At 33.7% G+C, this 72,089-nt stretch overlaps 4 protein-coding genes across 5 annotated transcripts in view; 2 read left to right on the top strand and 2 right to left on the bottom strand.

The window, feature by feature from the left end:
- Positions 1-4, bottom strand: part of LOC132759594 (MAM and LDL-receptor class A domain-containing protein 1-like) — a gene marked incomplete at its 3' end in the record, with an annotated part of 60,997 nt that extends 60,993 nt beyond the window's left edge. Inside the window, exon 1 of the mRNA XM_060751408.1 lies at positions 1-4. This exon is cut by the window's left edge and continues 211 nt beyond it.
- Positions 5-12,589: 12,585 nt separating this feature from the next.
- On the top strand, positions 12,590-25,120 carry LOC132759588 (mucin-5AC-like). 2 transcript variants are annotated; one of them, XM_060751404.1, is made up of 8 exons: positions 12,590-12,920; positions 16,482-16,661; positions 16,954-17,121; positions 17,664-17,819; positions 18,053-18,193; positions 18,653-18,801; positions 21,410-22,001; positions 22,473-25,120. In XM_060751404.1, exons 1-8 carry the CDS (start codon positions 12,854-12,856, stop codon positions 23,333-23,335), a joined length of 2,316 nt encoding a protein of 771 aa, XP_060607387.1. In that variant the 5' UTR covers positions 12,590-12,853; the 3' UTR covers positions 23,336-25,120. The 2 variants fall into 2 exon arrangements, with proteins under 2 accessions (XP_060607387.1, XP_060607386.1); XM_060751403.1 differs by having other exon boundaries at positions 12,591-12,920; positions 21,410-22,016.
- An 8,021-nt stretch (positions 25,121-33,141) lies between these two features.
- Positions 33,142-61,332, top strand: LOC132759587 (MAM and LDL-receptor class A domain-containing protein 2-like). The gene is made up of 8 exons (XM_060751402.1): positions 33,142-33,554; positions 44,593-44,766; positions 50,880-51,044; positions 52,514-52,672; positions 53,455-53,589; positions 54,140-54,285; positions 55,581-55,659; positions 58,125-61,332. Exons 1-8 carry the CDS (start codon positions 33,488-33,490, stop codon positions 58,781-58,783), a joined length of 1,584 nt encoding a protein of 527 aa, XP_060607385.1. The 5' UTR covers positions 33,142-33,487; the 3' UTR covers positions 58,784-61,332.
- A 3,337-nt stretch (positions 61,333-64,669) lies between these two features.
- LOC132759592 (mucin-2-like) overlaps positions 64,670-72,089 on the bottom strand; it is an 11,583-nt gene continuing 4,163 nt past the window's right edge. Inside the window, exons 2-8 of the mRNA XM_060751407.1 lie at positions 71,318-71,500; positions 70,836-71,003; positions 70,233-70,244; positions 69,642-69,693; positions 69,183-69,330; positions 67,403-68,009; positions 64,670-66,209 (exon numbers count right to left, since the gene is read on the bottom strand). Of these exons, the coding sequence (XP_060607390.1) occupies positions 65,305-66,209; positions 67,403-68,009; positions 69,183-69,330; positions 69,642-69,693; positions 70,233-70,244; positions 70,836-71,003; positions 71,318-71,500 (2,075 nt within the window). The 3' untranslated portion in view covers positions 64,670-65,304. The remainder of the gene's footprint in view (positions 66,210-67,402; positions 68,010-69,182; positions 69,331-69,641; positions 69,694-70,232; positions 70,245-70,835; positions 71,004-71,317; positions 71,501-72,089) is intronic.

The following is a 72,089-nucleotide window of genomic DNA, read 5'->3' as shown; positions in this document are numbered from 1 at the left end:
ATATAAAAAGAGGTACTAGGCTGTACAATCCAAACTTACATACATAATGAAATTGGCCTACATCTGTTTTTTGACGCTGCACTAGAAATTTATCACTATGAACGTAAAATAGATCCTGAACGGTTACGTAAGCTATACCTGTGTTGTGTCAAAACTGAATAATAGAGATTGCACTGGTTCTTATAACATAATATAAGTAAGTAAGTAAATTCTTTATTATAGTGACATTTGTTATACGTATATACATACGCATAAATACACAAAGATGAACACCCGACCCGACCTGTAAGTCACCTTAACAAAAGATCATAATCTGAGCATGTGATATAACCTCATGGTCCTGCCGCGAATATAGAAAAATGTTCTTGAAGGTTGCCATCGAAAGTTTGTTCACATTTCTCGGTAAGATGCGCGTGTCCTGACTTCTTAGATGTGTTGCTTTTGTTTTTTCAAGGTTTACGGATTGACCAAAGAGGAACTTTTGTGTGCTATAATGGTATATATCTATTATAATTATTGTTTTGTTTGTTTTATTTATTGATCGTTTAACAGTCATTTTATGCAATGTCAGCACGTGTCATGCTTTTTGATACTACAATTCTAGTATTTTAGTATAAGTGACATATTTCACGATGAAATTCCTTATGTTAGAAATACGTAAAGATACTATAATATACCACGTTTTATTTAATTTCTATGCTAGAAAAACTATTTTTTTATATTTTTTTCGCACATAAAATGAGTAGGTTTATCACAGAGTACGTGTGTGATGCTCAACGAAAACTGTTTTCGTGGTGACGTTAATCAACGAAAACATATTTGATATTATCATATTAAAGGATCCTGACCATGCAGTCTGCCGTCATTGCTTCTCATTCGAAAGCGTGATTTCAAGGAGAAATACGTCACGGAGCTTATGAACACCCAGATGACTACCTTTCCTACATGATTGAGTCAGAAAGTGCCGTAAAATCAAAGAATGTAAAAACATTTAAAGTATTTGCCCGAGATGTTGCTACGAAGACGACGCATTGACGTTTGTAAACATTTACTTACTGTGTTCGCCCTCTGACATATTTCGTTTTCGTTTAGGAACATGCACAAAAATACACAATTCGAAGCTTTGCTTTATTCGGAAAACGCAGCAGCTCATCTATAAAACATAAACTATACAAGTACGATTTTATTGAAACGGTCTTTTCAATAACAAAGCCCTGTTGTAACCTCAGGGAATACAGTCAAGATGACCACACTCACGGTGATAAGCCTTTTAGAATTTCTTAAAGAAAGCAAGCCTCTGTTTAGCCCCTAAAAATAAAGTTAAGCTGACCAAACCCTTGGTGATAGGCATTTTTAGATGTTCTTAACCTGAAATCAACTCCGGTTGTAACCTTAAGGAATACCGTCAAACTGAAAAAATCTACGGCGATAGGCCTTTTTAGTAGTCTCTTGTCTCAGAGAATACACTCAATCTGACCAATCCGACGGTGATATGCCTTTTTTGATAGTTCTTAACCGAAAACTAAACCCGGTTCTAGCTTCTGGAATACAATCAAACTGAAAAAATCTACGGCGATAGGACTTTTCTTAGTTTTTCTTAGCGGAAAAACCAAAAAACCTATGAAGCCCCAGGGAATACAGTCAATCTGATCAAAACCACGGTGATAGTCATATTATGTGATTCTTAAATGAAAACCAAGAACCTTTCGAGCCTCATGGAATACAGTCAAGCTGACCAAACCCACGTTTATAGGTTTTGTTAGTACATCTAAACGGAAAACCAAGCCCAGTTCTAGCCTCAGGGAATATAGTCAAGCTGACCAAACTCACGGTGAAAGGCCTTTTTAGTAGTTCTTAACGGAAAATCAAGAACCTTTCTAGGCTAATGAAATACAGTCAAGCTGACCAACCAATGGTGATATGCCTTTTTAGTAGTTCTTAGCGGAAAACAAAGCCCACTTCTCGTCTCAGGAAATACAGTCAAGATGACATTACCTACGGTGATATGCGTTAATAGTAGTTCTAAACGGAAAACCAAGCACCTTTCTTTCCTTAAGGAATACAATCAAGCTGACCTAACCCAAGGTGACAGGCTATTTAAGTAGCTCTGAACGGAAAACCAAGAACCTTTCTAGCCTTTTGGAATACAGGCAAGTTGACAAAACCTACTGTGCTAGGCCTTTTTAGTAGGTCTTAACCGAAAACCCAGCCCGGTTGGAGCCTCAAGGAATACAGTCCAGCTGACCAGACGCACGGGAATAGGCCTTTTCAGTAGTTCTAAACGGAAAAATCAGAACCTTTCAAGCGTCAGGAAATACAATTAAGCTTACCGAAGCCACGGCGTTTTTTAATCGAAAACCAAGTCCAATTTTCATGGAAACAATCAAGCTGACCAAACCCACGGTCATAGATCTTTTCAGTAGCTCCTTACGGAAAACAAAGTCCTGTTCTAGCTTCAGGGAAAACAGTCAAGCTGACCAAACCCACGTGATATGCCTAAATAGTAGTTCTTAACGGAAAACGAAACACCTTTTTGCCTTAGGGAAAAAATTAAACTTGACCTAACCCAAGGTGAGGGGCTATTTTAGTAGTTTTTCGCGGAAAACCAAGAACCTTTCTTGGCTCATGCAATACAGTCAAGCTGACCAACCCATGATGATAAGCCTTTTTATTACTTCTTGACGGAAAACAAAGCCCGGTTCTAACATCCGGGAATAAAGTCAAGATGACCACACCCACGACGATAAGCCTTTTTAGAAATTCCTGTAAGAACGAGCTCTCTCAAACGCGTTTTATGCCACACACACCCGCACTGATTGAAATTAATATGAAGTTGGAAGACCACTGTTCGAAGAAATGTTTTTTGTTTTTTATTACGAATATTTATACAGTAAAAACTCTGAAAACGTCACATTTTTAGTGGCTATGTCACATGTATAATGATTACGTCACATGTCTAAATATAGAACGTCAAACAGTGATGTTATAGCATATTAACACACACTTTCTGTTCTTCTATGTTCAATAGGGAAAAATGCGGGTCGTGTTAGAATGTAGATTAAAACGTAATTCCAACAGGTGACATGTTACCAGTTAATGATCTCCTTTTTTATCTATGCAGGTAAGAAAACCTTTGTCTGCAGTGTGTGTTAATTTCTTATTGGAAATTAAATTATAGCTCTTTTATTATAACTGTGCCTTCCCCTGTATAGGTATATTTTTTCTAAATGTTTTTAATTTGTTGTGTTGTTATTTTTTTTTTAATATAAAATGTCTAAAAGAATTTATAAAGTTTTGTAAAATGATTCCTGTTTTGCTTAAAATTTTGATCTTTGTTTGGATTATTTGCAAACATAGTGATACTAAATTCCATTAATTACATAATACATATTTCAAAAGCCAATTAAAAAGATGTATTACAGACAGTGTATAGTTTTAATTTCTGACTTATATTCATTGATTTGAATATAAAAATACATTTATTGCTAAAAGAAATTAAAATATGACTCGGACAAAAGTGTTAAAAGGTAAATAAAATATGATTGAACAAAGTCAAAGTTCAAACAAATCATAATTTTCAATAAATGTATAAAACCTCTAAAAACCGGAATCCTCTGAAAACCGGACTTTTGGTCAAGTCAGAACAGGGTCCGGTTTTCAGAGTTTTTACTGTAATATGTCCAGGATATTTCCGCGTGGCTTGGTCATTTTTTGCACCGGCGATTTGTTCTTTCTCTATGTAAATTTCGGGAAAAAACATCATATTCACGAGCCTACCATTCAAAAACCATTTGATCAATTCCGTTGCAAATTTGATTTTGTACAACTTGAGAGGGTTCTCTTTGCACATGAAAAGGCCCAAAGCCCTAACCCAAGGAACATGTCCAGGAGATTTCCGCATGGCTAGGTCATTTTCCAGCGATATGCTTTTTCTGTATATAAATTTCGGAAAAAAACATCAATTTTACGAGCCTACCATTCAAAAGTAATTTGACCAATTCCAATGCAAATTCAATTTTGTACAACTTGAGAGGGTCTTCTTTGCACATGAAAAGGCCTAAAGCCCTAACCCAAGTAATATGTCCAGGATATTTCCGCGTGGCTTGGTCATTTTTGCACCGGCGATTTGTTCTTTCTCTATGTAAATTTCGGGAAAACATCATATTCACGAGCCTACCATTCAAAAACCATTTGATCAATTCCGTTGCAAATTTGATTTTGTACAACTTGAGAGGGCTTTCTTTGCACATGAAAAGGCCCAAAGCCCTAACCCAAGGAACATGTCCAGGAGATTTCCGCATGGCTGGGTCATTTTCCAGCGATATGCTTTTTCTGTATATAAATCTCGGGAAAAAAACATCAATTTTACGAGCCTACCATTCAAAAGTTATTTGATCAAATCCAATGCAAATTCGATTTTGTACAACTTGAAGGAGTCTTATTTGCACATGAAAATGCCTAAAGCCCTTACCAAAGTAATATGTCCAGGATATTTCCGCATGGCTTGGTCAAGTTCTGCGTCGGCGATTTGTTCTTTCTCTATGTAAATTTCGGGGAAAAACATCATATTCACGAGCCTACCATTTAAAAACCATTTGATCAATTCCGTTGCAAATTTGATTTTGTACAACTTGAGAGGATGGTCTTCTTTGGAAATCTCATGGACATATTACTTAGGTTAGGGCTAAAGGCCTATTCATGTGCAAAGAAAACCCTCTCAAGTTGTACAAAATTGAATTTGCATTGGAATTGGTCAAATGGTTTTTGAACGGTACGCTCGTAAAATTGATTTTTTTTCCGAAATTTATATACAGAAAAAGCAAATCGCTGGCAAATGACCTAGCCATGCGGAGATCTCATGGACTTGTGCCTTGGGTTAGAGCTTTAAGCATTATCATGTGCAAAGAAGACCCTCTCAAGATGTACAAAATCAAATATGCAACGGAATTGATCAAATGGTTTTTGAATGGTAGGCTCGTTAATATGATATTTCTACCTGAAATTTACATAGAGAAAGTAGAAATCGCCGGTGCAAAAAAATGACCAAGCCACGCTGAAATATCCTGAACATATTACTATGGTAAGGGCTTTAGGCCTTTTCATGTGCAAAGAAGACCCTCTCTAGTCTTACAAAATTGAACTTGCATTGGAATTGGTCAAATGGCTTTTGAACGGTAGGCTCGTAAAATTGATGTTTTTTCCGAAATTTTTCCTGAGATTTATATACAGAAAAAGCAAATCGCTAGCAAATGACCTAGCCATGCGGAGATCTCATGGACGTGTTCCTTTGGTTATGGCTTTAAGCCTTTTCATGTGCAAAGAAGACCATCCTCTCAAGTTGTACAAAATCAAATTTGCAACGGAATTGATCAAATGGTTTTTGAATGGTAGGCTCGTGAATATGATATTCCTCACCGAGTTTTACATAGAGAAAGAACAAATCGCCGTTGCAAAAAAAATGACCAAGCCACGCGGAAATCTCCTGGACATATTACTTGGGTTAGGGCTTTAGGCGATTTCATGTGCAAAGAAGACCCTCTGTAGTGGTACAAAATCAAATTTGCATTGGAATTGGTCACATGGCTTTTGAACGGTAGGCTCGTAAAATTGATGTTTTTCTCCGAAATTTATATACAGAAAAAGCATATCGCTGGAAAGTGACCTAGCCATGCGACGATCTGCTAGACATACTTTTTTGTTTAGGTCTTTAGGCCTCTTCATGTGCAAAGAAGATTCTCGAAAGTTGTACAAAATCGAATTTACAACCAATTGGCCAAATGAATTTTGAACAGTAGGCTCGTAAAATTGATGTTTTTCTCGAATTTATATTGAAAAAGAACAAATCGCCAGTCCAAAAATGACCATGGCACGCGGAAATCTCCTGGACATATTATTTGGGTTTGGGCTTTAGGCCTTATAATGTGCAAAGAAGACCCTACAAGTTTGTACAAAATCGAACTTTCAACGGCATTGGTCAAAAGTTTTTTGAATATGGAGGCTATTCGTTGCCAAAAATCCAGCCTTGTTGATCTGAGTTGAACAGTTTGGTAATGGACAAAATACAATTGTATTTCTTTGTATGTAAACTCCAATGTTGCATTCTTGGATTGACTTTGCCGATTTAACAGCGTAAACATGCATTTCAACAAATACATTTTGTTAAACGACAAAACATTTACTGATAGCAGCAATACCAAGTGTTCGAATACTCATTGTTCGTGTATGCGCCGACAAAACAAAAGTTACATTCTTAGCTTTACATTGTCGAACCACCATGATTCGGATCAGCATAATCCAGCTTTACACATTTTTCAATAGGAGATAAAATAAGCTCCGCCCATTTTCCCGCCCACTACATAATCGTAAATAAACGTATTTTTATCCGCTCATTTTCGGTATTTACCGCCGGCGACAAGAAGCGGCGTGGTTTCCGTTTACCGTTTAGTTAGTCACCAAACATAATTCTCTTGCATGATTGCCATTCTGTGCCTTTATACCATCAACATTAGCAGACTTTAAATGATTATAGGCATATAAGTTTTAAAACATTGTAGATACCACATTTCCTAGAAAAGGAAACTTAAAAAAACAACAACAAAAACACCAGGCTACTTACTGTTTGAGGTTATATATTTTTAAAGGAAGTAAAAACTATTGATAAGACTATATTCAACGACAAATAAATTTTACTGAGGGTATATATTCCAATTTGCATAGGAATGAGTAACATTTACAGTTAAGCTGCTACGTTACCACTTTCAAATTTTCAAGTCATCTGATCAAGATTTTGATACGACTAAATACAGACCAAGTTCTGGCTGTTCTCTTTCCTAATAGTAGCATTTACTATTTTATTAGTAACCTTAATTCTAGCGTATGTCTTGACAAGAAAAAACTTTTAAAAGCCAAAGTTTATATGTACCCTTTCGTACATAACTTTTTTATTCTTACCATACTGTATAGATATATTTTCCCATTTTTCCCATTTTGTTTTACAATAATAATATTAAATGAGTACAAATGTATCTATGTTGATTATCAATTTATGTATACCTTGTTTATCTTATCTCTTAGAAAGCTATCACTCATAAAACTTAATAAATATTCTGTGTAGTATTTCATGTACATAAAAATAGTTCTCTGCTTTTGATCATATAGACAGCAAGTCTAGGTAATAGCTATTGACAGCATGTATACACAGATTTTAGAGTTGCTATTGATTCAGTACAATGCATAAAAAGACCTTAATCTACGTCAGCTTACATATATTTAATAATAAAATGCTGAATCACATCCTATGACTCAAAATACTTCAAAATGGAGGTAAACAGAGATGCTAGGATACACTGAATATTTATTTCAACATTAAAATGGGACAAATTCACAAGTGTTTGGCTATACAACGGAAGTATCGATAGTAAACTTTGTTTCGTGGTTATACACTTGGTCAAAAAGATGGGCTTTTCTACAACCCAACATAGTCCTGTAAAGAAAGAAAGCACAGGCTTACTGTTCAGTTCTCTTTATTCGTGTTGCCAAAATTAACTTCTATGTATCGTATTCTAGCACCATTTGCTGAATGTAAAAAGATATGATAACGTTTATTGCCATGCCCACAAACCCTATCGTTCATATCAACAAGTAGTGGTGTGTGTCATTGTATATGGGAAATATTCCATTATGTTAATTCACCAACTTTAGTTTTTGCATATTATTATGCTCATTATCAGTAGATCTATATACGTTGTTACAGTGTTACAATATATCTTAACCAATTTTGCATTACTTGAATATCCTGTACTAGAAAACGTTTTAACAAAATCAGCGGATGTTCAAAGTCAGCTGTAATGCAATTGATGTGTGTGAAATTTATAACAGTTTCTATATAATTTGAAATATTTTTGTACAAGCAAGAGTTACCTCTCTTTATATTCTGCTTTCGTGAAAATTGGCCCCGCCTATTTATTTTCGTCTATTTCCGTAATAATTCCATATATGGAAGTTGCAAAATCGTTTACAAATGTCAATCGCGTTAGAATGTAAAAGGAAATTGTGGTGTCGTAAACCTGAGTGTGTCAAGTTGTCAGATGCAGTTACATTCTCAACGTCATGGTGCACAGCATTAAACGTATTGTGTACGTTCTATCGTTTACATTTCTACATGTCGCAAATTTGAAGTTATACATTTATAAATACAGTTTGCAATTTATCTAAGTTGCATGTTAACAGCTTTCATTTTATCAAATCGAGATAATCAAAATGCTTAATACCAGTGCAGTTTGTAACTCTCGGATCGACAATTAGATTTTTACTAATCTGTTTAGTAGAACCGAAGTATGCATTGTCAAGTTTTAAAGGCTGGATTTTTGGCAACGAATAGCCCCCATACAATAGAACGGTTATTATTTCTTGAATTCTAAAATGTCTATCTTGGCAAAATACAGAAAATGTATGACGAATACATGTGTCATGTATGTGTTTCCACATACATAATTATATAGTCATATAGTTTATAAAATCATTATCACGTAGTTTTGTCTCTTCGTTTAAAGCTGCACGCCTCCAGATGAGCCAAAATATTTCAAGAAAATGAAAATTGAGAAAAATGTACTAATATTTCAAGAAAGGTAAAACCAAGATAAATGTTAAAGTTTACATGTTATTTGCGATTTAAGATTGATTTTGCAGTGTTTTATCACCATATTTTTACTGCGTTACTAACGCAGGAAGGGCTTTTTTGCACATTTTGACTTCTTTTTGGTTATTTGCATGGATTGTAAGTGCAAATTGCAATATGTTAATAACTTTATTTTGTTTACCTCACAATATTTTACTGTCAAATACATTATCAAAATTTTCATGAAATTTAACATGAATCTGGAGGCGTGCTGCTTTAAATAATTTGGCATAAAAGCACGGAAACTGTCGAAATATACCGATCTGTCACGATCTTATACGAGTATCATGGTGGAGGTAATACCTTAATATGAATGACTCATTTTAATTCTATTGCGTTTTATTTTGTAGTATCGTCAAGATCAAAGGTACATTTTTCAAATGTATAACAGCAAACAAACAAACAACAACAACAAAAATTACAAATTCACTTAAGTACTTAATCCAAATACATTTGTTTTTGCTCAAATGTGATGAACTTTCGATTTTATTTTATGCACTCTCTAGTGTGTAGTTCTAGTGTCATTTGTTTAAATATTGACGTTATCATATTCGGAATTGAACCCCTTTGGTTTAGAGGCAGACACCTTAACAACCAGGTCACGTGACTCACCTCTGTGTTTTCATGGACAAAATTGTAAACTTGTATTTTTGAAACTATAAAAAATGTTGGTGTTACAGGAAAACGAAAGAAAAAAGTCAGAATCAAGGAAGTTATATGCGCCTCTCTCCGATTGGAGAAACATTTGAAAATAAGAATTTCTATCCACTTACAATATAAAATAACAACACGTAATTGTTAAAGAAGAATACAATGTCAACATCACAATTTGGTCAAGTATCACTTAAAGGAAAGAATTTACAGTTAAAGTTTAAAACGCAATAGTGTCGGAAAATAAGTGTTAAATGAGACGATGAAAGTATCCCCATTTGCGAGTTATTCCAACACGATTCACTTTGTCCCCCCTATTAAAAAGAGAGGGCAGTTGATAGCATTATAGCACTATATTTGCACGGCATTAAAAAGGAATGCATATACGTCATATGACGTCAGATATGACGTCTCTTAACCAATTGACGTAATATAACGAAGTGATAATTATTTTAACAAATCACAATCTATTTACATGTATTTTGTCGTGGTATAATAATGGACGGTTTATCATTCAAATGTCGTGAGTTTTCGTGATTATATTCCTGTGCATTTGAACTCAAACAAAAACACACTTATAAAGATATCTGTTTCCTAATTATCCCATCATTTTCAGATGACTGGTTATAATAATCACTCCCTGTGCTCGCAAAAAAAGATACAAGTTTATTTTTATGTTATAAGTCCCTCATAGTGAAATAGTTCACAGGCAAAGAAGCTTAAAACTAGCATAGGGATTTTTCAAACTTTGCATGATTATAGTAAATAATCGATGAAACAATGAAAACAATTAAACAACAACAACAACAACGACAATAACATCATCAACAACAACAACATGATTTTTGTTTATTCCCTGTCATGATGCGAAAATTACTTTTTATAGCTGTTTATGGGAAATGATAGAATTGTTTTACCGAGTTATTATACCCCTTTTCACAGAAATGTGCCAGTTGTTGCAAGGGAGGTAAAAATTGTTAAACTCAGGAACTATCTGTAGACTCGCTTTAAAAATCTGGTCTATTGGTGGAATTGATAGCAGCTTGCTATGCTGACAGTGTGAATATCCTGAAAACGTTTGTATTATAACAGTTCGGATATTTCCCTCCAACACAAAACAGATGCCTTGTGGGATATCGCTGCATAACATAAAGGTTTATGGGTTTGTAAAAGCGCTTAACTTTGTTATTTGGGGATGCATTATTGTAACTTTAAATAAGTGCAGTCTATTTTCTTTTGTATGACAGCCCATTCTATTTTCGCCTCAGTATATTAAACATATTTCACGCTAAATTCTGGATTTCACAATTAATATTGTTCAGTATTTATATTCTGTCAATAGGGATTTGTTCGCATTGTCGCGATGTTACTTTGTTTTGTCGAGCGCCCTCTTCTTTCCACGACCGACGACATTGAAAATGGCGCGATAAAGACACCGTAGTTAGCTGTGCTCCTTATATTTAATTTACTTTTCATGGAATAAGTGCTAGATGTGTACATTATTGCATTTATAGTAACAATTATGTTAAATAACAAACGTTATATATTAGAAATAGCTTATGATTGTTCTTTAAGTGGTTCATAGTATCTCATCTTTGAAAGTGAAGAGTCTAATTTAAAAGTGAAGCATTGAGTTCTATTTAGTAGTTAATTATGCAACGACGTTTAAAAGTGCGTGTTGTAGAGCATGATGTATAAAATGTTTTATTTCACATTTTAATAAAATTTAACCAATAAACGTGCAGCGTTTGCATCACAATGACCTTCCGGTATTCGAATATACATGTGTTCATTATTGCATCTAAATTCATTAAAAATAGCCTCGTTTTCATTTTCCGAGTAGAAAAGTCCCATATCAAATCTATTATGTACTTTATCAAGTCTGGTTTTTTCAAATTTTTTAATAAAAAAAAATAAAATAAAACAACCTATATTAAACCCATATTGTAGTTAGAAGTAACTATGTATTGATGCTATCGGCTATGTTCGTATTTACGTGTCGTAATGTTATACTAAACACACAGTCGATTTTGATTGTTTTCTAAAATAAAACGTATTTTCTCCTTTAGAAAAAACATATTTTTTATTGTTGAGAACAATACTAAATTTAATGGATTCACACACAGCTTGAATATCAGTACTGATATTGACGCTATATAATTTATGTTATTGCTTGTTATTGTATATGTAACGTACAATAAAATTCAGTATTGTATTCAAGAATGTACAATATCCTCAAAGCATTATACATCTAAATAACCTATACATATTTTTGTCATATTATCTGCATTTCATTAAAACAAGATATATACAAGATGCTCTTAAACAAGTTAGTCTATTTATTTCACATGATATAGAATGTAAACAATGATTTCTCCAGCGTTTGCACAATGTAATCTCCCAATATAAATCAATATTGGATCGAATCTTATCATTTGTGCCTCGTTGTCCTTTTCCGACTTCAAAAATCCATATCAAATCTCTATTGTACTCTACCAAGTTTCGTTTCATTCCCGGGTATTGTTTCTCTTTGTGTTTTATGGATACCTTAATAGAACCACCGAACTTCCGTAAACTATCAAGAGTGATGTGAAATTTCAAAATCTGATCTTAATATCTAATTTACACAAAAACAGATGGATTTATACAGAATTTATTTTAGTTCGATTGTGCAGAAGAAAGCCTCAGAAAAGAATGCGATTTCCCCCTGAAGAAAAGTTGAGCGAATCCGTGCTTTACAACCGTTTTAAAGAGAATTTGATATAATTTGTCAACCAAAAATGAAATTTGTCTTGAGTGCAACACACATGTACTTAATCACTTTCTTAAAATGCAAAAGATGGTTTGGCTAATGGAAATTTGTTTTGAGTGCAACACACATGTACTTAGTCACTTTCTTAAAATGCAAAAGATGGTTTCGCGATTGCGAAACAAGAAAAGAGCATTGTGGGGACTATATAAGTAAGCTAAAATAATGTTTAGCTCGGTGTCTTAAAAAATGAACATGTATGTTTACATACATATATAATCATCTCAATGTATTGACAGACATCTGAGAGCATCAACCATTAACCTTTGATAAGTATTACTTTATAATGATAAGTAACGATAAAATATGATAATATTCACGTATGATATAAAAAAAAGAATATAAGAAATGGCCGCTCACTTGACCTTGACACAAATATAATATCCAGCATTCCATCTGAAGTACTGACAATAAGGAAGACATCGTAAATTTTAAATGACAATGGAACAGCGACATAAAACACTACCATGTTTTATTACAACAAATACAATTACAACAAAACAACAACATGAGTTCTTACCATTAAAAATAAATACAACAACCGGTTGATACTTGGTGTAGATTTGGTGACAAAAATGCAGTCACGAAACGTACTATTCACATTTTAGTACAGTGCTTACGTGCAAGAAGAAGTTGATTTTTTAATTTATATTATCAACTTTTCGTTTTGTGTTTTTTCTTTCTTTTAAGGCTTTATTATTTACATTTCGCCGGGGATGGAGATTTTTACGATATTGTATGTGCTGACATTAAATTATATTGCAACCGAAGCCTACGAAAGAGGTAAGTGACAATTATTAAGTATTGCAAAATTTGAGAAAAAATAATGTTAGTTTATTCTTAAAGTCAACATACTTTAAAGACAATGCCTTTTTATGTAAAATTGTTTTATTTTCATAATTTTTCCGCTCGAATTGTGCTTCCAACAAGATGCAGTAGTTATGCAATAAATATAATCTTTGTTGAATTTCGAGTTCGCACAAGTTGCATCAATTGTTGTTGTTTTTATAAATGTAGAAGCTTTTATCTGAGAAAAGTAAGTCAAGTAATTTGATCAATGTAATTTTGTATGGGTAAGTACGTGTAGAACGTGAAATTTAATTTAAATGGGATCTTATTAAATCATGAGTTAATCAGTTTTAAACAACATTTAATTTTGAAATCTTAAAATATATTTTTGCGCTACATATAGTTTTTAAATTATTTCTTTTGGCTTACTGTTGTGAACAACACTTAAAAGGTTATTTACAAAGATATTGTCCATAAAAAGAAAGCACGCTTTTAGGGAGCGTGTCTATTTTAAAGGAATTATAAAACATGTCACAAATGTAGTGCTTCTCTTTTATAACTTGAATACATGTAAAGGAACCAAATGCTGTGACGCCAAACCACGTGATAATTTTGTCGTCATTCGAGTGACGTGCACAATTGAAAATTCCATATCCATTTCATATGATCAACAGACACTATATTATATAATGCGACCATGTTTTGAACCTATACCAGTCTATGGTTCTAGAAAATCTAAAACTTAACATTTCTGAGTTGCGTTTCATAGAAAGTCTTAGAACCTAATCTGAGACAATTTTGCGTTTAAAAAAAATGTCCAGACTTATGAGACCCTATGTTATGATTCTTTCAATTTCTGAGTAGCAATGCAGATGGGCATTAACAAATCGTGAATTAAATTGAATGTCATTGTATTTCTTAACTTTTCTCAAGAGAACGAATTTATTCTTAGCCTAAAGAATTTGACCAAATATTAAAATATTTTGTTGAAATGGTCTTAACTGGTCTGATAGTTAGCTTTACGTCCTAAGCTTTAGGAAACACTTAGGACTTCCTCTTTGAAACGCAGTTCCGCCATGTAATGTGCAGTGAATAAAGAATAGTGAGTGCTTTCCGCTGCTCCATGAGTCTTTAAAAATAAACTCTATATTTTTCCGGGACACTTTACCTACATGCATATTCCCACAGAAGGAATGTGTAGGCGGCGTTAATTGTTTGAGGAAAAATATAGACTTCCTATCAAAGGATGCATGAATTTGAAAATTAGTAAAGAAGTTATAGGAAAATTAGTATAAATATGAATTACTTTTTGCATGCTATTATTTTGAAACGTTGTTTATACATTTTTGAATTATAAGTGCCTTTACCACAATTTATATGAACAGACCTTCCATTATTGACCAATTCACTTTAAGGTGAAAATCTGAAAATGGCAAACTGTTTCAATATACCTTACCTGAAAACCTAGGCGACAACAGCTCTTAATACTTAATATACTTAGTTGCAAAACAAAGTGTTCGCTTGGTTACATGGAAATTTTGCATACTGATTTAAGCAAAATATTTGCATTATATACCATGATATGTTTGGACATTATCAGCATGTCATAAAAAATATTGAACTTTTATCTTTTGGTATAAATGCAATAACATAGAGAATGAATGTATTGGATCAGTTAAAAATAAAACCATAAAAATATAAACTGCCGTTTTTAAAAATGTTTGAAACTCCAAGTTTCATTTCGTAAAATGCCATAATATTACACGTTTTTCGCTCGCGCCAACGATGCGTTACTATTTATAGAAACTGAGATGAAGTTCATCAGAAATGAAGCAAAACTAGTTAAGTTCATTAATTTCTTGCAACAAAATGATAGGTATGAAAGAAGATTTTTCGGTAGCAAACATGATTTATGGATTTGTTTTGTTTGTTTTTTCTGACTTTCAGTCGATTTTGACACATGTTTGTTTTTATCTCGGCGTCAATCAGCCTAATCAGCTTTCCTGGATAGCTTTGCATCTTTTTTTCAGCAAGTTCAAATGAGACTCCGTTTGAAAATATTTGTGTAACATTCTGATTAAATCAATTGTATATTGTTATCAAAACATGTCACCTCCGGTAAAAAGTAAACAAGTACTGTTGGAAGAGAGGTAGCAAAAAGTTACTATTTGACACTGTATAATATTATTTTTTAAAAGACATGAAGTGGGCTCTACTCTCAAGTAATATTTCAGATGCAAATTTTCGTAGTAGCAAATCATATCAGTGCGTGCATCCTCTGCCGAGTAACGCCCATTAGAAGTTCACGCTTAAGAAGAACATGTTTTAGGAGAACACCTTTTAAGAGGACACGCTTAAGGAGAACACCTTTTAAGAGAACACCATTTAGGAGAACACCTTTTAAGAGAATACGCTTTATGAGAGAACACCGTCTTTAGGAGAACACGCTTTAGAAGAACATCCTTAAGAAGAACATCCTTTAGGAGTCAAAGACTTTTTTGTTGCTGAAAAGTGTTGCTATAGAGATATAAAATTAACTGTACATTATTACTTTCGGAGGACACGACACTGGTGTTGCAGAGAAGATGTTAATCTACTGAGGGCCGCCTTGCAGAGGTTACGACCGTATTTCAATTTGAGTGAGACTAAACAAGGATTGGAGCATCACACTAAATACCGTTTTCCGGTATATACCGGACAAGGCGCTTGAATGATAAAATGCTAATTTCTTGCCTTTTACCCAACGGAACGAACTTTAAAAGGTTCAATTCATCTGTTCACATCGATTTAAGTATGATAATGAATGCAAAATGTAAAATCGACGAAAAAAACAAACGATATTTGTATATTTTCTTATCATAATTTCTGCAAGCATCAAGAATTACTGCTCCAATCCTGTATTGAGTTAAATCCTTATAATTTACTATTTGGATAAAAGGATTCAGCGAGGAATCCCAATTATTCTTCAGAATTTGGAGTGTAATGCACATGAACAACTATCCACGAGTTTTTCTATGACGTCTGTTGACGCTGGGAGGACTGAAAAAGTGCTGAAGCGCCACACTTAATGCCGGACAAGGCGCTTGTATGATAAAGTGCTAAAATCTCCCCTTTTCCAGCCCGCCGCAATGCACTTAAGATGTCTAATTCATCTGTTAACACCTATTTATATATCAAAATACATGTAATGAATGATAAATGTAAGAATCGGCAAAAAAGATATTTTTTCTATTTTGTGAACACTGTACCCAGATAGTATGAACTTGTTTATACTCTGTACTTAGTAACGGCCATTTGTTATCTTGCATGTCAAACACTTTTTTTTAAATGTTCAACACTTATGTTAATGCATGAATTTTTTCCTCTGTTTTATCTTAAAAGGTCATGTTTAACCATGCCAATTAGTTCGGCAAACATCGTGTTTTTCCGTATCAGATATATGTTGCTGGCTCTTTGTCTTTTCAATTGTATTTACTTTGCTCTAAATAACGTGGGGAAATTGCCGAACTTTGCCGATTTTTATCGAACTTCATCATATAACGTAATTCATTTAAGTGGAACGTGCGGCCAACTGTCCAAAGTTTACGGAAGGTGATATCACGGGCTTAAAGATAAAATATCGACGACAAGGCACCAAGGCATCGTTTAGATGTCGAAAGAAATCAAGATATGGTCCAAAGTTTGCCACATGTCAGTTGGACGGGACGTGGAGCAATGAACCGCCACTGTGCACCAGTAAGTTCTTCTTTTCTTTCTTTTCAAAGCAACTCTGAATTGTATCTCATATAGCATGTCTTTCTAAACCTAAAAAAAAAAATAATAAAAACACCTCCTAATTCAAATTTTTTTTTTCGAATTTTGTTCCATATTGACATTGAATTTCGAAAATAAAGATTATTTCAAGTGTCTATAACAAGCATTTTAGTATATGAGAGATGCACTTACAAATATCTCGTAACACACACCACACTTATTGTTATGATTTGCTTATGATCATCGATGAAAACGTATAAATTTATAATTTTAGAGCCAGGCTGCGTTCCCCTTGATCCTAGTCAGGTTACAAATCTTGATATGGAAGTTGTAAACGGTGCTGTCGTAAAATTTTCCTGCCTGAATCATTACTTACTGATCGGCGACACACTGGCGTACTGTAATGGAAAAAATTGGAGCGCTCCACTACCTAGATGTGCCGGTAAGCTATTCGTGCACACATTGCATGCAAGCATAAAAAATAATTTGCTAAAGGTATCTGAATCATGTAAGATAAGAAAAAAATCTTCAATATTCATTTCGGGATTTTACCAAACATTTTTCAGTATTACCTTTCCTACTTTTATTTTGGCGTTGATTATATTTCTGCATAGGTCTTATGTTTACGCTTTAATGAAGTGAGATGTTTGAATTAGAATATTCCTTCACCAATTTCTCGTCTGCTTTTATTTTTATATTGTGTTATGTAATGACCTGGGGCATGATATGCAGTATGCCTCCGATAATGTAAACGTCTAGAGGTAATGATTTAATTAACAGTCAAATTTCATCATAATTCATTTTAACGTTACCTTATACGATGATTGCTTATTGGGTAATATCATTTCAGGGGCGCGAATCACTTTAAGCAGTTGCATCGGAAAAAGGAACGTTTCGCTAACTTGCAACATTTCGCATTTTAAAATGTTTATATTGATATGTTAGGCTTCATTTATAAAAAAATTAATTTAAACTTATTAACAGCACCCAATGAGCTAACCGAATGTGATTTTGAGGATGATCTTTGTGGTTGGAAACAAGATGACGACGAAGAACAGGACTGGATTCTGAATGTTGGAGCAACCCAAACCGGAAATACTGGTCCTAAACATGACCATACTTTAGGAGACACCGGAAATGGTATTTTTGCTTTTACCTAACATATTAACGTAACTGTGGCGGTTAAAAATGTCATATAATGCAAATACTGTAAACCATTGACTTGATAGCTTTAGGCAAAAAGTACAAGTTACTTTTGCGGTTGTATAAACAGAATTCATAGCAAGCTTAGATTATGACTTGGCATGTGTATGTAATCTAGATCAGTGTCTTTCAAACCCCGTCCAGATCATATATATTGTTAAATATTTTAGGGCATTACCTGTACTTTGAGACGTCGCATCCTACGACGACAGGTCATCAAGCTAATTTACTTTCACCCATGTATACAGAAGATCTCAGCCCAATGTGTTTCGATTTCTGGTACCATATTCTGGGCCCGGATGTGAAAGGACGTAAGTGTAAAGGTTTTACTTGTGTTATTTGTTTGTATATTTGTTAGCTTGATAAATAATATGTTCTTCCAGTCACAATATACCCTGTGCACTTCGTGGCCGAGTTGTTATGGTCACTAGCTCCGTAGGTTCAAATCTTGCCAGGGGTCCACTGGACACTTTCCTGTGAGTGAGCTTTCCAATATGCTTATGGCTTGTCGGTGGTTTTACTCGTGTGCAGAATGTTTAAAGTCATCATTTCATATAATTTATATGCTAAGATAATGTTAAAATAGCTCGATGTGAATTAATTTGTAAGAATTTTAATTCATTTCTTATGTTAAACAGTGTTGCTTTTAAGTGCTATATTTCGTATTTGGAATGAAGTTATCTTACTGAAACAAGGTCAGAAATAAAGCACAATCGTTTGCCTCACATATTAACCAGCTCTCTATTAAAAATTACACTTTTATTTTCAAGATGTTGGCTCCCTAGAAGTGTTTGTTTTAGACCAGTCCCAATATATAGACGACGATGATGTAAAGCCGTTATTCTATATAGATGGAAATCAGGGCGACCAATGGCATCGAGGCAATATCTTTATCGAGAAGCAGGACGAACCATTCCAGGTTAACTATTTTATCATATCTAAATATAATAAAATGTTATCTATGTGATGCTAAAAAAATTAAACGATTGGCAGGTTTAAAGGACCGGAGCGACAGAATATAATTTTTTTAATTGTTTAAGTTGTTTTCTATAAGCGTCTAACTGACTTATTAGCGGTGATCTACTTTTCGTATGCGCTCGTGGATTAGCCGAAGTTTATTTAAAAAAAATAAAACATGGAAATCTACTTATATTTAAAAAGTATGCATATAAAAAAACTTTCAAATGATAAAGATTCTAAAACATCGATCAACTAATAAAAAAGTTATAAGAATTAAAAAAAAATCTGCTGCTAAATAACACATATCAATATTGACTCTTTTTGCCAACCGGTATACTATATATATATATACAAATTGTGTATTTATCTATTTTACAAATGATGTATTTTGCTATTTTACAAATGATGTATTTTGCTATTTTACAAATGCCATATTTATCTATTTAACAAATGCCATATTTTTCTATTTTACAAATGCCATATTTATCTATTTTACAAATGCCATATTTATCTATTTTACAAATGGTGTATTTATCTATTTAACAAATGGTGTATTTATCTATTTAACAAATGGCATATTATCTATTTTACAAATGGTGTATTTATCTATTTAACAAATGGTATATTTATCTATTTTACAAATGCCATTTTTATCTATTTTACAAATGGTGTATTTATCTATTCAACAAATGGTGTATTTATCTATTTAACAAATGGCATATTATCTATTTTACAAATGGTGTATTTATCTATTTAACAAATGGTGTATTTATCTATTTAACAAATGGCATATTATCTATTTTACAAATGGTGTATTTATCTATTTAACAAATGGTGTATTTATCTATTTTACAAATGGCGTATTTATCTATTTTACAAATGCCATATTTATCTATTTTACAAATGGTGTATTTATCTATTTAACAAATGGTGTATTTATCTATTTAACAAATGGCATATTTATCTATTTTACAAATGCCATATTTATCTATTTAACAAATGCCATATTTATCTATTTAACAAATGCCATATTTATCTATTTTACAAATGCCATATTTATCTATTTTACAAATGGTGTATTTATCTATTTAACAAATGGTGTATTTATCTATTTAATAAATGGCATATTATCTATTTTACAAATGGTGTATTTATCTATTTAACAAATGATGTATTTATCTATTTTACAAATGGTGTATTAATCTATTTTACAAATGGCGTATTTATCTATTTTACAAATGGCGTATTTATCTATTTTACAAATGGCTTTTTATCTACTTAACAAATGGTGTATTTATCTATTTAACAAATGGTGTATTTATCTATTTAACAAATGGTGTATTTATCTATTTCACAAATGTCGTATTTATCTATTTTACAAATGGCGTATTTATCTATTTTACAAATGGCTTTTTATCTTCTTAACAAATGGTGTATTTATCTATTTAACAAATGGTGTATTTATCTATTTAACAAATGATGTATTTATCTATTTTACAAATGTCGTATTTATCTATTTTACAAATGGCGTATTAATCTATTTAACAAATGGTGTATTTATCTATTTTACAAATGGCGTATCTATCTATTTTACAAATGGCGTTTTTATCTATTAAACAAATGGTGTATTTATCTATTTAACAAATGGCGTATTTATCTATTTTACAAATGGCTTTTTTATCTACTTAACAAATGGCGTATTTATCTATTTTACAAATGGCGTATTTATCTATTTAACAAATCGTGTATTTATCTATTTAATAAATGGCGTATTTATCTATTTAATAAATGGCGTATTTATCTATTTTGCAAATGGCGTATTTTTCTATTTTACAAATGGTGTATTTATCTATTTTACAAATGGCGTATTTATCTATTTTGCAAATGGCGATTTTATCTATTTTACAAATGGCTTATTATCTATTTTACAAATGGTGTATTTTACTATATCTATATATAAATGATGAATTAAACAGTTTTACTATTCGTGTATTTTATTTCATAATCAAATGATGTATCATTAACTACATGAACATATACAAACGGTGTAGTACCAGTTACAAATGTTACCCATATACAAATGATGTATTTTACTACACATATATTTCCAAATGGTGCATTAGCTAGTTACAAATGATGTATTTTATTACATGTATATACATGTGGTGTATTTATCTATTTCACAAATGGTTTATTTTCTATTTAAAAGTGGTGTATTTTATAAAAGAAAATGTCTAAATGGTGTATTTATCTATTTAACCAATTGTGTTTTAACTACATGTAGTTATAAATTCTGTATTTTACTAAATGTATATATACATATAATTTACAAATGGTGTAACAACTTTTTACAAATGGTGTATTTACTGCATGTATGAATTAACAATTTACTAATCGTTTATTTGATTTCACATTTTACAAATGGTTTATTATTAACTATATGTACATATACAAATGGTGTATTTAAGGGGAAAATATGCCCGAGAGAAGTGATTTTATCGCTAAATAAAATCGCTGTTTGGAGTTCGGATGCCAGTAATTATATCACAAGTTTTATTTTGTTTCAGATTTCAATTGTTGCAACTCGAGCTCTCAGCAACATTAGCGATATTGCCATAGACGATGTTCGTCTCCACAACTGCACCAAGAATACAACTTCTCCTCCAGTTACGAGCAGCTCATCCTCTTCAACCACTACTACATCATCTACTACTTCAACATCAGGTACAACAACAACAACAACAACAGTAACAACAAAGATAACAGAAACGTCTTCGCCAACGACTGTTGTAATTGAAACGACAACAACAACAAAAACTCCAACTGAAACGACAATAAAGAAAGAAACAACAACAACACAATCTCCGGAAACAACGGTCGCAAATACAAGCAAATCAGAAACCAATAAGCCGGTTACAACTACCACTGAATCAACAACTGTTGTGAAGACGTCATCGCTACCACACACGTCACAAGCCGCTATATCATCAACCAAAGCGGATTCATCGCCAAAAGTCACTATGGAACGCCAAACAAGTCAAAGCACACCAAAACCATCTTTCACAGAAACTACGATGGGAAATACAAGAACAATGCAACCGGAAATAAAAACGACGAGACAAGCGACTACTCAATCAACGAAGAAAGTTCAAACGCCTGGTCCGGACACCACAGGTTTTATTTATTTAGCGAATATATAACTTTCAATCATTACAACAACAAAAGGGAGAAATTTTGAAAAATTGTCTAAATGTAGTATAACTGCAATGCTTTCGCCATCCGCCAATATCGTAATAAATCGGTCATTTTCGGAACTTTTTTTTCTTCTTCACAATCTTCGGTATTCAATAATTTTTAACAGTTTATTACCAGAATTTTAATTCGCATGGACAATAAATAAACCCCGTATGCAAGGATCCATCTGAATTTACGTTCAATTTATAAAAAAAAGTGTGACAGTCTTTAATTTTGGCAGATTTATATTGTATCCTCAACATTTTTCAATATTAACTTTTTGTCGGTCAACAAAATAACAGTCACTCTTTTGAAAAATGTAGTCAAATCAGCTAAACTTGACAATGAAAAACAGCGAATTATCAGTTTCAGTTAATATCTTCATATATTTCTTAGATACTGCAGGGACACTGACGACTGTATCCTCATCTACGACAAGTTCTTCAACCGCTAGCACAAGCTCTTCTACAAAGTCTCCGATTACCTCAACAACCGTCACGTCTTCGACCACATCAGAAAAATCTTCCACGCCACAACCTACACAAGAGCAAGGAGTGACAATAACAAAAGCCGAAGTCACCAATACAGATACCGGCGGCAAGACGAGTAAATCTGCTAAATCAACAAAACGAACAAATGAGATAACAACCAAATCACCAGACAAACCTAAAGGGGATAATGACAACTCTATAACAGCGTCTGAAAGTAGATCACAACACCCAGAAGACGATACACTGAAACCTTTAATGATTGGACTTGGTGTTGGAATTGTTTCTGGCTTGATTATAATTGGGGTAATAGCCTATGTTTGTGTTCGTCGGCGAAAGTTTTATACAAGCCGGCACGAAGATGAACTGAAGCCTAAAACAAATTCTGCGTCTCTTCAAAGCCTGAATAATACAAGCCGGCTCGAAGATGAACTGAAGCCTAAAACAAATTCTGCGTCTCTTCAAAGCCTGAACAATACAAGCCGGCACGAAGATGAACTGAAGCCTAAAACAAATTCTGCGTCTCTTCAAAGCCTGAACAATACAAGCCGGCACGAAGATGAACTGAAGCCTAAAACAGATTCTGCGTCTCTTCAAAGCCTGAACAATACAAGCCGGCACGAAGATGAACTGAAGCCTAAAACAAATTCTGCGTCTCTTCAAAGCCTGAACAATACAAGCCGGCACGAAGATGAACTGAAGCCTAAAACAAATTCTGCGTCTCTTCAAAGCCTGAACAACGAAGACGAAGAACACGAATCTGAGTCGTGAATCGTGATGCCATAATCTATTTGCTGTGGTAACTGCGAGTAGAGTTACATAAATGTGGTAACTGCGAGTGGAGATTGTTTTAGAATGGTAACAGTCAGTCCTGAAATGGTAAATGTTTGACGTATATTAGTTTTTGTAAATGAGGTGTGTGGTAAAACTTATACATATTTGTGAGTCGCTACAAAAGTGTCGTGGTAACTGTTAGCCGTGTTTGGATGTGTGTGTAGTAACTGTGATACATGATAAAATGTTATTTAAAATTCATTCCCCAAAACAACGCGACAGTAAAACTGTTATTGAAATCTATAATTTTACGTATATATACTATTATGCAATTGTAGGCATGCAGTATTTTATAAAACTTTTGATGGAGGACTGAAGTATTCTAATATTGTCAAGGAATACCAGTAGTGATATTTGTCTGTTCTGATGTAAAATATTCTCATGATCGTGATCTATTTATCTTTTTTATACAGAATTAGCTGGCAAAAGTTCTGTGTCTGATTAGTAATGAATGTAAAATTTAAGGTTATAATGTTATATTTTTGCAAATTCAACAAAGAAAATTCCCATAGCTAGGCAAAGAGTAAATATTTGTCTACAAGCGCTGTTCATATCATACGGCGTCAATTCTTTAATGTTTGTAATAGGACCGCTCTCTTTGCTTTGATGCCCCTCAATTTAGTATGTAAAGTACGAGCGGGGGGGGGGGGGCGTGGCTTTGGTTAAACAATCATATCGTTAGGTATCAAAGAGAACTTTTATCCTAGCCTCTTTTGCTAGATTTTAGGGCGATGCAGAAGGTAAATAAATGGGAAAATGTACTGTACTATACTGTAATGTACTGCTTTTTACTTTACCATTTTTCTTTAAACTGCTTTGTTCAGCGGATAAGATCATTAATGTCTATTAAAATAAAAGCCTTAAATTTATATACATTTTTGTAGATATTTCATTTGTAAATATTTTGTCATTATTGATAGTTCTAGTTAAAATATATAACGGAGGAGTGTGGGTTTATACTGTACTTATTCTGTGCCAAATATAATGTGGCAATTTTAATAATTTTGTAAATTTATTAAAAAAATAAAAAAAAAAATGTCACAAAACAACAATGTTTTCACCAAAATTAGGTGTAAATGCACGTGTTTACATGGATCACCCAGTTTTTGGGTAATTCCAAAGTTTCTAATCATTTTTTTGCCAATCTTTTAACTCATATAAACGTGTGTTTGACGGCTTTTTTGTCCCCCCCCTTTTGAGGCCTCAAACAGTGAAAAATGCCCTATTTAGACCCCAAACACTGTTTTTCGTTTGAGAAATGTTGTAAAAAAACTGGACCACTTTCTTGGCGCCACCTCTTATCAAAATGGTACATTAGGGGGTTGCCAGAAGGGGGATATGCCCCCTTCTGTTTGTGGGGGGGGGGTGAAAGGGGGCGGTAGTCCCCCTCATCGCCAAACGAGTTTTGGATATGTGACAGGCTAAAATGACCTCAGGTCGCTGAAAAGCCTTTTACTCCATCTCAATTTATTGAGAATTTGCAGCACTTTAAAATCAGTTTTTATTGAAAAAAATAACGCAAAATAGTGATTTTTCGCAATTTTTAGACGTCCCCCCGTTGCCATGGTAACAGGAAATTTACGATTGAGCATGCTGTTACAGAGGCTATGGTCCAGTCAACATTTGTGCCAAGTTTCATCAGTATTAAAGTATTTTTTATAGTTTTATAGCAGTTTGAACTTTTAACAGGAGGCTTTTCAATGATTATAATATGCTCATGGGGTAAAAGGGTAAGAAAACTTTCATCAACTCAAGTAACTCACATGAAAACGAGTGATCTCCCTTGTTTATATCAAATTGCATATAAACAGCAAATATGATAATGTATCATTTTAAGAGGATTATATATGTTTTTAAGAAAGCATTAAAAGGATATAGCAAGAATTTGTTATATATTAGCTAAAATATGGATATTAAATTTAGAGCGCTTACTTTTTTCTTTTTTATGCTTTTTTCATATTTCTTATTTGATCTAAAGCATTTATTTATTGACAATTACATGTACTTATAATATTTCACATTTAATCTTAGCCACATTTTGTAACTTATATTGTACATGTACACCAATAAATGTCAGACTGTGATGGTTTAGAAACTGAGAATATTTTGTTTCATTTATGCAACCTGTCGGCGTCTTCACATAGACCGAGTGAAAACAAAATGGGTGCCATTTCCCAGTTTCTTGCAGATGTCAACGGAAACCAAGAACCCTACTAGCCTCATGCAATACAGTCAAGCTGACCAACCCAATGTGATAAGCATTTTTATTACTTCTTGGCGGAAAACAAAGCCCGGTTCTAATTTCCGGGAATACAGTCAAGATAACCACACCCACCGTGATAAGCCATTAATAGAAATTCCTGCAAGATCGAGCTCTCTCAAACGCGTTTATGTCAGACATACCAGCACTGATTATCATTGGTTGGCTCGAAGAAATGTTTTTTTTTGTTGTTTTTTTTTTGTTGTTTTTTTTTTTGTTTTTTTTCGAAAATTTATACACTTTATATACAGAAAGAACAAATCGACGGAAAATGACCTAGACATGCAGCAATCTCCTGGACATATAGCTTTGGTTAGGGCTTAAAGCCTTAACATATGTAAAGAAGACACTCCCTCCATAGTTGTACAAAATCGAATTTTGAAGAGAATTGGTCAAATGACTTTTGAACGGTAGGCTGAAAAATATGGTATTTTTCCGAAACTTTATACACTTAATACACAGAAAAAAACAAGTCATGCAGAAATGTCACGGACATATTGCTTGTGTAAGGGCTATACGTTTTATAATATGTGCGGAAGACCTTCTAAACTTAAACAAAATCGAATTTTAAAGGATTTTGTCAAATGGGTTTTTAATGTTGGGCTCGAGAAAATGATGCTCGGAAATTTCAACGCTTTATATACAGAAAGAACAAATCGCTGGTCCAAAAATAACAAAACCACGCGGAAATCTCCTGGACATATTGTTTTGATAAGGGCTTCATGCCTTATAATGTACAAAGAACACCCTCCATGTTGTACACACTCGAATTTTCAACGGAATTTGTCTAAAGGTTTTTGAACGGAAGGCTCATGAAAATGATATTCTTCCCGAAAATTGTATAGGGAAAGAACAAGACGCTGGTCCAAATAGTGACGAAGACATGTGAAATCTCCCAGACATATTACTTTGGCCTTCCAATGTGCAAAGAATAACCTCAAAAATTGTACAAAATTGAATTTTCAGCGGCTTTGGTCAAATGGTTTTTGAACGGTAGGCTCAAACAATGTCAAAAATTGACCATACCACTCGGAAATCTCCTGGACATTTTACGTGGTTTAAGGCTTTAGGCCTTGTAATGTGCAATGAAGATCCTCAAAAATTGTACGAAATCAATTTTTAAACAGAATTACATGTAATTAAATGATTTTTCAACAGTTGACTCGCGAAAATGATGCTTTTTTTCGAATTTTCTTAGACTATTTTAGTCAAAAAACAAATCACAGGTCCAAATAGCAACCATTGACTTGGATCGCTTGCCCTTATTTTCATAATGTTAGATCAGAGAATCTGAGACTTAGATATCTGTGAAGAAGGTCCTTTTAACAAATAAAATCTACTAGATGCTTTTTAGCTCGACTATTCGCTAAGAATATGTAGAGCTATTGTAGTCACCGGGCGTCGGCGTGCGCGTCGGCGTGACCACTTATGTTAAAGTTTTTGTAATACCTCAAATGTTTTCAAAGTCCATTGACATATGGCTTTAAAACTTTGCACACTTGTTCACGATCATGATCCCAACCTGTAGACAGGAGCAGGTAAGTGTATCAAGCATTTTGACAGAATTATGCCCCTTTTTCGACTTAGAATTTACGTTAAAGTTTTTGTAATACCTCAAATATTTTCAAAGTCCATTGACATATGGCTTTGAAACAAGTTGAAATTTTATAATCATCTTTCAGAGCATAATAGGACTCCTTCCAAGGCCTATATCTGTAATATGGATTTAAATAAAACAAATTCCCTTTTCTTTACTTAGAAAATTTTACATTATCAAGGCTTTTTACTATCAAGCACTAAGAATAGTCGATCGTTTCTGTCTTACCGGCATCTCTTGTTTTAAGCACGCAGCGTTCATTTTACAACGGCTAACAGTACATAGACCAAATCCTGCAAGAACGAGCTGTCTCAAGCCCGTTTTTTCATACATCAGCACTGATTTACAAATAACTGAAGATGAAAGATCACTGTATGAACGGTTTGCTCGAAATGTATTTTTTTTTTTTTTTTCGAAATTGTATACTCGTACACTTTATATACAGAAAGAGCAAATCGCCGGAAAATGACCTGGCCATGTGGAAATCTCCTGGACATGCTTCTTAGGTTAGGGATTTAAGCCTTAAAATTTGTAAAGAAAGCCTTTCAAAGTTGTACAAAATCAAAGCAACGAAATTGGTGAAATGGTTTTTGATCGGTAGGCTCCTGAAAATGTTGTTTTTCCTGAAATTTACTTAGAGAAAGAACAAATCGCCAGTGATGGAAATTACCAAGCCACGCGGATATCTCCTTGACATATAACTCGGGTTAGGACTTTGGGCCTTTTCATAGGCAAAGAATGTTCTCGAAAGTTGTACAAAATCGAATTTACAATCGAATTGGTCAAATGGTTTTTGAACAGTAGGCTCGAAAAAATAATAATTTTCCCGAAATTTATATTGAGAAAGAACAAATCGCCGGTCCAAAAAATGACCAAGCCACGCGGCAATCTCTATACTATTTGGGTTAGGGCTTTAGGCCTCTTCATGTGCAGTGAAGATTCTCGAAAGTTGTACAAAATTGAATTTGCAAACCAATTGGTCAAATGGATTTAGAACAGTAGGCTCGTAAAATTGATGATTTTCTCGAAATTTATATAGAGAAAGAACAAATCGCCGGTCTAAAAAATGACCACGCCACGCGGAAATCTCCTGGACATATTATTTCGGTTAGGGCTCTAAGCCTTGTAATGTTCAAAGAAGACCCCCCCCCCCTCAAGGCTGTACATAATCGAATTTGGCACGGAATTGGTCAAATGGTTTTTGAACGGTAGGCTGGTAAATGACTTTTGATGATTTTTCGAAATTTATATAGAGAAAGGACAAATAGCCAGTCCAAAAAATGACCAAGTCACGCAGAAATCTCCTGGACATATTATTTGGGTTAGGGCTTTAGGCCTTATAATGTGCAAAGAAGACTCTACAAATTTATCCAAAATCGAACTTTCAACGGCATTGGTCAAATGGTTTTTGAACGGTTGGCTTGTGAAAAGGTTTTTTTCCGAAATTTGTATCGAGAAAGAACAAATGGCTGCTTTTTTTATTCGATAATTCGATTTTGTAAAACTTTGGAGGGTCTTCTGTAAAAGGTTTTCCATTAAGAAAAATGGCCAATCACCGTGGGTTTGGTCAGCTTAACTTTTTTCCCAGAGGCTAAACAGTGGCTTAGTTTTCAGCTTGACTGTATCCCATGAGGTTAGAATGGTTCTTGGGTTTCCGTTAAGAGCGACTAAAAAAGCCTTACACCATGGGTAAGGTCAGCTTGACTGTATTCCCTGAGGCTAAAAAGGTTCTTGATTTTTCGTTGATGACTACTAAAAAGGCCTATCATAGTGTGTTCGATTGGTTTTACTGTATTTCTTGAGGCTAGAAAGGTTCTTGGTTTTCCATTAAAAACTAAAAGTCCTATCACCGTGGGTTTGGTCAGCTCAACTGTATTCCTAAAGGCTAAAACATTGGCTTGGTTTTTTAAGAACTTCTAACTTGGCTTATAACTGTAGGTGTTGTCATCTTGATTATATTTCCCGAGGTTAGAACCGGGCTGTGTTTCCCGTTTAGTACTACTAAAAAGGCTTATCACCATGGGTTACTCAGCTTGAACCGGGCTTGGTTTTGCGTTAAAAATTTGTAAAAAAAACCATCACCGTGGGTTTGGTCAGCTTGGCTGTATTCCATAAGGCTAGTAAGGTTCTTGGTTTTCCCTTAAAAACAACTAAAAACTTCTATACTGTCCAGAAGCTAGAAAGTTGTTTGGTTTTCCGTTAAGAACTACTAATATGGCATATCACCGTAGGTTTGGTTAGCTTGATTGTATTCCATGAGGCTAGAGGCCAGAATCTCGTTTGGTTTCGCGTTAAGAACTACTAAACAGGCCTATCACCGTGGGTTTGGTCAACTTGACTGTATTCCTCGAGGCAAGAAGCCGGCTTGGTTTTCCGTTAAGAACTAGTACAAAGTCTCATCACCGAGGGTTTGGTCAACTTCATGGCATTTTCTTAATTTTTTGGTTTTCCGTTTAAATTTACTAAAAATGCATATCACCGTGGATTCGGTAAATGTGATTAAATTCTTAAGGCCTAGAACCGGGCTTGGTTTTGCACTAAGAACTACTTAAAAGCCCATCACCATGGGTTTGGTCAACTTGAAGGTATTCCCTGAGACTAGAAAGGTTTTTGGTTATCCGTCATGAAAAACTTATTAATAGGCCTATCACTGAGGTTTGATCAGCGTTATTGTATTCCCAGACTCTAGGACCGGACTTAGTTTTCGGTTAAGAACTACTAAAAAGGCCTATCATCGTGAATTCGGTGAGATCAATTGTATTCCCTGACGCTTGAAAGGTTCTTGGAATTTCGTTGAGAACTACATGTACTAAAAAGGCGTATCACCGTGTGTTTGGTCAGCTTGACTTTTTTCCCTGAGGCTAGAAATGTTTTTAGTTTTCAATTAAGAACTACTAAAAATGCCTATCACTAAGGGTTTGGTCAGCTTAACTTTATTCTCAGAGGCTATAACAGAGAACTGGTTTTCTTTAAGAATTTCTAAAAAGGCTTATCACCATGAGTGTGGTCATCTTGTCCGTATTCCCAGAGGTTAGAACATATTGCGTCTTGAGTACTAAGTACATTTTTTTTGTTATTGTCTTTTTATTTTCATTGATTTATTTGACTGGTTTTGGCTAGTTTCACATTAATTTGTCTCTTTCACTATTGTTTAAATGAATACAAGAACGCTTTGTTTTGTGTACGTTTAATTACGTGCGAAAATGAAGACAAATTGTCTCACGTTTTTACATTGTATTGTATCAATAGCCACTTATATATAAGTTGAATTTATCACATTTGATTTAATATCCTGAATAGATACTGACTTATCAAGTGAGCTAGATATATTTTATTACTAAAATTGAATATAAAGGATTTAAAGTGATTGTTATACATGTATTTAATAAAGACTAAGCAATAACACGGACATATACGGTCGTTATTTTATTAATATGTTCATGGAATAATCTCATTGTATATGTGTGAATACTTTGGTTGGAGTAAGGAATTATTTAACAAAGGATAATAATTACTACGAAAACCTTATAGTTTTGCTTCAAAGTTAATGCGACACAGAAGTTAGAAAATTGCAAAATATAGCAATCTTAATTCTAAGTTCGGACAGCAAATGCATTGAAATGTATTCTTTTTTAAATTTATATTGACGCTCAAAACATTGTCTTATTCATATTACTGTATAGAAATTCAAAATGCAAAAGTGAGCTGCTAATAATAGTGTGATTCTAGTCTCATTATACCAGTGGCAAATTACACTAGTGGCAATTATACCAGTGGCAAATTATATCAGTGGCAAAATATTCAAGTGGCAAATTACACGAGTGGCAAATTATACGAGTGGCAAATTATACCAGTGGTAAATTATACTAGCAGTAATTTAAACTAGTGGCAAATAATACTAGTGGTAATTTAAACTAGTTGCAAATCACTTTCAGTCCAACACGTTAAGGGTCAATCAGTCTTAAGTGGTCATGTTAAAGTGACATTATGCTCACTTTTTCATTGTCAAATTGACTTTTATTGACTATATATTTCAATAAACTGGTCGTTATAATGGAAATTGACCAACACATGATATTTGAAAATGTTTAGGGTAAAAGATAAATTTACCTAAATATATAAAAAGACTGTCCCACTCTTTTTTATGAATTGAAAGTTAGATATTCCGACGGATAATTACACACACATTTCACAGGGCCTAGTGAGTTATTTATCGTTCATTTGAAGTAAATTATAAAATTGACAGGAATTATGAGAAAATGTTAACTTGTTTTGACTTTCATCTGTTCACCCTATATCTACCCATGGATGGGCATAATGTCACTTTAAAGAAACGTAAATCATCGAGTGTTCAACAGAAATTTAAACTAGAACAGTGGCATTATTATGCTGTCACGCGTTCTTTCTGTACATATTTACATACAAATGCAAGTTATGTATAGATAAGTTTGAAGGTCAGGTTCAGCTGTAAAGTAAGATAGCCGCAAGAACAAAATTATAAATTAGCTTTTAGAGGTCTTATATTGCATAATAATATTGTAATATCAATTACATCAAGATCGTTCTTAGTATTACTTTTATTCAAAATATATTAAATAAATCAATTCGATCCGGATGCGTTTTACTTCTGTAAAACTTCTTAGGAGTTTCCGTTACATGACAAAAATGTTCGCTTGGAATGCCGTTTATTTGCAGATAAAATAAGACAGCAAAGGGAGGTTAAGGTGATTCCGCTTTGTCAGCACTATGAGGGTCCAAAGTGAAAGTAGGCCAAAATTCATATAACAACAAAGCTCACATAGTTATATGATGAGCCATTTGCAAGTACACTTCCAGTTCTATGTTTTAAAGACTATTTTAAACAAAAATAAAAATGATAACAATAAGAAAATTTACCTTGAATGTGCTACATTCCTGAATCACCTTAAGGAAGGCTAACGAAGGACTGCTTTAGCTAGAATCTTATTTACCGTCCCTCTTTATATAAAGGATTATTAAGAGTGCTTACGGAAGCTCGCTTCTCTGAGCTTAGATAAGATTGTTTAAGCCGTTTAAATGAGATATTGCAAGACTTCTTTAGAAAGGCTGTGCTCTTAACACTTTAAAGGAATGCAGTTACTTTGTTCTTAAGGAAAAAGATTACTTGTATTAAGGAAAACCTCTATATAAAGCTTATATAATGATATTTAAAAACCAATACTGAAAGCGTATTTGTGTCTAGGGAAGTCAGTTACTTCTGCCAAAGACTGTTTTAGGATGACCTCAATTATATGCAGGCTATCTCTAAGCCGTTGTATATTGCAATTGAGCTTCTTGTATTACCGCCATTTTGAACTTCTTTAAGAGTTTTGATGGTTTGGTTTGGTTTTCTGTATTTTATGCAGATTTTAACACATTTTTTACTCAAACTACGACTGTCGATCCACCAAACCGGCTAAACTGGATAATTAACCAGTAGATTTCTAATTATTACCAAAATCTCTGCAAGTGACCGACTTCTAAACCCACATGATATTAATTTTCTAAACCAGCAGAAAGAGACCAAACAAAGTTTCGAGAGTGATTAATTGTCACAGAGAAATGAAATTCGTTCTCGCCCGAGCATCAAACCTACGACACCTGGATTTAAAGAGCTTACATTTGTGAACTTTTGATCAGCAGATTGTAAAGAAAATATTTCGTCATTATTGTCAGAATGTTACGTACATATGCATGTACATAGAATATTATGCCAATATTAACGTCAATTTAGCGTGACGCGCCTTTTTATACGTTATATTTGACGTCATTAATATGACTTCCGGTAATCAGACATTTAAACAACGTTATAATTATAATGACATAAGAACTAGTGCAATCTTTATAATTTAGTGTTTACACAACACAGATATAGCTCACGTAACCGTTCAGGATCTATTTTACGTTCATGGTGATTAATTTCTAGTGTAGCGTTAGAAAAACGGATGTAAGCCAATTTAATCATGTGATTAGACTACTTGATGTAAGTTTTGAGTGTACAGCCTAATGTCTCTATTTATATGTGATCAACAGTCACTCTATTTAACACTCAGTAGTATACGTTTGTTTGGCAACAGTGCAAAAATAAGAAATACGCTACAAGGGTAAATAAAATATCTGTAGAACGAACTATATTCGTATCTTGCGGACGAATTTATTTGCGCGTGTAATACCTGTATTTGGTGATATAGACAGTTAATTAAAAGGAACAATTATGTCATTGTTTGTAAGAAGCCTGATTGTCGTCTGCATTTGTGTCTACTCATGCGAATCCAGTAGAGGTAAGGTATTTAAATCTATATTATGTGTTATGTATGTATATATATTACTATGATAGATTTATACATTATATCATTATATAATGTTACGCTGTTGTTCAGGTAATGCAACACAGATGTTTGTAATATTTTAAAGGCACAATATGCCTAAGAAACTTTTTTTCCCCTTCTATAGAACGGCAAACATAGAGTTTTATAACATTGTTAATATAATGGTTTTAGAGCATGTTGGAAGCGTATCAACTGAAGAAAGTAGCACCGAGTGAAGAATTATTTGTCTTAAAGGCACAGTATGCCTCAGAAACAAATAAATTTTAACTTCTTTTAGAAAGAGCATCCATGAATTTTGTAATTTTTAAATAATTGTTTTAGAGCCATGTTAGATGCTTGTTACCTGAAGACAGTAGTGCTAGATGTGAAATTATATGTTATAAAAGTAGCAAAATGTAGAGAAAGTAGTATTTTGACTTTAATACAAAATACTTAATCACTATAACTGTACTGATTGCAAAATAATAAAAAACTTTGTGGAAACTATAAAAGAAAGCTAAAACTAGAAAGGTTTTAACAAATTAAAATAAAAGTATTTCTGTGCCATAATGGGCCTTTAAAATACGGCTTTAATGCAAAACAAATAGCGTGTAATAGTTTAACTTCCATTTAGAATACTTAATCACTTTAACAGTACTAATAACCAAAAAGCAACAAAAGCAAAATATTATTAAAGTAGTTGGCCAATTGGTTACTTTCTGGAAACCAGAAAGGGATATAGAAATAAATACCTAAATGAAATCATTTCTTGGGCATAATGTGCCATCAACAATCTTTTTGATAATCATAAAGGCAATCAATCAATCAATCAATCAATCAATCAATCAACCAACCAAATCAATCAATCATTTTTCTAACCAGCTTGCTAACGGAATGTCGATGGTTCTACTCAGGTGCCCGTTCGTGCTTGAAATAAGGCACGAACGGGCACCTGGGGCTTTCCTCAATTAGTGGAGCTGGAAAGTCGCCATAACACTTTTACTGTGTTAGTGAGAAATAAAAATTTTGTTTACTTATAATTTGTCTATAAACATTTATATCAAAACAAAATCAACAAAAAATGTATTTGTACACAAAAATATTACCTGTTATACTCAAATTCTGATTAATATGGAAATCACGCGTATACAGTGTGCCTTAAGTTTTTTAAGGTTGATCAACAATGCGCTTTCTTGCCAAGTATAAAATAATTGGTAAAGGTTATGTTGAATTTATATCTGAATTTTGGATAGTGTTTGAAAAAGACATGTAACTGGTATGTTTTAATGCGACCTTTTATTCTTTATTTTACTTTATTTATTATACATACTTTATTTTATTGCCACCGTTTTGACTGATACTGTATAACTTTATTATAATAACATGTATTATTATCTACTTAAGGTGAATAGTGAAACATATTTTTTCAACAGTTAAACGTTTTCATTTTTGAGTTTATGTTAAAAATACTTTTCTTTAAAGTAACGCCCACGTTTCCCCAATATTAACCAACATAACTTATTTATTTGATTTGAAATTTTTCGCACTACTTATATTTTTTCTACTATATGAACGCCTTTATAATCAACTGATTAAAGATCGTGTAAGGAAACTATATAATTATATATCGGTAAAGAAAAGTTTTTTATCCGTCCGTCCGTCCGCCGACACGTCCGTCCTTCCATTCATCCATTCTAACTTACGCGCACCTTTCACTCATCCAATTATTCATCCAACAATCAAGGTTTTTCTTCTTCAGTTAGACTAAGTGCTTTGCTTTAAATAGTTGAAACATATATATTATATATATATATATATATATATATATATATATATATATATATATATATATATATATATATATATATATATATATATATATATATATATATATATATATATATATATATATATATATATATATATATATATATGTTTCAACTATTTAAAGCAAAGCACTTAGTATATCTATAAATGTCAAACATATTATGTTTTATTATTATAACAAATAAATTTCTTGAATTTTTGGCTAAAACACTGTGTATGCTATGCAGTACATGCTGTAAAGAACGAACTTCGAATTCGCACGCGAATAAAAATATTGTCTGCATAATAATTGATGCGTTCTGTTCATTACCCAAATATCGTGATTTTAGTAAAATAGTTACAAGTTATACCGCAATGATAATAATACACATATCACATACTTTGAATATCTTTTGTTTGGACACCGTTCATCTTCCACCATCTTCTTTCCGCGCTTCTTTTTACCGCGTTTCACTGAGAACGGTCGTAATTTGCTGGGTTTTTTTTATGAACTTATCAATAAAAATTGTAGAATTTTATATTCGTTATACAAATAGCTGGTTGAATATATGGGAGAATAAAGCATTTCGGAATTTTATGAAGGCCTTGGCAAGTACCTCGGGTTATATTTAGTTCATTCAGTCTTTATTCTCCCGTAAATCCAATCAGCAACTTTACTTATAACTTATAATATACTATTTAAAAGTCATGTTTTCGACCAAAATGTTTCTTAGTTTTTCGATCGTTATTTTATTTTTATCATTTTTTTTTAATATTTGTATTTTCAAAAGCTTTGGGATCGATATTTTATACATCATGGCGTCCGATTTACTGTGTATTGTAACTACTTTGTATCAAGTTTTCAAGTTTTATTTCAATTTATTTTATGCTTTGCAGTGGATTACTGATTTATCCGTGAAAATTATATTTGATAATTTCACAGTGAAAATTATCAAAATATAATTTCACTTTTTTCAATGACGTAAATACTTTTTTAAGATTTTCCCCATGTGGTACCTCAATTTTATTTTTACTGACAATTCTGACAATGTCAGACTGTTAAAAGAAATCGCAAAGCTGAAATAGATAAATAACTTAAATGTCAAAAGTAATAAAGAGAGAAAACTTACTTCTATTCATTCAAATTCCAATCACCAAATTTCGTCTCTAAATTTTTTTGTTTCGTTTTTGCAGTCTGAAAAATACATTCCTTCCCCATGCAAAACTGCTCTTGATGACGTTTGGGCATATTAAAGTATCCTACGAGCAATAACTGCCGTATGCTTTATGAAAAATTGAAAAGCATTGACAGCCACCACTCGTAGAATAACTAAAACAACCCAGCGTTCCTTAGCAAGCTTCCAAGTTTTCCATTTTCCTATCTCCCTTTCTGAATGTTTTCACTTCTGTCAACACTTATTTTTTGTCTGTTACAATCCTCAAATAAGTTTTCTTTCTTTTAAAAAGGTGTATGACTAACAAATCCAAATTATATCCCTCTGAATCTTACACAATTATTTTCCTCCCATGAAATACACAACTTTAAAAAATGGCTGCCGCTTACATTTTACAAAGTCAGGTCTAATATAAATTCGCAGTAAGTAACAGAAATATGGATGGATGGTTGGACTTTTTTTCCTACAAGAATTGTTTGTTTTTATTATTAAAACAAGCGATCATTCATATTTTTTTAATAAAATGAATAAATATCACCGTCATTTAACCTTGATTGGCGGACTTATTTTTCAGCTCAAGACTTCTTGTTTTTAATGAGAAATTCCGTCTAAATGGGGCTCTCAATGGGGGAAACAGATTTTAATATTAACATTAAAATTATGGAAATTTCGTTTTAACTTGTTTTTAAGCATAAAATAAAAAGAAAATTTGTCTGTTTGTTGTGTAAGATGTAATTTTATTTCATCTCGTGAACTTTAAAAACAGTATTCTCACTCGTGGCTACGCCACTCGTCAGAATACTGTTTTTAAAGCCCACTCGATGAAATAAAATTTCATCTTACACACAAACAAACAAATATCCTCTATATATCGGAAAACACGAAGAAACGTAAATCATGCTTATCACGCACCTGTACAATTTTTCGACTCCGAATAGAAACGGTATTGCTCGACCGCGTATAGATAGTTTGACGTCACGTCATATGCGCTATATAAGCATTACACGAAGAAAGACAAACGTGTTACATTTTAAAGTGTCAATGAAAAACCGTTTCCAATTTTCAACTGTTCTGGAATATGTTAGTATATAGCTTCATTTAGTACATGTATTGAACTCACTGAATAAATTAATAGTATGTTCGCCGGAGACTCGAATATGATGAGGTTATTATACATTGTTGAGTACAATACTGAATTCTATAGGACAGTACCCAGCTGTCAAACCTATATTGGACGAGGCTGTTATAAGGTTTGCAGCGGTGTACGAGTCCAATAGAATCAGTACTGTTCTCGGCAAAATACATTGACGATCTATTTTATACATTAACCTTTTGACATAACTTTGATACTTTAAGTACAATATGGCATTGATATGAATTGTCGACCCCGAAAATGAAAACGAGGCTAAAAGGGGTACGATATACATTTGATATAGATATTTTGGACCCTGGAATTGAAAACGATTGCTATATGGAGCAAGATATCAATTAGTATAGATATTATGGTTCTCTGAAAATGAAGCGAGGCTTTTGGAGGATATTGTATTGTAACGCGTACATTTGGCGCGTCTTAACGGTTTGTTTGTATGACGCAAATGACGTCACGTCAAAATATTAAGTATTTAGCGGATATGTGATCATTTGTTTTATTATATAGTTACTCATTACATGAGATCATACGTACATGTAACTGTCCGTGCTTTTAAATTCACGAAGTGTTGACAAAACCTACGCAATTTCTTTTGTAGCCAAAACATCAGTGATGATTTTAGTGAAGTACCATGCATTCGTAGCAATTATACAAAACTAAACCGGAACAAAACACCTAACTGTCTAGTGGTGCTTGAAATTTGATCTGTTTTGATACTTACATAGTATGAAATACGGACAGTAAATAAGTTATGTCTACATTTTATCAAAGATTATTCGTTTGCATATACATGTACGTGTATATCATACACATCACACCCTATATGACGTCATTGAAGTGACTTAATGACCGCTTTGGAGATTTGTGCAATATCGGACGAAGTGAAATGTATAATGAGTGTAAAATATCTTTTCATTTTGTACTAATTATTATGCACCTTTTAATTATATTCCTTAAAGTTTTCTGATGAAAATGCGGCCATTTTCAACTAAAGAAATACGTACTTGCGGACTTGTTATTTCACAATTTGCCAACTAAAGCGACATGGCCCTTCACAACAGCATACTGATATAATACCTTTCCACCATGCACCATATAAACGTGCATAGTATGTGATATCACATCATCTTTAAATTCTATATACTATCAAACAGTGTAATAGGGTATTCTTGGATATTTTTGCTAATATTAATTGAATGTCAGAATTTCAAGTTCCTGTGGTCATATAAAACAAACAAATAACGTCTTGACATAAACGAACATTCGTAATACATTTATTCAGTAAACTCCTAAATAAATTTGCTGAAACTACATTATAAAATTTCACCGATGAAAATGTAATAATGTTTATATACAGTCTAACTTGTATTAAGCGACCGCGCAAGGGAAACACCCAAAATGGTCGCTTAATGAAACGGTCTCTTAACCCATTACTTCATTTTGTGAAAAATGGCTGTTTTCATTGAAAAGTCTCCCGTTACAAGTTCAAATTGCTATAATACTATAAAAACTGCTTCAACACTAATCAAACTTGGCACAAATGTTAACTGGACCATTGCCCTTGCAACAACATGCTCTGGCTTAAATTTTCTGTTACCATGACAACGAGGGGACATCTCAAAATTGCCAAAAATCACTATTTTGCGTTCATTTTTTCCATCAAAATTGATTTCAAAGTGCTGCAACTTCTCAATGGATTGAGATAGAGTCAAATGCTTTTCAGCGTTGGTTACACGTTACCTTATGATCAATCTGGGGTCATTTATAGCCTCTCACAAGTTCAAAATTTTCTTGGCGATGATGGGGACTCCGCCCCCTTCAACCCCCCCCACCCCAAACAGAAGGGGCACATCCTCCTTCTGGCAACCCCCTGATGTATATTTTGGTTGGGGGCCGCGCCGAAAAAGATGTGACTTTTTTTAACAACATTTCTCAAACAAAAACAAGTGTTGGGGGCCTAAATAAGGCATTTTTTCACCATTTAAGACAACAAAAAGGGGGGGGGTGAAAAAAGGCATTAAAAGGCGTGTATATAACGTAATGGGTTTAGACAAAGCATGATAAAAAGTCAAAATTTATACATGACATCTTTCTTTTGCGGTGAGAGTGTTTATCAACTTCATTGATATAAATGTTTAATAATTATAGAACGCTTCGATGATCTAAATGGATGCTAATGTAAAAACATAACTTTCAGATATTTATTGACAAATCAGTTTTGATCCATTACGTACATGTTTGACAATTATAAACTACATCTGATTGTAACGATTAATTTAATTGCCCGACAAAAATTCAAAAAATCAATTTTAAGCACAACTAAGGGTATACACCATCCCGAGTAGGGGCGGAAAACGTTGCATTGTTTTATCGATATTATTGGATAATCCCTACGCGTAAAACTTTACCTTTTTTTTGCAAAACAAATAAAAAGGTTTTTTGGAAATAGAAATTTTTTACACATTTATATCAATCGCAACTACTTTGGCCCCTTTTCCCTCAGTTCTTTCGGATAAGGACCCCGGAACACAAAAGTATAAAAAACAAAAGAAAAGGGGGTGCGGTATTTTTGGTCTAACCACCGGGTAAGAAAAAAAACATGTAAAACAAAAAGTAAATTTTTTTGCTAGGAGTTTTTTGACAAGTTCATTTTAAAAGTCCACCTAAAATAAGTGAATTCATAGGTGCAAAAGCAAACAATACATTCTTTATATGGTTGTAGAAAAAACCAACCTGTTGACATTTAGTCGGATTTGTTTAAAATTGAACATTGGTGGGCATATTTAAATTACAAATTGTTGTCAGACATATTTTCAAGCAAGAGAGTATCGGAACAGACATTAGAGGTCAAACATTCGTTTTACATCATCTCTGTTTCTGTTTACATCTGAAACCACGTGGTAGAACTACTTTCAAGCCGTATTGTTTCCGAGGTTATTATAGATGATAGCTGAGGCAGTTCCGAATGACATTCATATATTGTGTTTTAATTGTTGACACTTGTGACATTACGAGGCGGCGTTCTCTAAAAACACAATTACTTGACAGGTAAAAGTGGTCGTTTAATGAAAAGATTGATCTCAATTAGCTGACTGATTAGCGGTCGTTGGTCGCGTTGAGCAAAAGTCGCTTAATACATTTAAAATATACTGTAGAGAGAAAATGAACGGGGGGAATTGAAAGTGGCCGCATAAGACAAAAGTCGCTTAATACACGTGGTCGCATGGGCAAGTTAGACTATATAGAAGGTACGCGTATGTAATGAATATGTTACTGTAACAGTCTACTGAGATATTGAAAATTTGAAGTCTTAACCCAGCTCCACCATAATCCCACGTAAGGGTTGATACCAAATAAGCCATCGGCAAGGGTTGTAGCTTCATAGTAGACTCATAAGTTTGACTATCATAATTTTAAAGGAAATTCACTGATATTTCATTTTACATGACGTGACTTTTCCAGACCATTTACCATTTGTTGAAGGTCTGGACGTGCAAATTTCAGAACCTTCACTATCTGCGCCTTTTCCAGAGAAAAGAATTCTAATGGTAAAAAATGACTTTTAAATGAAAACCGTTTATACGTTTTAACTTAAATCAAGGTAAGAGTCGTACTAAAACAAAGACATTCAACTTTTATGTTTAAGGTATTTGGATCTCAGCGGAGTTCCTTTAATATGGTGGAAACACATAAATAAACAAAAAAGTAGCCGTGTTTATAAGTAATAAATTACTAATTTAATTTTCGTTTGATGGTTCTCTACATTTCTTCTATCTAAAATATGTAATTTAGTACTTAAAAGCGGCGTACTTAAATAATTTGACGGTATTTATTTAAATTGTTTTTGTACTGTTTGACATTTATAGATAACAAAATTACATGTATATATATAAAGACCTTATGATAACGCGATGATTTTCGCCTGAGAATGAAGGATGTTTCACTAGTAGTACACAAGAAGTACATGTACGTGTAAGTAAAAGTATTCACATGTAAGTTTCAAAGTACATTTTCATCAACACCCTGTGTATAAGTCGCGTTGACACACGGTCAAGTTATTTGTACCAGCTTTGTAAACCACTGTGCGAAAATGAATCACGAATGTTGCGGGGTTCATAAAAGGTGGTGTATATAGTCACCGGAAGTTACTTATGATCTGTCCCACCAACAAGCCTACTAGGTCATAGTTATAAGTAGACACTTACTATTATTGCAAAATGAGCTGTACGCTGGCCTGGTGAAACCATTTTCTAATTAAAAAGTCAATATATACATGTATATACCAACATTTCAATTCTTTGCAAAAAAAAAAAACCCCACAAAAAACAAACTTGTATTTCATAGAATATAGTGAAAAAAGTTAGATAGGCATTTTATTTTCTATAAATACTTTCGCCCATCGTACCAAGGCGGAGGATTATAAAGTTGGCGTCGTCCGTCCGTCTGTATGTACGTCAAATTTTGACTAGAACATAAAACAAAAACTGTTTCATTTATAATCTTAAATATGAAACAAAGAAAAAGTGCAGTGTCCTAGAAATGTAATTGATCTCAATGAGAACAAGTACAGAAACTCTTCTTGTGCATATTTTCAGAGTTATTGCCCTTTGGGTTTCCGAATGCATTTGTACTTAATTTTCACCCGGGACATAACTCAGAAAGTAATGGTAATATTAAAATGTAGATGGATATATTACATTAAAGAAAAGTTCTGTGCTTAAGAACCATTACTCTTTTGCATAACTGTAGGGACCATTTTACATATGCAACGATTTTGTCCGAGCATAACCTCAAAAAGAAATGGCAAAAACAACTTAAACTATACATATTCACAAATCACAAAGAGGAAATGTTAAGACATCTTCTTTGCGTTTATGTGGAGCTATTGCCCTTTGCTCTGAAACAATTAAGTTTCACTTCAACGACAAGACTATCAATTCAACGAATTTGCTTGTTCCACATGATAAATTTATCCTCGTATATTAATAAAAGTAGTCTGCTAATGTCACATCTGTTGATTTTTCAAAATTATGAATTAAAGACCATCTACATTTCTGCTTAGATAGGTGGTAGTTTGCAAATACTACTGCTTTCTATGAACAGGTTCGATCAAAATGACCTTTGAACTCTCTGATTTTTTACCTGTAAGGTTTCCATTTTTAATACTCCATCTCGTGAAAACTCGGCATTTCACGCAAATTTCCATGACTTTTTAGTTTTAAAAAAACCGTCGATATGACACGGAGCAGCAAACAAAAAAGCTTGCAGGTTTGTAACGTCGTTTTTCATTGGATAAATAAGAGTTCCTTTGCTTTATTAGAAATTCGTTATAAAGATTCCTGACATGTTATGTGGCTGGATGTAAACCGCAGTTTGCAATATAACCTTCGCCTAGCGATGTGGGTTATATATGCAAACAACCGTTTAAATAGGGCCACATAACCTGTCAGAATTCTTAATAACTAATATTGTAAACACACTCTTGAATGATACGGAAAGTGGCGAGATTTACCGAATGTTTTTTAACTATACATGTATGTAATGACGCATAGTTCATTCTATGAACTTAACATCACTCAATTTTGTTACTATAAATAACTTCAGAATATTTTGAGAAAAAACAACTTAAATAATTAGAAAAAAAGAAATGCTAAGGTTACGACAACTTGTAAAAGTATCGTTTCCTTGAATAAAGATATTATCTTTTCCCAAGAGAAAATCTGTTATAATTCAAGTGTTTTTTTCCAGATCGTTATCTTATTATGGTAATTTGTCCGAATAAACTAAGAAGCCATTATTTTCTTTTGTTTTATGAACTGTTACTGTACTGTTGACAATTAAACGAACGATCTTTTTTTCTTTTAAAACCGTTAGTTGTTAACTACGTCCAGAAAAAAAAAGCAATTGTGTTACTAAGATTGATTTCATCAAATGATTTAGTTTAACCTAATTTTAAAATACCTTGTATAATGGATGTGTTTAGTTTTGACTTTTGAACAGGGCATTGAAAGCTTAAAGGCCCATTAAGCCTAGAGGATGTTGTCTTTTTTTCTTTTATTTTCAATAGCTTTTATTTTTGGTGTCTTGTCATGCAATATACTTATTTGATCTTTTTGTTCCTTTACGGTTTTAGCAATTGGTTTAATTACAGTTAATTAGTATTTTGTATGGAAGTTAATGCAAAAAAACACTTTGTTTACAAGAAAAAATTGCTTCCTTACCACAAATTATGCCAAATTCAACGGTATTTCTTGAGATAATTAAATTTTCACATGTTCTAAACCCATATAAATACATTATAAACAAATTACGTTTGCTCTTTCAACAGAAAAAGAAATATTCTTACGTCTGAGACAGAAAACATACACTTTAATTTAAAATTAAAATTTTAAAAAAGAGCTACAAACAGTATTGCAAACAACATTTTTCATACACTACCATATAGTTCTTTTCTTTGAGGAAACAAATCATGAATTGGCCTTATATATACACTATATCAACGTCTCCATTAACCAATGAAAATTCACGTTACAACTGTGTAGAATTATAATAACAGTTATATCATTTACATTTTAAAAAAATTTCAAATTGTAAACAAATGAAACAAAACGAAGCAAAATGAATCTACACTCGCGTACTGTTTTAAATCAAGTTTATTCATGCGTTTTATAACCGGGTTATTAACAGCTCTATTATGATAATAAAGTGCGTAATAATAAGACGTTGTGCAAGTCTATAAAAATGCTGACATTTCCTTAAAGTTTCTTTTACAAAAGACGCATTATGAATATATTATTTCCCTCAGTGCCTTTTAAAATGGCGTAAGAATCAAATCATTATCATGCAAATAAATGTTATAATTTTGTCTTTCTTTTTTCAGTGAAACGGGGGTTCTGCTCCACGAGAAATTTAAACATAAGGAACGGAGATTACCGATTACGTTCCGGAAGTTCCGTGGTTGACTACACGTGCAAATCTGGATACCATCTATATGGTATAGACAGGGCAGTGTGCTTCGGCTCCAAGTGGTCCAGTGATCCACCAATTTGTATAGGTAAGGGACCACAAATATAATGAATATAAGCGGGTGGGTTGCTGTTACTTGAAATTAAACCTTTAACACCCCCGATGATCACAATATGCGCAGTTCTCATAACTTCGGGATTGTTCGGCATTCTCCGTAAATACTGTGTTAAACATACACTTTACTGAAAAGTCTCGAATAATTTACTGCTGTATGCACAACATTTTTTTTCAACATTGACCATTTTTTTCTCTCAGAATTAAATTTTGTCACGAAAAATTTAGATTTTAGAACTCTAAATGTTTAATTCCTTTGTCACTTTAATTTATAGAAAATTAAAAAAAAAAACAGAAAAAAAACCAAGAAACACCAACAAAAAACGATTTAACCGACGGACTTAAAACAGCTTATTCACGCTTTAATCAAAAAGCAACAAAAACAATTTGCTTGCAATAATTGCAATTTGAAAAACGAGGAAAAATGCATTTCCTTCATTGAGTGGATGATTTTTTTTTCTTTTTATCACCTAGTTAGTTTTTTTTATATTTTTATGTGTTGATTCTCTGAATACTTCCGTGTCAAGTTCCAAGTAATCCGTGTTTTTAAAGTCATGTGCAAGCACGATGAGTTATAACCCGGATGTAAGACAAAATAGGGTACTTCACTGTTGATAATTAAAATTTTGACTTAATGAGGTTTCTTCTTGATGTTTCTTGTGAGGTGCAAATGAAAGTTGTTAACTGAAGTAGAACGGAACATAAAAATTGTGGTGGTGCTCCGGATCACGACAACAGACCGCAACTAATTCACCAGAGTACAATTCAGCCACCGCACCGTTCCTAGCATTTTACCAGTACAAGGTGTTTACAATTTCGCCGGGAACTGCTAGTTACTTCTCAGGGGCGGATACAGAACATGGTTTCCTGGGGGGGGGGGGCTGACATATGGGTGGAAGATTTTTATAAATAACGCAACAGGCGAAAACTGTGCATGTTTAAAGATTTGACCAGCATCTTGTTCATGTGACAAAAAATTGTAATTTATGTGTTTTTAGCTCATTTTAAGAGTGGCAATGTACTTTGCTTATATATGTAATCGGGGTGGGTCTGGGAGGGGTGTCCCCTCCCATAGACTGAGAAAATTTTGAAATATGAGGTTGTAAATGGTGTAATTTCTTTGACTTTCTTGTGCTGTTTATGGTACCTTTTGGATTTAACATCACATTATATTTTGTATAGGTTAGTGTTTGCAAGGTCTTTCAAATAGAATTCCTCTGGTGTTTAGTATTACGCATTTACAAAAGAACCACACACTTAATTACCAATGTATGCACGACCGTTGATAAAAATAATTTCAAATACTTGATCAATTTTCTGATATGAATAATTAAAGTGGTATTAAAATATTGCCTTTCTATTGTACAAGAAACATAATTTCAAACAGTAATATTTTTTGTTTTCCAATCCATATATATTGTGATGTAAAAATGTTACATGCTTGTAAAAATTGATAAATAAAATATGTTAAAACAGTAATATTCAATAAGAATTTTTTCCATCAATGAATCCAGAGGTCATTATATTTTAAATTTTATTTAAAAAATATAACTGTCATGAAAAGTTATTAAAAGTAAATGACCAATCATTTCATCTTGATAAAAATCTTAGTAAAACTAGTTATTAAAGTACGATTCCTTTAATAATATCTTCATAAAACTCGCCATGTTTTTAATTTACAAATAATAATTTTCAATTTCTTAATTATAGCGGCAAAGAAAATGGAAAAAAACTAAGTAAAATATAGTGTACAATGTACATCTATTTGCCATTATCTGTGATATTAATTTCATTAGACCTTTGGAAAGTTATAAACCAATCAATTATGCAGTTTAAACATTGAAGTCATTCAAGCATGTTGATAGATAAAGATCTCTGCCAAGCCCCCAGGCAGGAGATTAACAACTGGATGACAGCAATAAATATTTTGATAAGGGAATACACTACAGCCAATAAAGTTTGAAACTTATAAAAATATATTCTAGCCCAGCTGGTAAACGTATCTTTGGGCCGAGCTGGGGGGACTGCAGCCCTGAAGCCCGGGCCTGAACCGCCACTGACTTCTGTACACGTCAGAACGGAAATACAGTGCGAAATTATGGTAGAAAGGATTTCATGATCAATTAAAATTGACCTGCATCGTCCGGGAATAGACCCGGGTAGCTTGATTCACAGTCCAAAGCTCTACAAGCTGAGCCAACCGGACGGTGCCACATACTGGTAATGGCGACGTTTTTTTTAAATATACTATCCAGATAACCGCTGTAAGCCACTTTGAATTCACCACAGCACAAATCGGCCACCTCATCGTTCCTTGGCAGGCTGTAAAGCAGTTTACCAGTAAAGGTGCCTCCACTAGTGCATAGGAACAGCGCGAATGACCATACAGGGGCTAAACGAAAGTGACCTGTACATAACAATGGTGGTATGATGGTAGTTTACTCTCCGGATCACGACAGTAAGGCTTAACCGCCATATGACCACATCTGCGGACGTTTCAAAATTCAAAATTGTGCCAGTTTATGTTAAATGTTGAATTCTGCTTAAGCCGGTGCTAGGGGGCGTGGAAGGTAGTTAGCTATTGACGGTACCGTCCATGAACAGGCTCAATCAAACCGAGCCTGCAACAATTTTAATTTTGCCGTGTTGGGCTTTCTGTAGGGATTCTTATTTTCACTATTTTAATTTTGAAATCAAAGAAATTCTTGATGAGAAATAGACTATTTTTAGCCTTAAACATCAACGCTATCCATGCCAAATTAGACCAGAAAACAATATGTTAGACATCTCTTTTCTTTCAGAAATTTTTATTCTGTTGTAACGCCAATTAAATTGTCCACTTAAAATAGTTTTGTCTGTTGGCGCGTAGTACATATTTATTCCGTCCTAGAAAATAAATACACACAAAACAACTTTTTTATGTAACAAAAACTACACAAAAGTAATAATTACACTTAAAATATGACGAATCAAACTAGGAATGAGTAAAACTGGGACAATTCAAAACATTAAAGAACCATTTTTTACGGGTTGGATCAGATTCCGTCCGGGTATGACATCATCAGTGTCATGCCAGACAATTTAGACCATAAGTAATACGTAAACTCTTGGCCATTTTCTGTCAATTTTATTTTTGTGTGACCACTATAAAATGATAAATAACAAATATAAAGAACCAACGTTTGTGCCTTCTTGAACAAACTGTACACTCAGAAAAAAGGTCTAGCAGAATCCAAATTTCATTAGAGCAGATAAAACTTGTAAACACTTATATACATTACTTAGTAAGCCAGATTAAGAATGGTTTGGGCACTTCAACATTCTATCACTGACCACATCTAATCCCTACCGGGGTGACATAATGTTAATAGAACTACTGAATACGAAGTAATGGGTTAAAACAATTAAAGAGTCTTAGATATACGACGGGAAAGCACGGTATTATATAATTATAAAAATGTAATAAGTGCGTAAAAGATGTTAGATAGGAAGGTCCTGACGACACAATTGCTACCCCACATACCTATGACTTACTCTAATCTTGGGGACAATTTTTACATTCGAATGTAATAAGCAAACCTTAAGCCGCCTTTCGATTGCCTCGTAAATGTTGAGCTCATTTTATGTAAAAATAAATAAAAAATGAAAGTATTTTTTATAACATGTTAAATGAGGAAAATCGTAACCTGACTAAGTCCGGATGCGCTTAAAACCTACCTTTGGTCTTGACGATACTGCAAAATAAAACGCAATAGAATTAAAATGACTCATTCATATTAAGGTATTACCTCCATCATGATACTCGTATAAGATCGTGACAGATCGGTATATTTCGACAGTTTCCGTGCTTTTATGCCAAATTATTTAAACGAAGAGACAAAACTACGTGATAATGATTTTATAAACTATATGACTATATAATTATGTATGTAGAAACACATACACGACACATGTATTAGTCATACATTATCTGTATTTTGGCAAGATAGACATTTCAGAGTTCAGGAATTAACAACCGTTATATTGTGGCTTACTTTGTACTATGTTTATGCAAGTATTATGTATTTTTGGTTTAAGTAACGCATCCTCACTGTAAAGGTCATTTTTTGTTTTGGCAACTTTCAAGCTTTACTGATAGATGAACACCACGATAGACTCAGGCCCTCTGTGATTATTTCAGCAGACGGACACCTGAGTGAACCAGGAGTTCGTAATCTATAGATATGCCTACATGGTATCAAAGTCCCGGTTATTCAGCCACAGCGGTATCAGTACACGGGCCTTCGATGGAAAGACTTACCTGAAGACTTTATTGAACTCTTTCCACTTTCTGCCGTTTTCTCAATACATACTACATACGGAAACTAACGAAGTTGACCGAACATATACGTGGTAATCATGTGTAGAAATGCACGGCTCAAATCATATTTATAACTCTTGACTTCAAAGGCGAAATGTCGATCTCTTTTTATCATTCTGTTTACATTATCTTATCTTAAATAAAAGAAAATGTCCAAAACTACTTGAAAAAAGTGAAAAAGCTCTCTAATTCTAAAGTGATACACTTAAATTATCAATAGTGTAGGTCAAAGTGTTAATTTCTGTGGTCTGATTCATATAAAAAAACAAAAGGAAACAATTATGAAAACATTGTGATGAGTAAGTTGGAATAATTGCATTCTTCCTAACCAAAGCCAACTCCTTTAGTTGACTTTTGTACAATACTGATGAAATAAGTCAAATGAAATTCTACGGAATCCTATTTTGGCCACCTTAAATTTCGTTAACAACCACACGCACGCTGAAAATCGACTAGGACGATTTTTCAGATTCGGTCAAATAATTTTAGTTGGGCCAAATTATAAATTGCAAGGATTGTAAGGCACAATACACGAGTTAATTTCTATAGGGCGGCCATACCACGTTGTACTCGTATATGACGCCATTTTTAAGGTGTCACGTGCAGCATTTTTGCCTCGATTTTGAGAAGAAAACAGCTGTTCATATATATTTATTGCATCATTTTTCAAGGAATATAGCGCACGTTTAGCATTGCATTCATCCCTACTGATATATGTTTTGATGTATTTGTCAGATGACCTAACATTCGGATAAATCGGAAGAGTTCGTGAGCGTTGTTCAAGCACACAACCTGTGCCCGTTAAACATGCTTCTCATTTGTCAATACTATTAGAAACAAGCTTGAATCCGGCCGAAATAATGCGGTCATTCTGGACAACGGATAATCTCAAAGATTCAGGGTGTCTATATTTCTGTCAATCAAGATTGATTTATATTCTGTATACATGTAGTTTATTGTCACGTTCACACGTTTGTATTTCCTCCTTTTTATGAGTCAGATTTCACGTATTCAAGTGAGTACTTTAAAAGCTCATCAAGAATTTTAAAAAAATTGTCATTTGTAATACTGCACTTTTGTAAAGTCGCTTTTCATTGGATAATCGTACGTGTAACGTTTATAATACTTCTCATTTGTAACATCGCTTTTCATTGGTTAATTGTTACTTTATATAGTTTATACACAAATGTTGTCAATTTATAAAAAAAAACCCACTTTTTTGCAGTATTAGTTATAAATTGGAAATGAATAATTCTGGTCGGTTATATGACCGTTTGTAAACGGTTGTTTGTAAAGTAGTCGTTTTTATAAATCTTTATAACTAATATATATTAATTGCATTTTTCATATATTCTATAATTTGTACTTGACGGCGCATAAACAAAATTTAAAATAAAAAGCTAAATCTGCTTTCTTGTTTTGTCTGAGTGGTGACGTCACTAATAACGCGTCACTAATATAATTATGAGTAAAACTGAGTATATCACAGACTAATTTGGGCAGTTATTTCATTTATATTACATTCAGAATTGAGAAGTATTATTTTTCAAAGATATGTAAAATAGTTATTTTACATTGAAAACAAGTGACGTCACGTGCTTATAGATAAAAATGTATTCCCATTGTACATACTTTTGTTATGATAGATCGATAAGGCAATAACGGCTTTCCATATAAACGGTTTGCTGGGTAAATGGTCTGTTATATAATGCAATTCTTTGTTTCAGCAAGCACTTGTCAAACCATCTCGCCGACAGACACTTTGAAGATCACCCAAGAGTTCGGTGGAGCCTTATTAAAATTCACATGCGCAGCAATGTATCAACTAAAAGGCGAAAAAACGCTTATATGTGACGGGTCTGACTGGAGTGCACCGACACCATTGTGTATCCGTAAGTTCACAATGTACATTTGAGTAAAAGATAAGAGGTGTTCTGACGATGATCACCATAAACGTTTGATAAAAATGTATGGCAACTTTTAGGATTATATCAGACATGCTTACCACTCATGAGAAGCATATTATAGGTCAAGATTTGTAAGGTCAAGGTCATTAAAGATAAAACATCGCATTCAGATTTGTTTTTGTCCGGAGCATATTTTCTACAGGCATTGATGGATTTTTAGATTTATTTGACATATCATCATCATTATGAGCCGTTGTGAAAGGCGCATAACCGCAATTTCTAGGTTAAAGGTCAAGGTCATACTATGAGGTTAAAGGGAAACGCTTGTCCGAAGCAACACATTAACATGCGTGGTGATACTTCAATATAAATTGGCACAAATTGTATACCACTGTTAGGCAGGGCTGCGCGCATAATTTAGTTCACACTTAGAAGTTACAGGTCAGAAAAATAGATACTAGTATGAAAGTCAAATTGTGTGTACCTGCAATTCAATAATTATAAAATGAGGGATGAAAATTATATGTATAATTATCATGGGTCTTTCCAGCATGATATAGGTCAGTATATGCAAGGTCAAGGCCGCTAATGATTTTGAAATGTCTAGATTTGTCCGGAGCATATTTTTACATAGCGTATCTTCTACATACAATAACATGAAATAATGTTTTTGTAATACTTGACACTATCATAAAACGAAGTGTTTCGCACATAAAGTAGGTCAAGTGTCAAGATTGCTGGCTGTAAGAAATCAGAGATAAATACTTGTTCAAAGTGAACCTCTCTTTCATAGAAGGGTTGCTGTATAACTTGTAAGGCATTGCGTCGAATAAAAAAATAGGTCCCGTTGGCCAAGTTCAAGGTCACGTGTATAGGTCCAAGGTCAGATAAGATAGTGAAATTATGAATATCATGAATTATTGGATTTTAATGTAAATGTTCTCTATTATGAGACTTAGCATCTGTGATTGTCGTACTTTGTGACAAAGTGGCACTTCTCCTACTCAACATGTTGTTTCTACAAATAAGAATGTATTAAGATACCGAAATAGATCAATATGGAAAGGGCATGTTTTTGATGTTTATCATGAACCATATATCATAAGAGTTTCTGTATTTCACCAATAGGAAGCTCATGTTTCAGATATTAAGTTTCTCACCAGTGAGATATATGTCATATTTATCCGAACACATTTACTTATTTAAAGAAACCAATAAGATAAAGTCAAAATTTTAAAGAATTCCTCCAGGAAAATACATGAAGGATAAAGTTCGATATTTTCTCGGTTTAAAATCATTTATGCCTCAAGATATGATTTCATTGACCTTGCCGATGTAGATTCCTTCGTGAATTTTGGCATTTTTTCAGCACTGACTTGAACTCGGTAGCATGTCATTAACTATCAATACAATGTCACATGTATCCGAAAAGAAGACTTATATGTTATTTTTAGCGTGGAGGCCACCAGTTTCGTGTGACTTTGAAGACCCGGAACTTTGCGGATGGTCACATCACGACAAAGACGATCAGGACTGGAGATGGAATACCGGAAAGACAAGTACGTCACGTACGGGGCCTAGCCATGACCACACACTTGGCGCTGGAGGAGACGGTAAGGTTACATGGTACTAAAATATCCATGAAACAAGCCCAGGGTAGTAGAATAATTGTGGGCTGAAAATTTTGCCTTAACAATAAATCTATGTATTTTAATATCTCTGGAGTTGATTCGTAGTATTTTAATGCTACATGTCCGACTATTTAAACCACTTATTAAATTAAAAGTTATAAGATAAGTAGAGTCTAAAACATGACCGTGATAGTGAAATAGAACAGAACAGTTATTGTACATTATTAAGTTTAAGTTATACAATATATAATGGTTTTAATTCCAATTTGATTTGTATTTCCACTGCCCTCATCGCCGGCGTTATACGAGACATTAATGGTGAACTCCGAGTTTGAAGTGGAATTATGTAATGAAAATACAGTTTGCCTTTGAATTTATACGTTTATATGCTTTGAAATGTATAAATATGAATTATTATATGAGGTTTATTACGTTGATTTTGATGTTTACTGATTAGTATTTTGTGTATACATGACACTTATCGCATATTTTATACCGTATGCCAATCGCATCTTCTCGGACCTTTCCGTCAAACCACGGATTATGAATATCAACCGAGATTCTCCGATTGATGTCTCGTTGATGCTGTCCAGATTTTGCTTAAAACTTAAATAATTCAACAAATGGCGTTCTTCCAACAGGAATGTTTTAAAACTATAAAATACTTTTGCTAACTTAGAAAACATAAGCAAAAGAAATAAAACAATATGTGTATACATACCTGAAAATAAAAATATGTACACGTTTTTTTTTTACTCTTGTAGGACATTACATGTATTTTGAGACCTCGAGTCCAACAAGGTTTCAACATAAAGCGATTTTACAATCTCCATTATATCCGGCCAACTATAGTAAACAGGCTTGTTTCACGTTCTGGTTTCACATTTTAGGGGAAAGTGGTAAGTTTTTAAAGTTTATATCGATCTTCGCAAGGCAGAAATGTTTACACGAAAGATGGAACTATTCTAATGATGAATAATGCATTCTTCTGATAACTTTGATGAAAATCTTTTGTAGTAAATTCAATCTCAATGCTGTAAAATAGTTGTAATATACGTGTTAATTAAGTTAACTAAGTTTAGCTCTACTACGATGAATGCATGAAACTTATTTGATCCGCATGCTTGTCTGCTTCATAGAACTGACAAGTACTGGTATCATATGTGGGTACATGGTCATGTCCCACCCACATGATCATGTCCCCAGGAAGGATCGACCGGACCCATGATCTCTGGGGTGAAAGGCAGACATTTAACCACTGAAGGCTAACTATCGCCTTGAAAATTCAAAACAATTTCTTTGTGTTAAGGGGAGTCAGCTTCATCGCTAGTACCTAATTACTTTGATCATTGTTCTTCATTAATATAAAAATACCATTGTTTGTTGTTCTAACATTGGTTAAAGCGAACCTATTTCATGAAAGCCGGGCATTGTTCTTCACTATTTCAGATATAGGAGATTACCAGGTGTTTGTTAAGCCAGAAAGTGTGCAAAACGTATCTTCACTTAACGCCTTGTTCCATGCAAATGAAGATCGGGGTGACGTGTGGTATGAAGAGTTGATCCGGGTGAAAAAACAGTCAGAACCTTTCCAGGTAAGCTACTCGCCCCGATACATATGTTTATCCGGTTGAAAGAACAATCAGAACCTTTCCAGGTAAGCTACTCGCCCCGATACATATGTTTATCCGGGTGAAAGAACAGTCAGAACCTTTCCAGGTAAGCTACTCACCCCGATACATATGTTTATCCGGGTGAAAGAACAGTCAGAACCTTTCCAGGTAAGCCACTCGCCCCGATACATATGTTTATCCAGCTGATAGAACAATTAGAACCTTTCCAGGTAAGCTACTCGACTCGCTACATTTGTTTATCCGGTTGAAAGAACAATCAGAACCTTTTCAAGTAAACCACTCGCCCCGATTCATATGTTTATCCAGCTGATAGAACAATCAAAACCTTTCCAGGTAAGCCACTCGCCCCGATACATATGTTTATCCAGCTGATAGAACAGTCAGGACCTTTCCAGGTAAACCACTCGCCCCGATACATTTGTTAATCCAGCTGATAGAACAGTCAGGACCTTTCCAGGTAAGCTACTCGCCCCGATACATATGTTTATCCGGTTGAAAGTACAATCAGAACATTTCCAGGTAAGCTACACGTCTCGCTACATTTGTTTATTCGATTAAAAGATTTGTTTATTCGATTAAAAGAACAATCAGAACATTTCCAGGTGAGCTACTCGCCCCGATACATATGTTTATCTGTCTGATAGAACAGTCAGAACCTTTCCAGGTAAGCTACTTGCCCCGATACATATGTTTATCCGGTTGAAAGAACAGTCAGAACCATTCCAGGTAAGCTACTCTCCTCGATACATATGTTTATCCAGGTAAGCGTCTCACCGTACTGTACATATATAAATAGGAACGGGTTAAAAATATAGTGTGTACAGTTTGACGAGCAATGTAAATTTTGAGGCAAAATATTGTCTGCAGTTTGGTTCGGTTGGTTTATACGCCAATGTTTGCAATTTACTAGCCGTTAGAGCTATTGTTCCAGCTAACCGGCTTTCCTGGATCACTGACCAGTTATTACCAACTTCTTAGCTAAGGACCTATATGCGGTGATAGAGTCAGACATTTAACTCATGTCTGAGATCAAATTGTAACGGAGAAATTTCCCCTCGCCCGAGGTTCGGACCAGCGACTCCCGGAGCTTTTCCTATGAAACCAAGCGGCAGGACCATCTTATCTACAGAAGTAGGGGAATGTGTCAAGTAACGTTTATATTCATATCTTATTAATAAATGAAAGAAAGCCACATAATTATTATGCTTATATAAACAAAACACACTTAATGTACACAAGAAATGAAATTGTTTCAGATATTAATGGTGGCAACACGTGGGACTGGGTATAGGAGCGATTTCGCCTTTGATGATGTCTCTCTGGCACGGTGTGCAGGTTGGTTTTATATCTAATTTACAAGTTTTTAAAGGTCACTGTAGCCGAACTGTTTGTGAATGTATAAGAAAGGCATCAGTCTTAAACTAATGTAAAATTTCAACAGAAATCCACTGTATTATAAATACTAACGTTAAAAGTAACTTGAAACACGTTGATTTTTTTTTTCGAGTTGTATAGAAATCAGAAATATGCGCCCTCAACTGAGTAAAATCTGTGACGTCACGTTCAAAATAAACGTCGTGAGTAAGAGCGTCGTGGCGTTATACGGTAATAAATTATCAAAAAAGCACTACTAGTACTAGTAGTTTAAGCGGTATTTTTGAAACTCTGTGAACTTTTCTATAAGCGTCTGTTTAACCATGATCATACAATGCTTCTTGCCAACATTGAGGGTTACGAACGGAAAATGACGAAATTTGCCGAATTTACACGATCAGTTAATTTTTTCTGTTTAACCACGTCAAACACGAATTTGTCATACAGCACTCCGTTTGGATATACATGCATGACCTGTTAATAATAATTGAGCCGCGCCATGACAAAACCAACATAATGGGTTTGCGACCAGCATGGATCCAGACCAGCCTGCGCATTCGCGCAGTTTGACCAGGATCCATGCTGATCGCTATCAGTTTCTCTACTTGTTATAGAGTATGTATTACCGGTATCATGTGGCCAATTCAAACCACTTTGCAAAGGCCATCAATGGAAGTTTATTTCCCTTTCTTTGTGTCATTTTTGGTATTGATTTGCAAGATATTCATGAAATTAAATAGCCTACTTAATTATCCCCCGCCGAAAATTTTCGGCGGAGGATATAGAAATAGTCTCCGTCCGTCCGTCCGTCCGACCTTCCGTCCGTCCGTCCGTCCTTCCGTCCGACATTTTTGTCCGTAGCAGATCTCTAAAAGTATTTAAGTTATCAACTTGAAACTTCATAGGTGGATAGACCTCATTGAGGAGGAGTGCAGTGCACAAGAATGATAACTCTACCTTGCATGATTTTTGAGTTACTGCCCTTTGTTATTTTTCAAAATTGATTTTTGTCCAGAGCATAACTCCAAAAGCCTATGAGATATTAACATGAAACTTCATAGGTGCATAGATCTCACTCAGGAGGTGTGCAGTGCTCATGAATGATAACTCTACCTTTTATAATGTTTGAGTTATTGCCCTTTGTTATTTTTTATACCTAATTTTTCACCAGAGTGGAGCATAACTCAAAAAGTGTTTGAGATATCAACATGAAATGTCATAGGTGGATAGATCTTATTGAGGAGGAATGTTATATGTGGATATACCTCATTGTGCAGTGCACAAGAATGATAACTCTACCTTGCATGATTTTTGAGTTATTGCCCTTTGTTATTTTTCAAAATTGATTTTTGTCCAGAGCATAACTCCAAAAGCCTATGAGATATTAACATGAAACTTCATAGGTGCATAGATCTCACTCAGGAGGTGTGCAGTGCACATAAATGATAACTCTACCTTTCATAATTTTTGAGTTATTGCCCTTTGTTATTTTTCATACCTAATTTTTCACCTGAGTGGAGCATAACTAAAAAAGTATTTGAGATATCAACATGAAATGTCATAGGTGGATAGATCTTATTGAGGAGGAATGTTGTGCGCAAGAATGATAACTCTTCCCTATACAATTTTTGAGTTATTGCCCTTTGTTTTTTTATGCTATTTTGTCCAGAGCTTATCTCAAAAAGTATTTGAGGTATCAACTTGAAAAAATTCAAAGGTCGATGGATCTCACCCTGCATTATTTTTGAGTTATTGCCCTTTGTTATTTTTCAAAATTAATTTTTGTCCGGAGCATAACTCAAAAAGCCTTTGAGATATCAAAATGAAACTTCATAGGTGCATAGATCTCACTCAGGAGGTGTGCACTGCACAAGAATGATATCTCTACCTTTTATAATTTTTGAGTTATTGCCCTTTGTTATTTTTCATACTTAATTTTTCAATTCAATTTTTTTCTCAAAAAGTATTTGAGGTATCAACTTGAAACTTCATAGGTTGGTAGATTTTACTGAGGAGGGATGCAGCACACAAGAATGATAACCTACCCTGCATTATTTTTCAGTTATTGCCCTTTGTTATTTTCATTCATCAGTATTCACATAGGTTTCAAATCTGTAATCACTATAGCCATCAGTTTTCATTACCAAAAGACCTCTTAAAATATAATTATTCTGTTCTACTACATATACATTCTTCCAATGAGCAAACACATTCGGCGGGGGATGGCCATGTTGACATGGCTCTTGTTCAACAAGGACGTGATGTTGTTTTTATATGTTTGATACGCACTTACCTCAAAATGAATTTACCACCTATAAGTGATCGCAGTTGTTCGTAGTCTCTCAGTGCTCCGTGAATAGTGGTGAGATAGTGTATCTTATTGTTTTAATTAAGGCTGTTGTAATAAGCACCGTTTTGTATTTCAGATGCAAGTTCGGAAATGAGCTCATCAACAACTATAAAACAATCAACGGTAAAATTAACAACAAGAATGACGCCACAACCCACAAAGAAAACAACAACACCCAAACCCATAACGAAAACAACAAGACCCAAACCGACAACGAAAACAACAACACCCAAACCTACAACAAAAACAACAACAACACCAACAACACATACGCATCCAACGACAACGAAACCTCCAACAACTGTTAAAACAACAGAAGCACCAATAATTCGGAAATCAACAACTAGAGTAACTACATCAAAGCCTACACAAGCACCATCAACTACACGAAAAGAGATTGTAACATCTGCACCACAACACACGAACACAACCACAAAGTCAAAACAAACACTTAAACCTATAATCAATCCAAATCTGCCTGTGTCTCGGCAAGCAAAACACATTCCTGGTGAGGATCGAGCCGGGCCGTCGGTCGTTGTATGGATAGTACTTGGAGCTGCAATACTTTTAGTTGTCATTGGCGTCGCCCTCGGTTACTATGTATATCAACGAAAGCAGAAACAGCAGCGCGAGAAACTGGGCCCACTTTGTTCCACTAACCCGCTGTATACGGCAGTAAACGGAGGCGATGACGCGACCGTAAATTTTGCCGCCGAAGAATGCGATTCGTATTAAACGTAAATAAATCGACGGCATAATACGAACTGTGAGTAACTCGTATAATTAAAAAAAACAAAGAGAGAGAGAGAGAGATATATACAATGCTTGAGATCAAAGAAATTCACATGTTCTTTTTGATACAATAAAAATAAAAATTAATTAGATATAATCATGACCTGAATGGTAATCAAAGCAAATTATTATTTCATTTGTTTATAGTCCATTGCTGTTTTTTTAAAGTGCATATATATCATTTGCAGCGTTTGACCATGATATTTTTTGAATGTTTTACTATAAAATGTATTTGATTGAAGCAAATTTTGCCACATGTATTTCATTGAGATTTATTTTGCAAAAATTATGTGATCCATGCAATTAAGCTCGACCATTCAAAGAATGAGAGCTATTGCACACACCACAGCGTCGACCACCGATGTCGGAGTCGTTGTCACACATTGGTAAAGTTTTTTTGCGTGCAAGTTGGTATCTCCAAAATTACTGAATGAAATGGGTTAAAACTTCACACACTTGTTCTCTGTGATTGTTTTAAAGGATGGACACAGGTCCCATAACTCTAAGTTACCGTTTTACAAAGATATTCCCCTTTTCAAGCACTGAGAATAGTTGAGAGCGCTGTCTTAACGGACAACTCTTGTTTATGAGGAACATTATGTTTTATTATGTACATGTATTTTAGCATGTAAAGTTTGGTGTACATTTATATAATTTTCATGAATATAAATGAACTTACTTTTTTATTAGAAGGACCTGAAAACGTGACATTTCATAGCAACCATATGTCCGCACGTTTATCACAATGGACTGACCGTCAATTGTTTGGACCCCGGCCAATCATTGTTGAAAATATAACAATTTTACAAATGCTAATATTTAAAGCACGTTCGTTTAGTATTGGCATTTCCAAAAATGCTAGGAATTGTCCTTCAGTCGGATATTCGAAAAAATATGTCGTTCGTGAAATAGACTCCTTCCAAAGGAATAGAGCTAATGTTTTTAGCTAAATGTAACCGACAAAAACATGGTGAATGGCGCCCCTTGTGAGGTCTTTTGTCGGCCATTTTGTTATCATGTGGTATTAAACTCTCCATTTTGATTGGCTTAGGCCTGTCGGTGTACGGATAGAAACGGTCAAATACAGGAACGGCGATGATTAGCTTTCAAAGTGCCTTTTAGTCAGTTTATTGGCCGCTGTTTTATTCGGTAGATTGTTTTCAGTGTAACTTGCAGTACTCTCTGTAAAAAAAATCAGGCGTATGCAGGTTATTTGTCCGCTGCTCTTTTTGATATCTTACGGATATGTTGGTTACCTTCAAGACGCCCTTATATCTAAAAAAAATCCATTTGTAATATATAATAGTTCATTATAAAAAAGAAACTATCTACATGTGTATATGTCATCTCGTGTTATTTACATTATTTTTCTTCTATTTTTTTCCATGTTATATAATGCTTCATTTTTATAGGGATATACCTTTCCATACAACTTTGTACCCACTTCCATTTCTATTTGCTTAGACATGTGAATGAAAAGGTATTTAAATGAAAATGTTGAATTAATCAGTTAATATCGGTTTTACAAGCATACTATAACATCGCCTAATTTTACTATATTATGTATATTATGTTTAGATTTTATGATAAAAATGTTAAGTATTAAGCTATGTTCACATACTTAAGATACATGTATATTGTTTGCAGTGAATACAACAACTTCCGTGCTTCTAGTCTAAACGGGCTTCATTGTATTTAAAATGACACTGTATAAGTTGAATTTTTGAATTTTTTTTTATTTGACATGATGATTTTGTCAATGAGATCTAATTTCACGGGGGAGGAACTGTTATACAGATGAAGGCGTTTTTCTGATAACTAGTCCGGAGTTCTTTTGATAACTGTCACGGAATTCCTGGAAAACTTAAAGTTTTCCGACGAAATTCGTAACGTTTTCAAGGAACTCCGTTCAGTAATCAGAAAAACTCCTGGAAAGTTAACAGGAGAACTCCATTCTCCGTGTAACAGTTACTCCTCCGTGAATTTGCATACTTCAAAAGACAATTGCAACACTTAATTAATGCACTCTTAACGCACAATATAATCTCATGAGGCGATCATATAATTAAATGTGTGACGTCATCATATAGTATTATACATGTATATAGCTACTTAATGACCAACTTGTTGACATTATTTCTGTTTTTATTTGGCGTTTAAAATTATTTCTCCCAATAGGATTGCAGTATTTCTGCGCCGCTCTTGACCAATTAAATTTTGTTAATGCTCACTAATGAACACTTACGTTTACTTGTTGTATGACGTCACTCTTGACGGACTTCCGGTAAGACTAAAGTCTTGTGCAATTTATTAAATTTTTTTGCTACTTTGTGAATAAATGTGCAATATGTGTAAACACTCGCCTGACAATTTTTGATATGTAATCGATCTTGTTATTGTTTTGCAAATCAATTATACATATATTTAATATATATTATCTTTTGATGAAATATTCATACAATGTATGTGGTCAATAAAGATATTGAACTAACTGTTATATTCTGAAATAGATATATCCCAAAGAGAAAAATGCACCAGTCAATTATAACCACGCCCAATCCGTCCACGGGGGAAAAGTGGAAATTAGCAGGGGAAATAAACTAAGTTTCTATCTTTTGGTTGTCCACGCACTGACACGGCTTCGGCGAAAATCAATCGCTAAGGATAATCCCAATGGAAGAGTGGGGACATCTTGCGGGAATTTTACAACCTGACTGCCTCTGCAAGGCGGAGCCTTTAATAAAAGGAGAATCAAAAAGTCAAAGTCCCCGCTATTTCACCGGGCCGTGGTTACAATTGATAAGTGCAAAAAAGTTGTAGATTTTCATTTGCTTGATTTAGCCTGTAGGGAATTGCCTACATGATATAAGTGCTGGTATAGATGTCTATATCTCAAACCATGGGTTGTAGGTTCAAGCCATACTGATATCACGATGATGTTTTGCTGATATGGCAATAGTTCCGGTAAGTTCATAGAAAAGAAAACGGGTGCGGTACAAATAAGCGTCAAGCTTCCACCATAGGCAATCGGACGTACAAATTTATGAATAGATTAAACCAGAAAGTCTGAAAATGTTATTCCAATTACCTTCCTTGACAATCTGTACCCAAACAAAATCAGTGTCGTATGCTCGACTACCTTTATGTGAAATAGTAAATATAAGACATCGCCATTTCTCCGGCAGCACTGGTTTCATGAAATTTATTATCAGTTAAAGGTACTAGAAACAATAGTCCTGACAGAATAGAAGATGGAACAGCATTGAATCATGATCAAAGAACGCGCGGAGACTATTTCCATAGTTCTTAACAACAACACATGTCTGCTGTTTTGAAAGAATTTGAAAAGCTTCTTCTTCGCCGAACCAGCTGTGGTACTAGTCACGTTGGATCAGCTACTTGTAATTACGCTAAGCTTTTTAACTGACAATAACTCATTATAAATTAGATTATAATTCATTCAAGCTTTATGTGAGAATAGTCGTTTAAAAAAGCGTTTAATTTACTTCAAACTTTGAAAAACGTTCGTAAATTGTTATTTAAATAAATTGACCAAACCCATCACAACAATTATAGAAGCAAAACATTTAAAGCATTGTTACCACAACATTCTTTCTTGATATATTCATGCCACTTTTTAAGCAAAGTATCCATTTTTCTTTTTGGCAAGTGATAAAATTGTCGATTACTAGCAGAGAAAAACAATAATGCAAAACATGTGTTCATACTCAAAAAACGTTTCTTGAACAGAAATTCAGCAAAACATTAATTTATTAATAGTAATTGAAAAAAAGTTGCTTCGACTTTATAGAAAAAAAATTCCAATTGCCTCCCTTTTTACATGAAATGTTAAATTCGGTAATATTTTTACAAAAAATGCTTTTTGAAACTTACAATATTGATAAATCGTCATTTGGCATCAGATGTATGATATATAACAATAATAAAATGAGTTACAGGATCGAAACAAAAACAGAAATCTATATAAAATTGCTATATTTATTATACAATTACAAAAATGTAATGTTTCATAAGTATACAAATCGGACATATTATAAATAATGTTGAATCAACATTGAATAAAAAATACAAATATCAGACAATGTTCAGTATTAAAGGACAACAGCCTTATAACTACAATTATCTACAAATATAAAAAGCTAAAATATGAAAATATATGCATACAAAAAATCTATTCCATAAAGTAAAAGTGTCGTCTGATAGCTTGATTGGTAGAATTATCGGAACGGAAACGAACCTTTTTTACGAAATGAATTTTTTTTAACACTTTCATTAAAAAAAGGCAAATTTGAAATTGCCCTAGCTATTGGCCTTTCGGCCTTCTGCAGCGACATGTTACATTTATTATACATACAAATATATTCTGACAAAACAAGGGAAGTCAAGTAAACATTTCTTTATTCTACAAAATGATAGAATCTCACCCCAACATATTTGGCACTGATTATTTAAAATATGTATACGTATTTGTTGTAGATCAGCGATTGACATTAGAACAAATAAGAAATATGGGACAAAAAACATGAAAAAAGTAAGCAATCTACATTGTGTGTATACACATGCATTGTAATATACACATTTTAGCTGATATATAACAAACTTTGCTATTCCCTTTCATGTCTTTCTCTACAAAGAGATGATCCTCTTAAAATGATACATTATCATATTTGCTGTTTATATGCGGTTTTTATAAACAAGGGAGATCACTCGTTTTTATATTATGAAATTTGTTCTTTTGTACAGTAAAAATAATTAAAAGATCTGAAGTAAACTTTTTCTTAATCTACAAAATGATCGAAATGTCACACCAATTAAGGCACAGAATAAGTATAGTGATACAGTTTTGCAAGAAATGTCAATAATGAAAAAATAATATTTAGAAATAAAATATCTACAATTATGTACATAAAGTTATATCTATTTTAATTAATGATCTAATCAGCTCAAAAGGATTTTAAATATAAGACAGTAGAGCAGTACAATACAATGCAGTACAGTACAGTACAATGCAGTACAGCACAGTGCAATGCAGTGCAGTACAATACAATGCTGCACAGTACAGTACAATACTTTGAAGTGCAGTACCGTGCAGTACAATACTAACACGGTGCAGGGCAGAACAGTGCATTTCAGTACAATATTATACGGTGCAGTGTTTCATAGTACAGTGCAGCACAATATAGTACAGTGCAGGACAGTCATTACAGTGCAGTACAATGTACTACAGTGAAGGACAGTAAAGTACAGTGGAGTGCTGCATAGTACATTACAGGACAGAACAGTGCAGTGCAATTTAGTAAAGTGCAGGGCAGGACAGTATTGCGCAATGCAGTACAATGGAGTGCAATACAATGAACAATAGTAAAGTGCAGTACAGTACACTTAAGTACAGTATAGTGTATTACGATTTAGTGCATTACGGAATAACGGGGCATTATTAAAAACATTAGCATTACTTTAATATTATTTTTTTTCAACTTGAAACTTTCAACTTTTGACTAAGTCAACTTTGAGTTACATCTTATGTCCTCGGATACTTTAATTTTACAAAGTATTTTTTTGTACATTTTGTTCAAAATAAAAAAACGTCTTATTACCCTGTATGCTTTATATACTTTTTCATTTTTTCCCCTTCCACTCGCCCTTAAAATCCAGCAAAAGAGGCTAGGCAAAAACCCCCTTTTGCTACCTACCGGTCTGATTGTTTAACCAAGCCAACCAGCTTTTTTTTGGCCTGGGGATATTTCAATTAAATAATAAAAGGGCCCCTGAAAATAATTTGCACACACGCCCCTCGTATTCATTTAATTAGACAAATATTTACTGTTTGCCTAGCTATGAGAATTTCTTTGCTGAATTTGCAAAAATATAACCTTGTAACCGTAAACTTTATATTTATTACTAATCAGACACATAAATTTAGCCAGCTAATTCTGTATAAAAAGAAAAAGAGATCATGAGAATATGTTACATCCGAAAAGACAAATATCACTACTGGTATTCCCTGACAATATTCACACAAAGAATACTTCAGCCCTCCATCAAAGTTCAATAAAATACTTCATGCCTACAATTGCATAATAGTATATATACGTAAAAATTATAGATTTCAGTCAGCATAACAGTTTTATTGTCGCGTTGTTTTTTGGGAAAGAATTTTAAATACAGTGTTTTTACGTATCACAGTTACCACACACACATCCAAACACGACTCACAGTTACCACGATACTCTTGTAGCGACTCACAAATACGTATAAGTTTTACCACATCTGACAGTTACCACATCACAGTTACACAAACTAATATAATTACGACAAACATTTACCACTCTAGGGAATTCAGGACTGACTGTTATCACACTAAAATAATCTCGACTCGCAGTTACCACACTTATATAACTCTACTCGCAGTTACCACAGCAAATAAATCATGACATCACGATTCACGACTCGGATTCGTATTCTTCGTCTTGATAAAAATGTCCATTGTTCAGGCTTTGAAGAGACGCAGAATTTGTTATAGGCTTCAGTTCATCTTCGTGCCGGCTTGTATAAAACTTTCGCCGACGAACACAAACATAGGCTATTACCCCAATTATAATCAAGCCGGAAACAATTCCAACACCAAGTCCAATCATTAAAGGTTTAAGTGTATCGTCTTCTGGGTGTTGTGATCTACCTTCGGAAACTGTGATAGAGTTGTCTTTATCCCCTTTAGGTTTGTCTGATGATTTGGTTGTTATCTCAATTGTTCGTTTTGTTGATTTAGCAGATTTACTCGTCTTGCCGCTGGTATCTGTATTGGTGACATCGGCTTTTGTTACTGTCACTCCTTTTGTGGTGGTTGTATTGTGTATGTAAGTGAATGGTCTCTTTGTTTCTCCTGTCTTCTCATTGGCCGTTTTTGTGTAAGATGAAGTTGAAGTTGAAGAGAGGCTAGAAGAAGAGCTTGAGCTAAATCTAGATGTGCTGCTGCTACTGCTACTAGAAAACGAAGAAGATGATGATGAACTAGAAGATGAGAATGAAGATGACGTCGTTGTTAAAGCGGTAGACTTTGACGTTGAAGAGAAATTTCCTGGTGCACTTGTTTTAGCAGAGAAAACAGTTGTTTTTTCATACGATGTGCTAGTTTGCTTAGAATCTGTAGGAGATGTACTTGATGTCTTTGAAGAACTTCTTGTAGTTGTCTTTTGCTCTTGTGTAGGTTGTGGCGTGGAAGATTTTTCTGACGTGGTCGAAGACGTGACGGTTGTTGAGGTAATCGGAGACTTTGTAGAAGAGCTTGTGCTAGCGGTTGAAGAACTTGTGGTAGATGAGGATACAATCGTCGGTGTCCCTGCAGTATCTAAGAAATATATGAAGATATTTACTGAAACTGATAATTCGCTGTTTGTTTTTTTAATTGTCAAGTTGAGCTGATTTGACTACATTTTTCAACAGATTGACTGTTATTTTGGTGACCGACTAAAAGTTATTATTGAAAAATGTTTAGGATACAATATAAATCTGCCAAAATTAAAGACTGTCACACTCTTTTTATAAATTGAACTTAAATTTAGATGGATCCTTACATACGGAGGTTATTTTAGTTCCTGCGAATTAAATAATGAAATTGAAAGGAATTATGGCCAAGTGGTATTATATTTTGACTTTCGCCTGTCCGCCCCCTTGCAAGGGCATAGTGACCCCTTAAGTATATTTTATCTATTTGTTTATTAGGGTCTATTTATTTAATCATATATATAATATGTGCAATACAAGACTGTTTACTTTCAAGATTGACAACTCACCAGCCCATAACGCAGAAGTATTATGTTTTATGCATTGAAGCTTTATCTCCCTTAAATACACACATTTTCTAAACAACAAAATTCTTGTATTTCACTTTACATGTAAAAACCATTACAAATATCCTTGTTTATCCTGTTACAACTTAAAAAGGATTGAAGTATGATAATATGCGGAAATGCTCCACAGTCTAAAGCATGGGTGTAAAATAATGGTATATGATTTATCAGATCATAGCACATTAAGATTAACAAGGAACTTTAGGCATGCACTAAGTCTATTTACCTTAAATACCGATATAAAGATCATTTCTTGAAGGAAACTTTTGGCATGTACTAAGTATATTTACCTTAACCGCGTACATAAAGACCATTTCTTGAATAAATTTGGATAAGGTTATTGTTAAGGTAGTCTTACTGTAATGCTTTCCCGCCAAATATTCATCGGTCAATATCGTAGCAAATCGGTTATTTCCGGAACGTTTTTTTTTTTCAAAATCTTGGCCATTAGATTATTTACAATCACTCATCCGTTATCGCTATGTACTAAATTCTGGTTACAAACGGTTAAAAATTATTGAATACCGAAGATTGTGAAGGAGAAAAAAAGTTCCGAAAATGACCGATTTATTACGATATTGGCGGATGGCGAAAGCATTGCAGTTAGACTACATTTAGACAATTTTTCAAAATTTCTCCCTTTTGTTGTTGTTATGATTGTAAGTTATATATTCGCTAAATAAATAAAAACCTGTGGTTTCTGGACCAGGCGTTTTAACTTTCTTCGTTGATTGAGTAGTTGCTTGTCTAGTTGGCGTCGTTTTCATTTCCGGTTGCATTGTTCTTGTCTTTCCCATCGTAGTTTCTGTGAAAGATGGTTTTGGTGTGCTTTGACTTGTTTGGCGTCCCATAGTTACTTTTGATGATGACTCCGCTTTAGTTGATGACGTAGCGGTTTGTGACGTGTCTGGTAACGATGACGTCTTCATAACAGTTGTTGATTCAGTGGTAGTTGTAACCGGCTTATTAGTATCTGATTTGCTTGTATTTACGACCGTTGCTTCCGGAGAGTTTGTTGTTGTTGTTTCTTTCTTTATTGTCGTTTCAGTTGGAGTTTTTGTTATTGTTGTCGTTTCAACTACAACACTCGTTGGCGAAGACGTTTCTGTTATCTTTGTTGTTACTGTTGTTGTTGTTGTTGTACCTGATGTTGAAGTAGAAGTTGTCGTTGTGGTTGAAGAAGATGAGCTGCTCGTAACTGGGGGAGAAGTTGTATTCTTTGTGCAGTTGTGGAGACGAACATCGTCTATGGCAATATCGCTAATGTAGCTGAGGGCTCGAGTTGCAACAATTGAAATCTGAAACAAAATAAAACTTGTGGTATAATTACTGACATCCGAACTCAAAACAGCGTTTTTATTTAGCAACAAAATCACTCTTGGGCATATTTTCCCCTTAAATACACCATTTGTATATGTACATGTATGTTATAATAAACAATTTGTAAAATGTGAAATCATCGATTAGTAAGTTGTTGATTTATACATGCAGTAAATCACACCATTTGTAAATAGTTGTTACACCATTTGTAAAGTATATGTATATATACATATAGAAGAAACTACATGTTGTTAATACACAATTGGTAAAATAGAAAAATACACCTTTTTGAGTATACATTTAGTTAAAACTTAAATACCCCATTTGTAACTAGTTAATACACCATTTGTGAAATAGATAAATACGCCATTTGTAAAAAAGATAATTACGCCATTTGTAAATAGTTAATACACCATTTGTAAATAAGATAAATACACCATTTGTAAAATAGATAAATATATCATTTGCATATACATATAGTAAAATACACCATTTGTAAAAATATAAATACACCATTTGTAAAATACATTAACACGCCATTTGTAAAACAGATAAATACACCATTTGCATATACGTATAGTAAAATACACTATTTTTAAATAGTTAATACACCATTTGAAAATAAGATAAATACACCGTTTGTAAACTAGATTAATACGCCATTTGTAAATTGGATAAATACGCTATTTGTAAATAAGATACATATAGTTAAATACACCATTTGTAAATAGTTAATACGACATTTGAAAAAAAGATAAATACACCATTTGTAAAATAGCAAAATACACCATTTGTAAAATAGCTAAATACACCATTTGCATATACATATGGTATACCGGTTGGCAAAAAGAGTCAATATTCATATGCATTATTAAGCAGAAGACTTTTTTAAAGTTATTATAGCTTTTTTATTTGTGGATCGATTTTTTTAGATTCTTATATCATTTGAAAGTTCTTTATATACATACTTTTCAAATATAAGTATATTTCCATGTTTTGGTTTTTAAAAGATAAAACTCGGCAGGCTAAACCACGAGCGCATACAATTTAAAAAGTTATATACTGTCGCTCCAGTCCCATTCTTTAACCGTGCCAATTGTTAAATTTTTTTAGCATCACATAAATAACATTTTATTATGTTTAAATTTTACCTGGAAAGGTTCGTCCTGCTTTTCTATAAAATATTGCCTCGATGCCATTGGTCGCCCTGATTTCCATCTATATAGAATAACGGCTTTACATCGTCGTCGTCTATATATTGGGACTGGTCTAAAACAAACACTTCTAGGGAGCCAACATCTTGAAAATAAAAGTGTTATTTATAATACAGAGCTGGTTAATATGTGAGGTAAACGGTTGTGCTTTATTTCTGACCTTGTTGTAGTAAAGATAGCTTCATTCCAAATACAAAATATAGCACTTAAAGCAACACTTTTTAACATAAGAAAATGAATTAAAATTCTTACATTTTAATTCACATCGATTTATTTTATATTATCTGAGCATATAAATTATATGAAATGATGACTTTAAACATTCTGCACACGAGTAAAACCACCGACAAGACATAAGCATATTGAAAGCTCACTCTCAGGAAAGTGGAAACCTACGGAGCTAGTGACCGTAACAACTCGGCCACGAAGTGCCCAGGGTATATTGTGCCTAAAAGGGTGGTAGAACATTTTATTCAACAATCCAACAAATTTACAAACAAAAAACATAAGTAAAACCTTAACACTTACGTCCTTTCTCATCCGGGCCCAGAATATGGTACCAGAAATCGAAACACATTGGCTGAGATCTTCTGTATACATGGGTGAAAGTAAATTAGCTTGATGACCTGTCATCGTAGGATTCGAGTCTCAAAGTACAGGTAATGCCCTAAAATAATTTAACAATATATATACTAGACGGGGGTTTGAAAGACACTGATCTAGGTTACATTACACACACAGTCATAAAACTAAGCTTGTTGGGACAAGTTTTTAAAAATATTTTCAGTTCATATGAGTTTTTTAACTGCCACTGTTACGTAAATGTTATGCACAAACAAAATACCTTTCTTGTTCTCCTAAAGTATGTGTGGTTAAGGACAGTATTTCCGGTTTGGGTTGCTCAAAATTCAGAATCCAGTCCTGTTTTTCGTCGTTCATCTTGTTTCCAACACCCCCCAAAGGTCATCCTCAAAAACACATTTCGTTAGTCATGGGGTGCTGTTAAATAATTTTAATATTAAATTTTATATCCAATTTTTGTGATAAAAAGAAACATAACATATCAAATTACTGTACTACTACTGTTGTACTACAAAATTTTAAATTGCGAAATGGTACAAGTAATCGAAAAGTTCCTTTTTCCAATGCAACTGCTGAAAGTGATTCGCGCCCCTGAAATGATATTACTTAATATGTGGTAACGTTTAAATGGGTTATGATGAAATTTGACTGTTAAATCATTTTCTCTAGACGTTTACATTACCCGGGGCATAATCTATATCATGCCCCAGGTCATTACATAATACAATATAGAAATAAAAGCAGACGAGAAATTTGTTCGAAAAAAGACACACATCATTGGTGAAAGCATATTCTAATTCAAACATCTCAGTTCATTACAAGCCTAAACATATATCTATGCAGAAATATAATCAACGCCAAAATAAAGTAGGAAAGGAAATGCTGAAAAATGTTTGGTAAAGTCCCGAAAAGGAATATTTAAGATTTTTTTTCTTATCTTACATGATTAAGATATCTTAAGCAAATTATTTTTTATGCTTGCATGCAATATGTGCACGAAAAGCTTACCAGCACATCTAGGTAGTGGAGCGCTCCAATCTTTTCCATTACAGTGCGCCTGTGTGTCGCCGATCAGTAAGTAATTATTAAGGCAGGAGAATTTTACGACAGCACCGTTTACAACTTCCATATCAAGATTTGTAACCTGACTAGGGTCAAGAGGAACGCAGCCTGTCTCTAAAATTATAAATTTATACATTTTCATCGATGATCATGAGCAAATCATAACAAGTTATATATTAGAAAAAGTACGTGTTTCGAGATATTTTAAGTGAAACTCTCATGTACTAAAATGATTGTTATAAACACATGAAATAATCTTTGTTTGCGAAATGCAATGTCAATATGGAACGAAATTCGAAAAAAAAATTGAATTAGGAGGTAATTTTTTGTTTGTTTTTTTGTTTGTTTTTTCTTTTAGGTTTAGAAAGACATGCTATATGAGATACAATTACAGAGTTGCTTTGAAAAGAAAGAAAAGAAGAACTTACTGGTACAAAGTGGCGGTTCATTGCTCCACGTCCCGTCCGACCGACATGTGGCAAACTTTGGACCATACCTATCAAATTTCTTTCGACATCTAAACTGTGCTTTGGTGCCTTGCCGTCTATATCTTATCCTTAAGCCCGGGAAATCACCTTCCGTAAACTTTGGACAGTTGGCCGCACGTCCCACTTAAATGAATGACGTAATATGATTAAGGTAAAAGAATTCATTATTAACTCGATAAAAATCGGCAAAGTTAGGCAATTTCTTCATGTTATATAGTGCAAAATAAATACAACTGAAATGACAAAGAGACAGCAACATATATCTGATACGGAAAAACACGATGTTTGCCGATCTGTTTGTCAAGGTTTAAATATGAACTACTGAGATAAATCAGCATCAGTCATTTGTAAGACATAATTAAGTGTTGAACATTTCAAAAGAAAGTCTTTGACAAGATAACAAATGGCCGTAACTAAGTACAGAGTTTAAACAAGTTCATACTATTTGGGTACAGTGTTGGACGTTTGCCGAAATCATGATCACAAAAAGAAAAATATCTTCTTTTTTGCCTAATCTTACATTTTTCATTCATTATCTTAAGCAGGCAGGGGCCTAAAAAATGAACAATTTTGTATTTCAGTGTGGCCAGAAACACAATTCCAAATATTTCAAAATCTGTTTCACAGGCAAATAACCAGTTGCACAGCATTATTTAATGATATATGACATACATTGAAGAAAATAATAGTTTGCATGCATTGCTCCTTAAAA

This window comes from Ruditapes philippinarum, unplaced genomic scaffold (genome assembly GCF_026571515.1).
Source record: "Ruditapes philippinarum isolate M1 unplaced genomic scaffold, ASM2657151v2 ctg2621_1_1_1_1, whole genome shotgun sequence".
In the NCBI taxonomy this organism is placed as follows: Eukaryota; Metazoa; Mollusca; class Bivalvia; order Venerida; family Veneridae; genus Ruditapes; species Ruditapes philippinarum.
The sequence above is the reverse complement of the archived record's forward strand: the minus strand, read 5'-3'. Positions and strand labels throughout refer to the sequence as shown.

What these genes read in the sequence shown, in the direction of transcription:
- LOC132759588 (XM_060751403.1), top strand. Translation starts at nt 12,854, where the DNA reads ATGGAGATTTTTACGATATTGTATGTGCTGACATTAAATTATATTGCA. An exon ending in GGGCCCGGATGTGAAAGGAC is followed by an intron (nt 18,194 to 18,652) that starts GTAAGTGTAAAG and finishes TTTATTTTCAAG; the next exon opens with ATGTTGGCTCCCTAGAAGTG. An exon ending in GCCTGGTCCGGACACCACAG is followed by an intron (nt 22,017 to 22,472) that starts GTTTTATTTATT and finishes TATATTTCTTAG; the next exon opens with ATACTGCAGGGACACTGACG.
- LOC132759587 (XM_060751402.1), top strand. Translation starts at nt 33,488, where the DNA reads ATGTCATTGTTTGTAAGAAGCCTGATTGTCGTCTGCATTTGTGTCTAC. An exon ending in ACCGACACCATTGTGTATCC is followed by an intron (nt 51,045 to 52,513) that starts GTAAGTTCACAA and finishes TGTTATTTTTAG; the next exon opens with CGTGGAGGCCACCAGTTTCG. An exon ending in AACAGTCAGAACCTTTCCAG is followed by an intron (nt 54,286 to 55,580) that starts GTAAGCTACTCG and finishes AAATTGTTTCAG; the next exon opens with ATATTAATGGTGGCAACACG.